The sequence below is a fragment of the Ruditapes philippinarum genome, unplaced genomic scaffold (assembly GCF_026571515.1).
Source record: "Ruditapes philippinarum isolate M1 unplaced genomic scaffold, ASM2657151v2 ctg4181_1_1_1_1, whole genome shotgun sequence".
Taxonomy (NCBI): Eukaryota; Metazoa; Mollusca; class Bivalvia; order Venerida; family Veneridae; genus Ruditapes; species Ruditapes philippinarum.
The window spans coordinates 37,232-100,801 of NW_026867173.1; the positions used below are offsets into that span (position 1 = coordinate 37,232).

At 34.0% G+C, this 63,570-nt stretch overlaps 2 protein-coding genes across 2 annotated transcripts; both read right to left on the reverse strand.

The window, feature by feature from the left end:
* Positions 1-21,304: 21,304 nt before the first annotated feature.
* Positions 21,305-53,467, reverse strand: LOC132735141 (uncharacterized). The gene is made up of 5 exons (XM_060722041.1): positions 53,120-53,467; positions 51,277-51,598; positions 49,926-49,982; positions 22,539-23,516; positions 21,305-22,171 (listed from the first exon to the last, which is right to left on the reverse strand). Exons 1-5 carry the CDS (start codon positions 53,465-53,467, stop codon positions 21,687-21,689), a joined length of 2,190 nt encoding a protein of 729 aa, XP_060578024.1. The 3' UTR covers positions 21,305-21,686.
* A 2,456-nt stretch (positions 53,468-55,923) lies between these two features.
* Positions 55,924-57,572, reverse strand: LOC132735142 (uncharacterized). Its single transcript, XM_060722042.1, has 2 exons — positions 56,348-57,572; positions 55,924-56,084 (listed from the first exon to the last, which is right to left on the reverse strand). The coding sequence occupies exons 1-2, from the start codon at positions 56,994-56,996 to the stop codon at positions 55,924-55,926; spliced, it is 810 nt and encodes a 269-aa protein (XP_060578025.1). The 5' UTR covers positions 56,997-57,572.
* Between the last annotated feature and the right edge of the window lie 5,998 nt (positions 57,573-63,570).

The following is a 63,570-nucleotide window of genomic DNA, read 5'->3' on the forward strand; positions in this document are numbered from 1 at the left end:
GTGCGTGTGGGTGTTAGTGCGTTCGTACGTGCGTGCGTGCGTGTGTGTGGGGGGATAGGTTGCGCTAAGATAGTACGAATTTCTAGAATTAATGGTGCAAGCTTACTGGTGGAGGAAGACCTAAGCTGTCCTTCCGTGCTTTATTTAAGGCACAAACGGACAGAAAGGTAGTTTGAAGGTAAAGTTTGAAGTAAACAGCTTTCATAGTTTCTGAGAAAATGGAATTTAACCAGTTACCTGTTACAAGTCCAAACAAGCTTGACCTTTGAGCTTTTAACCTGAAAATGACTGACAAGTTGAACTCATTCATTTAGAAGCATCAACATACAAAGTTTGAAGCTCCTGGGCCCATGCACTTGGTAAAATGGCCATTTTTATGCTTTTGTTATAAAATGTTCTTTCGTCCTTTGACCATTTGGCCTAAAAATGAGTTTGGCAAGTATTGTTAATCAAATTACATTTACATACAAAGTTTGGAGAAAATGCACTTTGTTGTTTAAATTGCAAGTTATCTTGTTTGTTACTTCAGGTCCAAGTGACTATGACCTCTTGACCTGAAAATGAATGTGCAGGTAGAACACAGCAAGAGGCATAAACATGTAAAATTTCAATGAAATTCCTTTATTATTATCGACGTTAATGACCATAAACGAAATTTTTACCAATGAGGTTTACCAACGCCGATGCCAATGCCGACGGGTGAGTCATGACAAAAGCTCCGAGTTTTCTTCGAAAGGTGAAGCTCAAGTAAAATATTGCGACACCAGTAATTTTTTGTATATCGTGCACAATGATAAGTACAGCAGACATGTAATCATGTTTTGCAAATTTGTTTTCTTCTCTCTCCGATGAAATTATTTATAAATTTTATTGCAAATGAATAACTACTTCTTACATTCGATTAAAAAATGAGGTTACATAGAGCCGAAAAAGATTTATTTCTTGTATTATCTGTTTCACAGCATTTACGTCAGTCGAGCTTTATCTTTTAGGTAAGAATAATTAAATTTTCTAATTCACTCTTTAAAAAACTTCATCGTTAACATCGGAATAAGGATGCGGCGTTTGGAGTATTCACTTGTCGTTTTCTTCTTTTCAGATAACTTATCATTTCAATCACATCACTTGCAAAACATTTTTCTTGACAGCTTTCTTTACACAAATGTATTTTAAAGTCCTTGTTGGTATTTAATACGGCAATGACTAATTGAAGACAAGTCACGTTAAGGGTTTGGTCATACTTAGTCGTTGCAAACCTATGATCTATGTGTCCCTTGTATTCCGTGTTTCATGTATCGATAACAATAATGTTCAATTTATACTGCTTTAATAACTGCAACAATGGAATAGGTGCTCCCTGTTTCTTATCATTTCAACAAGGCTTACTATTTGACTTGAGATTAAATAATATGATATTTGTCAATGCAAAGTAAACCTAATATTAAATGTATTAGTTTCAATCCAAGTGACGAAAACGCACTTTAAAACATATATTTTCATATCCCTTCTTAAGAAATCAGAGGGGTTGATAATTTATTTCGGAATAAATAAATACCGAATTTAAAAATCTATCATGTTAAGCTTTGACCTTTCAGTGTGACATTGATCTTGGAGGTAGAGGTGCAGGTGGTGTGCATGACATATCGTTTTATTATTGTAACTATTTGTGCCAAGTATTTTCAAAATCCCTTAAACTAGGAAGAAGTTATTGATCGGACACAAAATATACCCTATAACAGACTATGTTAATCTTTAACCTCTAAGTGTGACCTTGGAGGTAGGGACCCATGTTTTGGGCATGACACATCGTCTTATAATAGTGACTATTTGTGCCAAGCATTTTCAAAATCTTTTGACCCTTTCACTGCCATAGGGACGGCTTATGCCGTCCCTGTTATTTTCGGCGTATTTGCCATATGGATGGCTTTAGCCGTTTCTATAATAATAATAATAATAATAATAATAATAAAATAATTATAATAATAATAAAAATAATAATAAATATAAAGAAAATTATACCATCGACAATAATTATTATTATACTTACAGATTTGGAAACATATATAATTATTATAATACTAATAACAAATAATAATAATTATATTAATTAATAATATAGAAATTACTTTGAAAACCCTCTGGCAAATAGGTGATCAATAAAACAATAACCATCTGGCAGCGAAAGGGTTGATCTATGAAAAAGTTATGGACCGGACACTAAATATACCCTTTAACAGACTATGTTAATCTTCAACCTCCCAAGTGTAACCTTGACCTTGGAGCTAGGTGACCGGTTGTTGCGCATGACACATCGTCTCATTATTGTGAACAATTGTGGCAAGGTTTTACAAAATCTCTTCAAAGATAAGAAAGCTATGGACCCGACATATGCCCTAAAATAGACAATGTTGACCTTGAATGAGCAAATGCGACATTGACCTTGGAGGTAGGGGTCTGGTTGTTGAGCATGACATATCTTCTTATAATAACAAACATTTGTGCCAAGCTATTTCAAACCTTTGATAAATGACAAAGTTATAGACAAGACACGAAAGTGTGACGGACGACGGACAGATGGAAGTTCTAACCGGACAGTAATAATGTGGTTACTCTATTGTTCTCTCTCTGTCTATTGTTCTTCTTAGCCCTTTTAAGCCACATTAAAGAAAATATAGAAATTACTTTGAAAACCCTCTGGCAAATAGGTGATCAATAAAACAATAACCATCTGGCAGCGAAAGGGTTGATCTATGAAAAAGTTATGGACCGGACACTAAATATACCCTTTAACAGACTATGTTAATCTTCAACCTCCCAAGTGTAACCTTGACCTTGGAGCTAGGTGACCGGTTGTTGCGCATGACACATCGTCTCATTATTGTGAACAATTGTGGCAAGGTTTTACAAAATCTCTTCAAAGATAAGAAAGCTATGGACCCGACATATGCCCTAAAATAGACAATGTTGACCTTGAATGAGCAAATGCGACATTGACCTTGGAGGTAGGGGTCTGGTTGTTGAGCATGACATATCTTCTTATAATAACAAACATTTGTGCCAAGCTATTTCAAACCTTTGATAAATGACAAAGTTATAGACAAGACACGAAAGTGTGACGGACGACGGACAGATGGAAGTTCTAACCGGACAGTAATAATGTTGTTACTCTATTGTTCTCTCTCTGTCTATTGTTCTTCTTAGCCCTTTTAAGCCACATTAAAGAAAATAGCCACATAAAAGCATTACAGAATGAATGACATCAAAGAGAAAGAACAGTTACCTATCGTCCCTCTAGCCACATTATTACTGTCCCGTGAGAGCGGATGGACAGACGGACGGACGTCCGACCGATTAGAAATACATGTACAAAGTCATTTCTATTGTTATTTTCTTTTGTTTAATAGAGGGCCATTGCCCCTTATTTTAATGTTACGGAATGAATTGTATTATTCTCTTTTGTTCTGTTTACAGTTAGATGGCCCCCTATCCCTATTCGGTAGTGCGGACAGACGGACGGACGGACGGACAGACGGACGCAGTCTATTTCTATATGCCCCTTTTTTCTTTGAAAAGGCGAAGGACAACAAGGCAGTCTGAAGGACAGATAAATCCCCTTCCGCAGTGAACATGAATATGTACTTATTGACCTTTTAACAACATTGATGTTGTGTCATGTCTAGCAGAAGATCATAGTCTCACGATGGTGATTATTTGTGCCAAGTTATTTAAAACATTCCATGAAGTCAAAAAGTTATGAAGAACATACAACCTTGACCTTAGGTATAGCAACCTAGATGTTGCGCTAGGTAGATTGTGTCATGGTGGCGATCATTTGTGCCAAGTAATTTTAAAACCTTTGAATTGTCAATAAGTTATACAGCGGACTTGAAAAATATAATAATATTATGTTTTTTACATCGGACATTTGAGTGTGATCCTGACCTTCAGGGTTGTGACTTGATTATTGTGCTCTGCTAGTGGTGTCATAATGGTGATCATTTCTGCAAAGTTATCTTAAAATCATTGAAGCGGTTTCAATGTTACGGACACACACGAAATGTAGACTTTGTAACATTTGACCTATCAGTGTGATCTTGACCTATGAGGTAGCAATTCAATTATTGCGCTCTGCACTTTGTCTTAAAATGTTTATCACTTGTGCCAAGTCAATTTACAAGAAGGCCAAGATGGCCCTAGATCGCTGACCTGACCCATCAAACGCATCCGAGCAATAACCTAGACAAGCATCCCATGGTTGAGTAAAAATGTGACCTCTAGAGTGTTAACAAAGTTTTTCCATATTTGAGCTGTCTGACCTAGTTTTTGACCCTAGGTGACCCATATTCACACTTGACCTAGAAATCATCAAAACAAACTTTAAGACCGATTCCCATGATATTTGGATCAAAACAGCAGCCACTAGTGTTATTGTTTGATTTTATTAACTTGTCAATAACATACTGATTACACGGTCGATGAACAAGATATATTAATCTTCGGAAGATTTTCGGTAAGTTCCGTGAGGTGTACGCTATATATGTGATTTAATTTAATTTGTATCAAAGGAATAAGTGTACTGAGCGTAATAGTGCAATATGAGTTTATAATCTATGTAGCTCAAAACCGCGTAGGTACGTGTTTTTTTCTCCTATTAATATTTTCAACATTATTGAAGCTATAAAGGAGTTTGTTGTTGTTGTTGTTCGTTTTGTTTTAATATGTTTAACTTATTTTTGAAAAACTATACCCTTTTTAAATAACACGGTTTAAAAATAAATGTTTAAAATTCATTCGGATTAAAATCAATAAATGTCATATTAATCCCGTTAAAAATATGTAGCAGGAGAGGGATACTTCCGAGGCGACAGGTTGCAAAACTATCACAACCTGGCTTCGCAAGTTCCTCTCCCTTTTTCTTGCGACTGATTTATATAGCCTGATGCTTGGACTCACTTCGTCTCTTGAATTCTGAATATTTACTGCAGGAAATGACAAAAACACAAAGTTTCCAGTTCTGATTTTTAATACAGAATTATATACAAATACGACAATGTTATTTATTCAAACATATAAACTTTTATTTATCAAAGTATGAACTGTCTGATAGACATTAAATTCTATAAAACATGTAACTTATTAATTTAATTTAATTTAATTTAAAGAACTTTCAATGCAGAATAATTGAAGAGAGAAATAATGTACTTTTACGTTAATTAAGAAATACTTAACAATTTACTTTTATTTTTAATAAAAATAATACCTAATAAATTTAGATAGGGTAAGGGGCGGTAGCTTGGCTTTGCAACCTTTGCTACCAATGATGCCAATGAAATCTAACCTTATATTCCAATGCTATCATTATTTACAAACAACCAATATATCAACATATAACTTCAAACATTTAGTTTCATAAATATAAATTAAGAATAATTCCCAAAAACAAAATTATTAAAGTTTTATACCTGAAGTATTCTTTATCTTGACAATTTTAATCGCTAATAATGGCATGCTGTATATAAACTATTTTATAAAATGCAACAAATTATAATATCATGTACTACTAAAAAAGGGAAATAACAAATTTATAACAGAAGTGTCAAAAATCAGAACAGTTATTTATATACAAAGAAAGGGAAACAACCTGCCCTATTAAACACCCCCTCCTTGTTAAAAGAAAAATACACTTGTCATTTTTATAATCACAATGTTACATAAATCTTGTAACTTTCGACCTTTTTAGATAAAAAAAAAAGAACCAAAAAATCAACAACAATTGAAACACATTCTATGTGATACATTAAAAACAATATCGAGGATCCATTAAAGAGCAATTTCAGGCCCTTTCTTATCAAGCATTTTATTCATAAAATCACATATAAAATTTCATGACAGTGACATCAAATTGAAATAAGAAAGATTAGGTTATATCCAGCCATAGTCCATTAGAAAATGACTATCGATTCCGTTTGTTTCTTCCGAATGAGCAGAGTCTTTGCCAGACCGCGAAATAGTGTTTACAGACTTAAGGTCTGCATTTGTCTCGCGCCTAGTGCCTGAGACCGTCGCGTCTCGAGGTTGTTAACTGTTTTTCAGTATCCCCAAAATCTTTAGCTTGAACCTTTGACTAGATCCAGCTTATTACCGCAGTCAACACATTGCTTACATTTACGCCTTGGTAGAACGTATAGGGTTGAAAATTCTGTTTTACAACGGTCACTTTGGTTAATTGGCACTTGCTTAGTGAGTGAGTAACCACTAGCAATATCTATTGTGTTAAAATACCTAGACCTAGCAAGAGTATCAAATTTCAGGTAAATGTTAGGAAGCGGGTACGAATCTTTAATGGTAACTTAATTCAAACACCTGGAGTCTATAGCAAATCGATAAGTGTTATCAGGTTTTCGAACCAAACAAATTGGTGAAGACCAGGCACTATGACTAGGTCTTATTATGCCGTCATCTAACATCTTATCAACTTCCGTTTCAATGACCTCTCTTTGATGCAAAGAATATTTCCGTTGAGGAACCTTAATTGGCTTTGCTTGCCCTGTATCTATGGTGTGTTCAGCCAAATGGGTACGGCCTATTTTACCGTCAGGACCTACAAAGATATCCTGATACTCAATTAACAATTCCTTAAATTCTTGTTTCTGAGTTTCAGACAAATCAGGTGAAATATTTTCAAACAAAACTTTCAAATGGTCAGGTATTTCATCTGTATGCCTTATTGAAGGGGAATACTGATCACAGGTCTCAACTTTATGCAATGTACCAATAACTTGACCTTGCTTAAGTTTAATGGGCTTATCAGTAAGATTCATTATTGAGCAAATAGGTATCCCTGAGTCAGACAATAGAGATCTAGCCAGCAAAACACATTCTATGGAAAGCCATGGCTGTCTGATATTGTCCTTTTTCAATTTATTTAACCATATAAGTTCACTTCGACTATATATGACTTGAAAACACCTTCTTATTTAACCGGAATCTATTATATTAATCCACAGTTACAACATATCAAACCATACCGTCAGTGTATGAAACCGAGTTAGCAATATATAAGTTGATTTTCTCAATATATGATTCCAATTCTTCAATATATTGTACCAAAGTAGCCATGTATGGAACCAGATATCCTTATATGAAACCGAATTATCAATATATTAATTCATTTTTACAATATATGAAACCATTTCATCAATGTATGGAACCAAAGTAACAATATATAAGTTAGTAATACCAATTATTCAATATATGGAACCAAAGTAGCAATTTATGGAACCAAGTGTTCTTATATGAAACCAAATTATCAATATATTTATTCATTTTTACAATATATAAAATCATTTTATCAATGTATGGAGCCAAAGTAGCAATATATGAGTTGGTTATTACAATATATGATACCAATTATTCAATATATGGAACCAAAGTAACAATGAATGGAACCAGGTGCTCTTAAATGAAACCAAACTATCAATATATTAATTCATTTTTACAATATATGAAACCATTTCATCCATGTATTGAACCAAAGTATCACTATATCAGTCGATTATCACATTATATGATTCCAGGTCTTCAATATATGGTACCAAAGTAGCAATGTATGGAACCAGATGTCCTTATATGAAACCAAATTATCAATATATTAATTCATTTTTACAATATATGAAACCATTTTATCAATGTATGGACCCGAAGTATCAAATTGAATATATTAGTTGATTATCACATTATATGATACAAGATCTTCAATATATGGATCCAAGTAAGTCATATATGGAGCCAGGTGTCCTTACATGAAACCGAATTATCAATATATTTATTCATTTTTACAATATATGATTCCATTTAATCGATGTATTGAACCAAGGTATCAATATATAAGTTGATTATCACATTATATGATACCAAATCTTCAATATAATTATGGAACCAAAGTAACAATTATGGAACCTGATGTCCTTATATGAAACCGAATTATCAATATATTAATTCATTTTTTACAATATATGAAACCAATTTATCAATGTATGGAACCAAAGTTGCAATATGAGTTGATTATAACATTATATGATACCAGTTCTTCAATATATGGCACCAAAGAAGCCATATATGGAACCAGATGCCGTTATATGAAACCGAATTATCAATATATTATGTCACTTTTACAATATATGAAACCATTTTATTAACGTATGGAACCAAGGTATCAATATATAAGTTGATGTTACATTCTATGATAGCAATTTTCATTATATGGAACCAAAATAGCCTCTTTTCAAGTCAACAAGTCCAAGGGCGAGGTCACTGGGTTCTGTTATTACAATGCATACACGTTTTAATCAATTCAATTATTATTTGACAATTTATTTTTACACTTTGTGAGTAGATTTACCTTGATGTGTCCTACTGGCCATGCCCATTTTTGATCAAAGGTAAAGGTCGAGATGAACTTATTTTTTAAATATGTTTTTGTTAATGGTCAGTACGACTCAATAGCTTAAATTATGACATAAAACTCGTACATATATAACGATAAGTGTTGCATGCCCAGACCATTTTAAGTGAATTTGACGTTAAATTCAAATATTTCATTATTTAGAAAATGTGCAGTATGTAATCAGTGAAGCACGCTGGTCTTATGACAGTACAACAAGGAATATGATGGCGCGAATATTGGCGCGAAACTGTAATACCGGTGCAAGGTTAGAATACAACCTTTAAAAAAAGTCCCGTCAATATAATGACATTTTGTTTCCATATATTGCTACTTTGGTATCATATATTGAAGACCTGGTATCATATAATGTAAAAATCAACTTATAAGGGAACCTTTGAACGTTTAAATGACACCTGATGGCAATATGGCCAATCTCTTTACACTTACGACAAATTATCTGTAAATTATGGCCTCTGTTACCATCATTTGTCCTATAGTAATTATAATTGATAGGCCATTAACTACTCTATTGGAATAAACATTATTCCTTGTGTCATTATTATTTTGCGGCGAATATTTAATTCGATCACGATCGGTATCACTGTCATAGCCGTCAGATTGACTCGGACGCCTTACACGATCAGGTAAACCTACAAGAGATTCATACGTAGATGCTAACTGAACGAGCATGTCTAAAGTCGGACATTTCATTTTTCTCATTTCTAAATTAAGAAAGTTCTTGAAATCACGATTTCCTATCCCATCAATAAAGTTATCACACAATTCTTCCTGATAAAGCGGACCATTCTGTCCCGGACGTCGTAAACCACCTAGCATTCGAACAGCATATGCATAATAAGTGATAGATTTAACAATTTCGCGAAGGCAAACTCCAAAATAAAGAGAACAAAGCAATGTAATGTCCAAAGCAGGCCCACACTACACATCGATTCCATTAGTATATACTGCAAAAATAAAGAAAGGGTAGGCCTAAAACATTGGCAACAGTAGGGATCGAATCGCATACCTCTCAATTATCAGGCATTCAGTTAAAATCGACTGTGCTATTGTGAATTAACGATATCCTTCACATTAAGCTGGCGTAACTCTCAAAACATGACTAATATGTTCCACATTAATTCTCGTAAACTACACGGACCAAACCGAAGTGGGATCAAATATTTAAATGAGTGCTATAATGTATTCATAATTGCCCGGTCAATAAAATCAGAATATAACAAGATTGTTCTATTTTTAGCTCCTGTGACGTACTTTTTCATCCAAGATGACCCATGTTTAAACTCATACAAGCACTAACCTAGACAAGCATCCTGACCAAGTCTGATGACAATTGAGTAAAATGTGACCATTAGAGTGTTAACAAGGTTATTCCATATTTGGGCGGTGTGACCTATTTTTTAACACCAGGTGAACATATTCATATTTGATCTAGAAATCATCAAAACAAACTTTCAGACCAATTTCCAGGATACTGTATTTGGATCAAACTATTAGCCACTAAAATGTTAAAAAGATTTTTCTATTTTAAGCTCATGTGACCTAGTTTTTCATCCGAAATGACCAATGTTCATACTCATCCAAGCAATTACCTAGACAAGCATCCTGATGAAGTTTATTAACAATTGAGTCCAAAATATGACCACCAAAGTGTTCACAAGGTTTTTCTATATTTGGGCGGTGGGACCGAGTTTTTGACCCAAAGTGACCCATATTCGAACTTAATTTAGAAGTCATCAAACCAATTTCCAGGTTATTTTGATCAAAACAGTAGCCACTAGAGAGTTAACAAGATCTTTCTATTTTTAGCTTCTGTGACCTATTTTTTCCATCCGAAATGACCAATGTAAAAACTCACCCGAGCAATTACCTAGCAAAACATCCTGACAAAGGTTGATGATGAATGAGGCAAAAATGTGACCACTTGAGTGTTAAAAAGGTTTTTCCATATTTGGGCTGTGTGACCTAGTGTTTTTATTACGGAGCGGACGTTATTTGCAAATATTTTTTATTTTATTTTGTCGGTTGGTAAATGTTAAAATGTTCGGAGCTTAAATACGATCTCGAGATATTGAACTGTACATTGGTCCTAGCAGAAACGAATACACGCAGTATGGGTTTTATGAAGGTGTTCTAACAAACACTATTTTTTAAGTAATTTTGACTAAGTATACATTTTAAAGGACGTTTAAATAAAAATATAAAAAAAATATTTCAGGAACTTTTTGATAAGCCGCTTTAAAGCCGAAAAATGCGACTAAACTGAACGTCAAATTTTACACAAAATTGACAGTTTTCTTTCCATTTTTCAAACATTTTTTGTCGTAAAACGTTTCATTCTATATCAGCTTAAAGGAAAAAATAATTTCCGCCAAATGCTGTAGAATTTAAGATATTTTGTCCGCCAATGGCGTTGTAATACCCGTAACAGTTGCCAAGGATACGCAACGACGTCATGTTCAAAAACAGGCTTTTATGGTTAAGTTTTACGTCATGTGTACAAACATTGGCTGAAACTATTGAAATAAAATTAACGGAACCTAATCAGAAATATGGTCAACTGTTTGCATGCCAATTTTCAAGACGCTACTCGAAAGTTCGCAAAGTGTCGCGTTCTACTAACAGTGTTTGGAAAATGTGTTATTACATGCTACTGTGCCTTTTAATATCAATTTTATCAGGCGTGGCCAGTGTAATAATAATAATGATGATGATGATGATGATGATGATGATGATGATGATGATGATGATAATGATGATAAGAAGAAGAAGAAAAGAAGTAGAAAAACAACAAAAACAAGAATTAAAGAAATTCTTGTAATCAGATTCCTCATTAACTTGTAAATCTTGGTTTTGTTTGTTTTGGGTTTTACGTCACATCGACACAGTATAGGTCATATTGCGACGTTCCAGCTTTTACTGGTGGAGGAAGACCTCATGTGCCCTTCCGTACATTATTTCAGGCATGAACGGGCACCTGAGTAGAACCACCGACGTTCCGTAAGTAAATCTTGGTATGACTTGAATATAGGATATTCTGTAGACCGGAATTTATTCCATAGCTAATTTGACAAAAATGCATTATCGGATATGGTATTACTACGGAAAATAATGTACAATACGTAGTGTCTGGTTTATTCAAAACTTCTAACGTTTTATAATACAAAACATGGGAAGTGACGTACTCTAATGTCAAGCATATGTTGGCGTTATTGAACGGTACATGCTTTTGAGCGCTATTCCCGGCAAACATAATAGAATGATATTGTAACATTAATTAATCGCTATGAAACTTTACCTCATTTCTTCTCTTACTGCAAATTCATTTTCAGTTTTAATCAGAGAAAAGTCAATTAAGAAATTAAATACAAGTTTAATAATAATGATCTTTCTTAAATGGTATGACTTGCTCAGTTATCAAATTATCAAAACAAAGCAAACATTGCATGTTCAGAAAAAAACAATCCTTTATTACCTTTTTTACATTAGTGATCTGGCAATCGTTGATGCCATTTTCATACAAAGTTGATTCTTTTAAATATTTGGTTCTTAAATTCTCGCTGTTTTGGTTTATTCGTGATTAAATAATTTGATCATACGAGAGAACATTAACTTTAACGTCTCATATTGCAGTTATTGTTACACTGTTACAGAATGTAATTGGACTTTTAATGTTAAACAATTTCAGAATGTATGTCTCCGACTTTACAAAAGTAAAAGATTCTAAATTGTGAATACAATATTATTGAAGTTGGGGAATTTCATTTCGTAAAATAATGAGGCCCCACAATTCACGTTATGTGCATTTTGGCGCCTATCATCACATTGACAAAATATTTAAGTATTACCCCTAAACAACTAAACATTTTTATTCATGAAATGTATTACAAAACAATTCAATACAATACAAGATTATTCAGCAAACTTACGATTCATGCATTATGTACAAATAATATACTATTATGATTAAAATAATGTTATATTCAAACTATTCATAGCAATTGAAGAGTAAACATTAATGTACAATGTACCTATTTGAGTGTAAAACTAAGTTTTAATGACAGTATATACAGAACTTAAGGAATTGAAAAGTGAACACATTTAAAAAATTGAAAATTAAGGATTGATGTATTTTATGCTATTTTTTTTTTGAAATACGGATACTTATCAACCACATTTGTACTGTAAAAATGACACATATTGATTTTCCGATCAGGGACAACCTATTTAACACTGTACAAAATTTCTATTCGTGTTCAATTAGAATATTATAATTTAAAGAAATTGGCCGGCATTCTGTATACATTTGTCTGAAATTACAACATTTGATCGAAATGATAATACCTTTGCTCTGAGTAAACATAATAGTTTTGACGTACGTAGAATGTTGAAAACACTTTGAGCTTCAGTATTTGTTAGAGAGCTTAAGATTTATAAATTGATTTATAACAATTCCGTTCACAATACAAATTAATTGGTAAATGTACTGCTAAAAATGCATACTTCAGATATTTAGCATAGGTAGTTCAAAAGTCGGTCACTGTTTTAATAACTTGCAGTTATAGTACAATCAACGTTGGTATACATATGTTAACATATATGAACATAATGTATACAAGAAAAGCATTTGATGCAAAGCATCAAACGCGATGCCTAAAAATTTGATCGAGTTTTGCACCTAAATACTAAACAAAAGATAAGTACTTTGTAGTAGGACCATTACATGTGACCTGGAGGCTAGGTCCAGTTTAAGATGAAACTTAAACCAAAAAGATTAGACTTTGTCTTGCCAAGATGCAAAGACAATTTATAGTCAATTAACCAATCTTATAAGACTCATGCCATAAGAGAGAATTTTTTTAGATTTATTTTTACCAGATACATGGATACCTGAGTCATCAGCATATCAAAAAAGCTTATTGCTTAGGGTTGCAGACATGTCATTGACATAATAAACATTAAAGAGGACCTTAAATGAACCTCAGGGGGACACCATAGGTACTCGGAGCAGTAGTAGAATGAGTACCAGCCACATCCACCAGCTGCTGTCTATCAGAGTTTAGGCTTGAACCATGTAAGAATGTAATTACCTATGGCAGATATTTGAAGTGTCATGAAAAAGAAGAACTCCTTCACGTGCAGTATAGTGTGATCAACTGTATCAAATGCCTTTTGTAGATCTAAGAGTATCATGCAATACTGCCTTTGTCCATTTCAAATTTAATACAATCTGTTAGATGAATAAAAAATGTGTCAGTTGAAAAAACATTTTTAAACCCTGACTGAAACTGCCTGATCATGACTCGAACCCATGACTGTCAGAAGACCAAATGAGCTATCCGGCCGGCTACATATTTTGTATTTAATAATGAAACAGTTCTAAACCACAACATATTTCCCAAATATATTGATTTGTGTCCTTGAATTTCTGATGTTTACAGAGCAAAGTGAATTAAACTGCCCGCATAATAATGTACCGCGGCTGTAGCGATTGAGTTATCACATTTTCTCAGCTAAATAGTGACTAGTTCTCAACTTTAAGCTAACAGGTAGATTAATTCTTAATTAAACAAATTAGAAAAAACCTTACATACTCATAGTCTTAATCAAAATATCAAGTTATATATTGTATAATTATTTTTACTAAAAAGGGCTTAGACAGTTATTGGTTGTGCCATTATTTATAACAGGTCAATTTGAAAGTGAACATAACTCACAGTACTTATACATGTACAATATCCATTTTTTGTACAGATAAAAAAACTTACCTTTTTTCTATGATATGAAGGCTGATTTGTATTTTGCATCAGGGGCACCGGGAGAAAACATGAGAATGCAATTAACGAACCATTTTGTGGTAGATTGTATTTCATGTTTTCATCTGCCGCCCGGTTACTTTTTGTACTTTCTTGGTTTTCATGTGGTACAAATCACCCACTTTAAAATTTAGTGCACAAATTTATTCAAGGGCAAGTAACAATCTACTCTATGAAAAGTCTGTTGTCGGGTTGACTCTGGAGACCTGGAGGTTGAGACCGGTGTCCCTCCATTACAAATAGATAAGACAGAAGCTGTCCTTTTCAAACTACATGTATGCACGTTAGAAAAAAAAAAGAATAACAGTTTAGAAAATGATTTTTGAGACTTTATTAATTATATTGCTTGATCCAAGTTAAAGGACATTTTCAGTCAATACATGTATTATCATTTATAACTTTTAATGAAAGTCTCATCCCTTTCATGAAAATGTCATAATTGTAACTCTTTAAATACATAAATATTATCATCATATCAATATACTAATATATAAATGTATGCACATAACATTAATAATTCCCAGTTTCTATTTAATATAAATGAAATCCTAACATTAACATTAACATTAGTACTAATGGATGTAATTTAAAATCTAGTAGAAAGAAAACTATAATGTATAAACTCTATTAAAGATACTATGATTAACCAGCTAACACTGGGTATAAACACCTATAACCTGTAGACTAATCATTACATGTATTATGATTTACAAATTCAAATGCAAGTCTTTAGATACATAAAAACACATCATATCCATATACTTAGATACACATGTATGCAGTCTAAGGTATATAAAGCCAGTAAAAAATCTATCAATATTCACTCATCAGGGCCGCAATGCTTTTCATGTTTACAACTGGTAAATTTTATACAACAAAAATAGTGAGTAATACCTAAGATAGACAGAAAAGAACAAATAATTTTGTAAACATAAGTTACTTTCCCTTAAAATAAAGAAAACCTGAAACCCAAAAGAACACCCTAAACAGCAAAATAATGAAATGCTGCAGGCTCAGTTTTAAGTAAAGGTCAAAATTTCAAGTTAGATGGCCATGTGACAGCAATAATTGCAGAAAATCGGATAGATGTAAACATCCGGATACCGGTACACTTTGTAAAAACAATAATTCTGTGCTATAGATAAACGTAATATGGATAAAATCAATAGGATAATCGTTTACAACAGTTCCATTACCTATCCTAATACTCATTTGCAGGTGAACGTTTTTCTTGTAGGAAAATATATAAATGAATGAAAAAGAATACGGCATCAATGTAGACCACAACTATTTTCGAAATCCGTGTTTTAGTATTGCCAATAAAGCTAAGGACTGAGTCGCAATTTCGTGAAAATAATATCACAATGCACATGCTTTTTACATAAAGTTATTAAATACAAATAAAACAACACATTTGTTTACTTGATTTTTACGAATCAAAATAAAACTAATTAACACAACATGATCTTAACTGGTATTATAACAGCCCCTACCATAGGCCAAAATAAAAAGCATTCCATAATTGACGACGCTGCTCACCGGCGTCGCCAATAATACATATACGTATTCTAAAAATATCATCATAAGTTTGGCCTACTTGAGCCAAATCGTTAATAAACAACACACATTAGCGGCCAGCGTTAAAAATTAAAACGTATACTACTGCAGATTTTACATAAAACAACATTTAACATAATTTATTTTAAGAAGAAAATACGAAACAAGATTACTTTTGTGAACAAGAGGGCCATGATGGCCCTGAGGTTGCTCACCTGTATAAAGGCACCCGGAGCGGGGCCAGTTTAAACCCCAGGGCTTTTATTTGAACAAACTTGGAAGAGACCCATTAGAAGATGTTTCACAATGTTAAGTTTTTACTACACAATATAATGAAAAACAATGATCTACTCCCCCCACCCCCCGTCAGGGCCAATTTTAATCCAGGGGCTTTTATTTGAACAAACTTGGTAGACACCAATAAGAAGATGTTTCATGCTAAACATCTAAGCTCTAGCTCATTGGGTTTTTTAAAAGAATATTTTTTAAGTTTGTACTATGCACATATAGTTAAAAACAATGACACCCCTGAGGCGGGGCCAGTTTTGACCCCGGGTCTTTTATTTGAACATACTTTGTAGCCACTTACTAGAAGATGTTTCATGCTTAATATCTAAACTCTAGCTATTTGGGTTTTTTCAAAAAAGATTTTTTAAGTTTTTGCTATACACATATATATACACGGGGCGGGTTCAATTTTGACCCCAGGGCTTTTATTTTAACAAACTTGGTAGACACCCATTAGAATATGTTTCATGCTAAATATCTTAGCTCTAGCTCTTTGAGTTCTTTAAAAGAAGATTTTTAAGTTTTTACTATCATAATGCATATAGGGAAAATCAATGACCCCCTGGGGCGGGGCCAATTTTGACCCTAGGGCTTATATTTGAACAAACTTGGTAGACACTAACTAGAAGATGTTTCATGCTTAATATCTAAATTCTAGCTATCTGGGTTTTTTCAAAGAAGATTTTAAGTTTTTGCTATACACTGTCATATAAGGAAAATCAATGACCCCCGGGGCGGGGCCAATTTTGACCCCAGGGCTTTTATTTGAACAAACTTGGTAAACACCCATTAGAACATGTTTTATGCTAAATATCTTAGCTCTAGCTCTTTGAGTTCTTTAAAAGAAGAAAGACCCCCTGGGGTGGGGCCAATTTTGACCCAAGGGCTTTTATTTGTACAATTTTGGTAGACACTTACTATAAGATGTTTCATGCTTAATATCTAAACTCACTAGAAGATGTTTCATGCTTAATATCTAAACTCCAGCTATTTGGGTTTTTTCAAAGAAGATTTTTTAAGTTTTTGCTTTACACATATAAGGAAAATCAATGACCCCCGGGGCGGGGTCAATTTTGACCCCAGGGCTTTTATTTGTTCACCCATTAGAACATGTTTCATGCTAAATATCTTAGCTCTAGCTCTTTGAGTTCTTTAAAAGAAGATTTTTTAAGTTTTTACTATATGCATATAGGGAAAATCAAAGACCCCCTGGGGTGGGGCCAATTTTGACCCAAGGGCTTTTATTTGAACAATTTTGGTAGACACTTACTAGAAGATGTTTCATGCTTAATATCTAAACTCTAGCTATATGGGTTTTTTCAAAGAAGATTTTTAAGTTTTTGCTATACACATATAAGGAAAATCAATGACCCCCGGGGCGGGGCCAATTTTGACCCTAGGGCTTTTATTTGAACAAACTTGGTAGACACCCATTAGAACATGTTTCATGCTAAATATCTTAGCTCTAGCTCTTTGGGTTCTTTTAAAGAAGATTTTTAAGTTTTTACTATATGCATATAAGGAAAATCAATGACCCCCTGAGGCGGGGCCAATTTTGACCCTAGGGCTTTTATTTGAACAAACTTGGTAGACACTCATTAGAAAATGTTTCATGCTAAATATCTTAGATCTAGCTCTTTGGGTTCTTTAAAAGAAGATTTTTAAGTTTTTACTATATGCATATAGGGAAAATCAAAGACCCCCTTGGGAGCGGCAAATTTTGACCCAAGGGCTTTTATTTGAACAAACTTAGTAGACACTCACTAGAAGATGTTTTCTAAACTCTAGCTACTTGGGTTTTTTCAAAGAAGATTTTTAAGTTTTTGCTATACACATATAAGGAAAATCAATGACCCCCGGGGCGGGGCCAATTATGACCCCAGGGCTTTTATTTGAACAAACTTTGTAGACACTCACGAGAAGATGTTTCATGCTTAATATCTAAACTCCAGCTATTTGGGTTTTTTTCAAAGAAGATTTTTTAAGTTTTGCTATACACATATAAGGAAAATCAATGACCCCCTGGGGCGGGGTCAATTTTGACCCCAGGGCTTTTATTTGTTCACCCATTAGAACATGTTTCATAATAAATGTCTTAGCTCGAACTCTTTGAGTTCTTTAAAAGAAGATTTTTTTTAAGTTTTTACTATATGCATATAGGGAAAATCAAAGACCCCCTGGGGTGGGGCCAATTTTGACCCAAGGGCTTTTATTTGAACAATTTTGGTAGACACACACTAGAAGATGTTTCATGCTTAATATCTAAACTCCAGCTATTTGGTTTTTTTCAAGGAAGATTTTTTAAGTTTTTGCTATACACATATAAGGAAAATCAATGACCCCCGGGGCGGGGCCAATTTTGACCCCAGGGCTTTTATTTGAATAAACTTGGTAGACACCCATTAGAACATGTTTCATGCTAAATATCTTAGCTCTAGCTCTTTGAGTTTTTTAAAAGAAGATTTTTTAAGTTTTTACTATATGCATATAGGGAAAATCAATGACCCCCTAGGGCGTGGCCAATTTTTACCCCAGGGCTTTTATTTGAACAAACTTGGTAAACACTCATTAGAAGATGTTTCATGCCAAATATCTAAGCTCTAGCTCTTAGGGTTTTTTAAAAGAAGATTTTTTAAATTGTTCCTATTGGTTGCCATGGCAACCAGAGTTTTTAATGGAATTTAAATTCTTGAACAACTTTGAAAGGGGTCCACCTAAGGATCACTTCTGTAAAGTTTGGTTGCAATTGGCCATGTGGTTTAGGAGGAGATGTTGTTTGAAAAGTTTGACGCCATTTTTGAAGGACGCACGACGCACACCGCACGACGCATGACGGACGCAGAGTGATGACAAAAGCTCACCCTTGAGCACTTTGTGCTCAGGTGAGCTAAAAATGCTATGCCACCGCATGAATACAACACTAAATAGTAGGGTAGGAATAGATTCTTTTTGTTTCTACACATTTGAAGATTGCCATTATGCGTAGATCCCTGACCTATCTAATTCTTATTATCATATAAGTGGTTAATCTGTAAAGCAAATTAAAGATCAGAGTAGCAATCTATCAATGCAGTTGAGTCTAGTTAATTTGGTATTGAATGTCATACTTCACATGGCCTATATTTCAGGACTGTAAATCAAAGGAAAACACAGTTAGACACTTTGTGAAAATCTAGGTCAGCAGATATCAAAGTTTATTTTACGCCCACATGGTTTAAATTTCATAGCTGTACATCAAAGGACAAGAAAGTAGGTCACATCATCAAAATCTAGGTCACCTGATATTAAAGTTCAATTTTACAACTAAAACTGTGCACATGGTCCGAATTTCATGGTTGTACATCAAAGGACATGAAGGTAGATCACTGTCCCCTCAGGCAAGGCAAAATTTTGATTCAAACAATCTTTATATAGATCCACCAAACAATGTTTCATGTCAAATATCTAAGCTGTAGCTGTCTATAAGTCAGAAAACATTTGTTTTAGTTTCTGTTTTTACTACGTGTACATAATGAAAATCAATGCCCCCCTAGGCAGGGCTAATTTGACACCAGGAGCAAAATTTGAACAAATTTGGTAGAGGACCTATAGATGATATCATATAGCAAACATCAAAGCTCTAAGCCTTGTAACTTCAGACAAGAAGATTTTCAAATTTTTTACTATATGTAAATAGTCAAAATCAATGACCGCCGGGGCGAGACCGATTTTGACCAGAGGCTATAATTCGAACAATCTTGGTAGAGGTTCACTACGTAAATTCTCATGCCAAATATCTAACCTCTGGCCTTTGCCAATTCAGATAAGATGATTTTTTTAAGTTTTTACTATAAACATATAATTATGAAAAACTATCGCCTCTGAGGCAGGGCAATTTTAACACTATGACATAATTAAAACAACTTTGGTACAGGACCTATAGATGATATTATATACTAAATATCAAAGCTCTAAGCCTTGTACCTTAAGACAAGAAGATTTAACGTTTTTTAATAAAAATACATTGTGAAAATCAATGGCCCCGGGGCGGGACCAATTTTGACCCCAGGGCTATAATTTGAACAATCTTGCTAGAGGGTCACTACACAATGTTTCATGCAAAATATCTAACCTCTGGCCTTTGTCAATTTAGAAAAGATTATGTTTTTAAAGTTTTTACATATAAGGAAAACCTATGACCCCCGGGGGTAGGGCTAATTTTGATTCTAGAGGCAAATTTTGAACAACTTTAGTAGAGTTCCTATAGATGATACTATAAGCCAAATATCAAAGCTCTAAGCATTGTACCTTTAGACAAGAATAATTTCAATTTATTTACTATATGTACATGTAGAGAACATCAATGACCCCCGGGGCGGGGCAAATTTTGACCCAAGGGCTAAATTTTGAACAAATTTTGTAGAGGTTTACTTCACAATGTTTCATGCAAAATATCTCACCTCTAGCATTTGTCAATTTTGAAAAGATGATATTTTAAAGTTTTACCATATACATATACATGTTATTAAAACTTATGACCCCCAAGGCGGAGCTAATTTTGACACTAGAGGCAAAATTTGAACAACTTAGGTAAAGTACCTATATATGACATCATATAGTGTACCAAATATCAAAGCTTTAAGCCTTGTACTTTCAGACAAGAAGGTATTTTAAGTTTTACCTATATGTACATACAGTGAAAATCAATGACCCCCCCGGGGCGGAACAAATTTTCACCCCAGGGTTATAATTTGAACAATCTTGGTAGAGGTCTACCAGACAATGCCTTATACAAAATATCTATGCCTTGTGGGTCTTTACATATTGAATATTTTTACAATTTATTCCTATAATTCCTTTTGGTTACCCTGGAAACCAGATTTCTGCATGGAATTAAAGTCTTTGAACAACTTTGAAAGCCCTTTATCCAAGGATCAATCCTGCCAAGTTTGGTTGAAATTGGACAATGGGATTTTTCACAAGATGATTTTTTAAGTTCACTGAATAATCTATAATGTATAAACACACATACAAACACGCACACGCACACGCACACGCACACGCACACGCACACACACACACACACACACACACACACACACACACACACACAGGTGAATCGCAATATAAAATATATATATATTTTATGCCACCGCATCTCAGCTGCTGCGGTGGCATAAAAAAAACGATACAAAAATCCGGAAAAAAACCCAAAAAAACAAATTAAACAAAAAAGAGACAACAACAAAAACACAATCAGCGTAAAGATATTGTTCGTCATTTATGGCCTCGGTACGCACGTACCGCTTACACGTCTTATTTTCAAGTCTCATTCTCAAAGAATGCGATTTTTATTACCAAGACCAAAGAATAGACAGGACCTGAATGGTAACGTGGAAATAATTCTCAGCGATGTCGGAAATACTTTTGACATTCGCATTCGTCCGTGTTTCTGGCCGACAGATACAAGCATGGTCATCAAATGACTCAAAACGGTCATACCTTGACATTTGTTTCACTATAATTAACCATAGCCCCATAGGTCAGGACTAAGAACAAACAGTAATGTGTCGTTTCTTGGTTTATTGCATTGAATTTGAAGGCAACCTTACTAGAATCGTGTCTAGCTTTTTGTCCATTTCCTTGATTTTCTCACAAAGACGATTCAATCTAAAATCACAAAACTTTGTAATACCGAGATCCCCTTTAACAGCAGTTATCGGGATAACAACACCGTTTGTATTTAGTTTACCAACACAAATTCCAATACACACTAACTGATTGTCAGAGTCCTTTACGAACACGAAAGCACCAGAATCACCAAAGTCATTGAACAATTGAGTGCATAAAGATGATTCAGGTCTGACTTCTATTTGGTTTTTTAAAAGAAAAGTATACTCATTGCTGCCAAGTGTATACTTACGCTCAAATTTAATCATTCGGACAGTGGTATTTTCAAACTCAATATACCCTCTAGTGAGTGCGGTCGTCCGCCCATATTTAAAGACCGGTGTTTTCTTTTTTAGATCAGATGTCCCTAGAGTTCTTCCAGTTTCGAAACACATCTCTAGGATGAAAAAAAAAACAGTGATTACTTATATGATATTCAACATAAATACTATAACAGGGACATTGTCACGACAAATAATTGTAATGTCTTGTTGACTTCATGTGACTGTCAACGTTGATATTTTCTGCCTTAACTGTAAATTTTTCTTTATAAAAATGGTTGAAGGAACATGTACCATTACATAATGTCAAACATAATATGTTAAATCATTAAGAATATATAGGAATCTGGTGGATACAATTTGTTGATTTAGAAAGAAATTATGCAGTACAAAGTAAGGTATACAATATCTACTACATACTAACATAGTCTAATGATAAATATCTTATATAGATGTATTTTAGGTCGAGGTTTGGTAAAGTACCTGGTTCTTCTGGAAAAAAACCGGAATCAGGGGTTGCACCTTCTATTTTGAAAACAGCAATATCGATACCACTTGAATCTTCACTTCCAGTTCGGTAAACTGCTTCTTTCACAGGACCAAGCTTATATTCATCTTGTGTTGTGTTTGGATGGAAAACCATTGGCGACTCTTCTCTTGACCAAACTTTCTTTTCTCCTCTTAAATCATGTATCATTGCTTCGTCTAACACAACATGTGCACACGTGACACCGCATAATCCAAAGTCTTCATGGTAAAAGAAACCACCCAACGTTCCAAATGATTGAGTCCTATTTGATGTAATTTGGCAACCCATTTTGACAGGTTTGCTATACCTTTCTGACGGCAAAATTGTTCTCTGAAAAATACCTTCTCTAACATCAACTGGAATGCCATCTAAATTGTCTTCAAATTTATTTTCGTGCAGTGGAATTTTACCTTTTGCAATAACATATAAAACAATGCATGATTGGAAAGAAACAAAATGCTCGGATTGCCCTAAACTAAACCTTTCAGATCTAACATTACTTCCTGATATAGCAGATAGATATTGATGATTTCGTAGAAGTCGGTCAGAGTGCTTATTGATAACGCTTCCTAAATCTTCTAATTTAGAAAAGCATTGATTTGTCTCCAATTGATCTACTTTTTGTAAAACTTGTTCTGATTCTTTGCTACACGAATCAACACGAGTAACAAAGACATTGTAACCAGTCTTTTCAAGTTTGTCTTTGACCTGCAGATCGTCATCGATGTCCTTAGTAGTGATTACAACAAACACGATATCATCATTTGCATTTGTGTCGTAAGCCGGCCAAACGTGCACAATGGAGCTTGACATATTTTCTATGAACTTGCTTATCCGCTCACATTCTTCATAGATTTCATGTTTGTTTTTATCCGTTCTTTTCCACATCATGTTAAGTTCTTTCTGGTCTATCATAGATGGCTGTGCAGTGACTATAATGATAAATTGCAAGAAAAAAAACAACAACATTATAATACACGAAAGGTCGTTTATTCTGCTGCTGATTGAACATTGATTAGCATTGTCCCTACGTGAGGCGACAGTGATCAGCCCTTTCCACCAGTATAGAGGAAAACCAGCCTGTATATTTATACAGTCTGACCAGCTCTATACTGATGGCTAACTAACATAATCAAAGCACTAAATGTACTGATGGGGAGGCTATGACAGAATATTTCAGGCTTATAGTTTCTTTTCTTTTAACTTAAGATGTGCTATAATTCCAATTATTACAAAAATCATTTCGCCATTTATCGTTACTGATGTTTTTATCCCTATCGATCATGTACGTCTTACCATATCCCGCAAATAGATGAGAACATCGAAGCGTCAGTTCTATGAATTGTCTTATAAATAGCGTGTTTGAAACAACATTTTCTGTGGTAATTTTACAAGTGTTGTAAAATGAATACGAAATTCCTTATGCTGCCGATTTTTTAAAACACAAATATATAAGTTTTTGATTCTATTTATTCAAATTATTGTAAAAATTAATTACTTCAGGGAAAAATATCGTTTTCAAATTAAAGTTTCGTAAAATATGTGGATGAATCCCCAATGCTCGACTGCAAGTCATTCGTATATACATGCGTTTTATTTTGTTTTGGTTTTTTAAAGCTTCTTATGCTTTAAATTTTTCTTTTATTTATCTGTATCGAAAATTTGAATTTTATTACACGTGGACTATCAAATTATGATGCGTTGCCCTAGAATTGAATAAACTTTCTAATTACACAATACGGGGTCATTCATTTGATTGAAGACTGATCCTTGCATCTTTCTCTAAAATAATCATTGCCTTGTTCTGTTCCGGTAACAAAACATATTTGACAACATCTGACTTTCTGTCATTTAAATGTTCGCTACTTCCGATTCTTGTTGTTGTACCGAAACACATTCTTTTATTTGTGTTTTCTAATAAATTCGAATCTATAATCAGTTTAATGAGATCACCGCCGGGTGAACGACTACTAGGTACTTTGGTCATGTTTTTTACCCCAAATATTTGAATGTTTTATTGGGATTAAAACAAGCGTAGTTAACTAAACAACTGGTTGTATAGATCACTGACCTGTCTAGATTAGTGGATACATTAAAACTTTCACCTTAACAAAAGAGCACATATTCTTATTCAAATAAAAGGTCAGAGTAGGGATCTATCTATTGCCAGACCCATTGTTTTAAAAGATACTTTTATGTCAAAAGTTTGATTGATGAATTATTTGAGATGAGAATATAAGTATTGTTTTTTATTTTGCCATGTAAAATGTTTTCTTGTGCAGGGTCCTTACTGAATTTGTTGTTAAAAAGCGTTCTTTTTTTTCGGCGAAATGGTTCAGGAATATAATGTTTACAAACTATATGTTCATCACCATCAGTGAATTCTTAGTTAAATGTATGCAAATAATTTAGTAACAGCTATATTACATAGCGGTTTTGTGTGCGTTTTTGGCGTACAGCCTCCTACGTATACTAATAAGTTAGATTTTATTAGTTATAACGCAGACATGAATCAGTCTCTGATGTAAGCGACAGTTAATCATTATTTGTCTTTTTTAATAATATTTTAAGGATTATTAATTGATTATAACAACAAAGAACATTCATGATAGTGAGACTACGGTATTCTCTTACAATAATTCACAACGGCAACGTTCTACTTAATTACCCGTTATGCACAGTTGGTCGCTGCGTAGTAATTGGAAAATTGTGTTCAAAAATAAAAACAATATTTTGCCAAATAATTCAAACATTTATTCTGTACTTTACAATAATGTGTTTTGTTTTTAATTTTCCCAATATAGTAGTTAAGAGTTTAAGGGTTAAAGTATCAAAAGTATTTATGACGGACGCATGACTTATTTACAGCTGCAGTAAACGTGAGTAGTGATTTTAAAATTTAGAAAACGTTTAAACCAAGGGTTCTCTGAGAACTATAAACTTTACAAAAAGTAAGTATGATGGTTAAGAACAAAACATTCCTTTAACTTGTAAATAACGGTGATAAGTGAGGAGTCAGCTTTAAAACATCACGGTGCTATTTTTTTCACCTGATTACCGCGAAATTGGAGAGGCATAGCCTCCCCTAAAATCAAATGTCCTCAGAATCGATACTGGATTAAAAAAATCGAACAGGAAAAGAGTATTCATTGGTTATGAAATCATTTTCTGAATGTAGAAGTTTTGCACCGGACAAGCGTTTTCAATGACCTCTCAGTGACTTTGACCTACGACCTTGTGTGACACTGCTTCTAAAAGTGGTGAACATTTCTATGAAGTTTCATTAGAATTCCTCCATATCTTTATGAGATATGCGCTGGACAAAATTTCTATATTTCATTAAGTTTAGTGACCTTGGCCTGGCATGTAATAACCTTAAATACATGTTTCGGCCCCGTAGTCAAGATAATGACCATTTGTGTTTCCATCCCTCAATAAATTATGACTAAATGGTCCGAATACACATTTTCACATTTCTATCTGAATCCTATGTGTAAGCTTGACCTTGACCACAGGGACAAAATTTTACACAAAATAGAAATCCCTCAATTCATGTTTTTTCTCCGGACAATCATTTTTCAATGACCTTTAAGTGTGACCTTGACCTTTGACCGAGAGACCTTATTTATATGCGCGACACAGCTTCTCATAGTGTTGAACAGTTCTATGAAGTTTCATTAAAATTCCTAACCGCCTCCGTGGTCGAGGGGTTAGAGTCAATGACTTCTAATCCAGTTACCTTTCTGGCGTGGATTCGATCCCCGGGAGATGCTTTATTAGCTAAGCTCGGAAGAAGGTAGTCTAGTACTGGTGTAACTCTCCAGGAACGATGGTTAGGAAACTACCGCCTATATGACTGAAATACTGTTGCAAAAGGGTAAAATTAAACAAACAAAACAATTCAAATTCCTTGATGCATGTAGGAGACATCTCCGGAAAAAATTGGACGCCGCCATTCCGCCAGACCAACAGCCAGGTGGGGGGACTATAAGACGGCTCGTTTTTGAAACAGGCCTAAAAAACACTTCGAGAAAACTTTTTTATTTTATTATTTCGTGAAGTTGGCTGCTTAGCGGCCTCAAATTTTATGTTGTAGTCGTTTGTCAAAGAAATTATAACGATTCTGAGTTAAGTTTTAAAGACATATCTTATCATTTAAAAAGAAAAAAAAATCATATTCAGAATGATTTTTGTTTTCCAGCGGCCTGGTAGCCCCACATTTTAGTATTCTATAACTGTTATAAAAAATGGCACCTTCTGAAGTTCTTAAAGCATTTCTTGATATTTAAAAAGATAAATCTTTTTAAGAGAATTTAAGGATTTTATCATTTTAATTAGCGACCTAAAAGTTGAAGAAATGTTAGGAAAAAAATAAAAGTAGATATAAAAACTTAAGAAACTATCTTGTTATAAAATCACGTTTTGTGCAGTTGGCGCCCTAGCGGTCGAGCGGCTTATAATTTAAGAGTAGAAATGTTATAAAAACAATAAACGCATTTAATGGAGTTCTTAAGACAATTCTTGTTTAAATTTAAAGAATATATAAAAAGAAGAATAACAAGAGGGTCATGATGGCCCTAGATTGCTCCCCTGACCCATCAACAACATGTTTGGGCAGTATGACCTAGCTTTTGACCCCAGGTGACCCATATTCAAACTTGACTTAGAAATCATCAAAGCAACCTCCTGACAAATTTCCAGAATATTTTGATCAAGACTGCAGCCACTGGTGTGTTAACAAGATTTTTCTATTTCTATCTCCTGTGACTTAGTTTTTGACTGGAGATGACCCATATTCAAAATTGATCTAGAAATCATCAAAATAATCTTCCTGACCGATTTTCAGGATCATATTTGAATAAAAAATGCAGCCACTAGAGTGTTAACAAGCTTTTTTCTATTTCTAGCTCCTGTGACCAATTTTTTGACTTGAGATGACCCATTTTCGAACTTGACCAAGAAATAAAACAACCTTCCTAACCAATAGTCAGGAAAGTTTGATCAAAAGATGACCCATCCTAGTTGACCCATCTTCGTACTTGTTCTAGAAATCATCAAAACAACATTCCTGACAAATTTCTAGAATATTAGGATAACAATTGCCGCCACTAGAGTGTTAACAAGATTTTTCTATTTTTAGCTCCTTTGACCTAGTCTTTGACTAGAAATAACCCATATTCAAATTTGACCTAGAAATTATCAAAACAACCTTCCTGACTGATTCCAGGGAATTTGGATCAAAACTGCAGCCACTAGAGTGTTAACAAGCTTTCTCTATTTTAAGCTCTTGTGACCTAGTATTTGACCCGAGATGACCCATATTCGAACTTGATCTTTATTTTATTGAGACAAACATTCTGAAGTTTGATGATGATCCAATCAAAACTGTGACTGCTAGACTGTTAACAACCCCATTGTTGACGACGCACGACGCACAACACACAACGCAAGACAACGGACGCCGGACATAGACCCATCACTTTAACTCACCTTGACCATTTCGTGGTCAGATAAGCTAAAAAATACTTCGATATTTTTTTCTTTTTTATCATTTTTGTGAAGTTGGCGGTCTAGTAGCCTTAATTTTAATGTTGTGGAAGTTTGTCAAAGATATTAAAACGAAGCTAAATTAAGTTCCAAAGACATACCTTGTCATTAAAAAGTTACATAAAAAGAAAAACAAGAGGGCCATGATGGCCCTATATCGCTCACCTTAAGGAATAGATCTTAAAAGTATTTTTCTTTTTGGTTTATAAAATTCTTTAATGTCATTAAAAGGTTAGTGTCAAATGTAAAGTTTTTTGGCCAACAGCAACAGGAATGCAAACAAGTGTATAGAAACCTATTTTTTCTTTTCTTTAAAGTACAGGTTGCTAAAAAATACACTCCCTGTAGTGTGTTTACATCATAAAAATTTTAACAATGACATCATAATTAACAAGACGAAGTACAAATTTGGATAATACTTCAAAAAAATTAGTCAAAGACAAAAATGGCTGGGTTGCATTTTTATACCAAATAACATGACTCATGAGGCTGTGATGTTACAAAAATTTGCTACTATTGACCATTAATGTCGAACATTTAACTAAGTCGGTAAACAGGAAGTGGATAAGCGACAGACCTGAACTTAGGACCACGTGTTAATTCAGTCACAATACCAAATATCAGGAGGCTGTGATATGTAGTTGCTGAGAAAACTGTTATGGAAATTTCCTTCCATTTACAATTAATGCCGAAAATTTAACTAAGTCAGAAAACGGGAAGTGGATGAGCCACATACCTGAAATATCTCATGATAAGTGACTACATGTTAATGCTGTATACCAAATATCAAGAGGCTGTGATAAGTAGTTGCTGAGAAAGTTGTTATGAAATACTCCTACCATTGACCATTATTATGAATTTAATGAAGTCAGTAAACATGAAGTGTAAGGGTGTAACGATACGCTCAGCTCACAGTGTCCATGATACGATACGTATCAAGATACGGGTTGACTAAAGAAAATTGTCTGTAATCCATTTAAACTTTATATTTTCACATAGATGTATTAAGCAAAATTAATTTAAAGGTGTGATGTAACAAAATTATGTTTTCTATTGACATTTTGATAGTTAAACTTCAAGTAAAATGCTCAAAAATTTAATATTTTCTGAAGCTTTGAGAAGTAAAATACCTACAATAAAAATATAATTCAATATAGAATCACAGGTGTTAGAAACATCACATTTGTATTGTCATATGTAAGGTGATAACTATTTTAGATAAATTACTCAAGTTTAACAGAAAAAATTAAAATGTTCAAAAGTTAGATGTACTGGATGAGACAATTTGCTGACTACGTGTAACAATGAGCATAAGCTGAACACAAAACTTATTTTACTTTACTCACCTCTAACACATTCATAACCGTTAAAACGTATTTACTAACAGTTACATATACCTGTTGACAATATGGAACGTATGGAAAATATCCAACAAAATAGCGTAGCCATAACTCGTCTAATGACAATATTTTGGATTCAACAATGTGGGGTTTACTTGAAAATGTGTCAAGATATCGTATTATCATTTATTCACGAATTTCAGCTTGCCAAAATGTGTTTCCAAAAAGGCAGTTTCATCCGATTGTAAGTTTTTACAAAATAACAATGTCAGAAAAATAAATTCAGCACAAAGAAATAGCAGTCTCCCAATTATTTTTTCACCTTAAATCCAAAATGCTTCTATATTTTGACTAAAAAGACACTGACCCTGATTTAAATTCATCTTCTGCAATTTTTACTGAAATAATTGCCCCCCTTGAAAATGGTTTAAAATGCTGTACCATCCTGTACTGTACGGGTGATTTGTCATACTGTGAACCGTACCAAGTGAAAACAGTACGGTATACCGTGAGTACCGTATAGTGTTACACCCTTAATGAAGTGGATGAGTGACAGTCCTGAAATCGAATCCCATGGTATGGGACAATGTGTAAATGCTGTATACTAAATATCATGAGAAAACTGTTACCAAAAATGGTCTAACCAATTTGCCTGCTTGCCAGGAATCAAGTCTCAATACATGATGGTAAACAGTATTTTTTTTATATATGTAACTTTTTTTCGAAAACCAGTATTATAGTCGTAACAGATATCCCATTAGTGTTTAAATATTAAAATATTTTTTGATAGTGTTTACTCAGGGATATCATTTTGGGGACAGGATCTTATCCCAAGCATCTGTGGTTTATCATATTAGAACTTCTACAAAAACGTCTTTCTGTTCAAATGAGTGGCTCTATACACAGGTTTAATTGTAAAATTAAATCTTGTAAAATGTTATAAAAAAAACAACAAACAGCAGGGATCTCAGGAAGGTCAGAATTTCATGTGGCAGACTGTTTGGCCAAAATTTTCATGAGTCAAATCAGTTTTTTCTTGTGTTATTTTTCTACTTGAATCATTTTCATGAATTGTTTTAAAAATTACTATTTGGGAAGTCATTTTTGAGTAGATTTTCAAGTTTAAATTGATAATGTTGTGAGGTTAGGTAATTTTTAAATCACGTAAGCTTCTTACTTAGTTAACAATATGATAAAAGTAATTAAGTATTACTAGCACCATGGATAATTACCATAATTATTGTTCCATTTTCACTTACATTTACTGAGGTCAATAACACATGTGTACATGTATAATTTTAGAAATCATAACACGGGAGGTGATATTTACATAAATACTGAATGTCATGCCTTAATACTTCACAAATAGTTAAAAAAAATACCTGTTTCAACGAATAACACCCATTATTGTATTCATCTTCGCTTCTTTGTTATAAAATACGAGATTATGTTACAAAATTTCTCAATTTTCTAGCCATGGCCGCCATTTTGTCATACTTCCGGTTTAGTTTTGTTTACAATCTCCACTCGAGGTCAGATTGATAAAGATGTTTTCAGAGGCAAAAAAGGAATGATTGATATGCATTATTTAATGATTTCAACTGTATGTTTGTTCTCAGAATGAAATATTATGACACATTTCGTTCATCAGTAAGACTGTTGAAATGGTTTTTCCCGCAGACCGGAAGGAATCGTAAAAGTAATATACGTACTGTAAATTAAACTTTTATCTTAATCAGCTAATTTCTGTGAAAAAAATACAACATTTTTTGTTCACTTCGTTTCTTTGCGTAATATCTTACACAATAAAATGTGCAAGTCAATGTCAAGAACCGAAATATTTTACATTGTATTTCGGAAATGACACAGTCTCCTTTCTGATGGTGTTACGAAATTAATGGAAGAATCCATTATTGAATGGGGAAATCAACTTCACTGTAGCTCTCAAATTTGTGCTATTCTGATTGACTCTGTTTTGAATTAACATTCACATTCAACAACCTTTTCATCTTTCTAATGCTTTAACAGAAAAATCTTCATAACAATGTCTGTTGAGACAAAAAATACAAGATACACTATCTCAATTTATCCCTACAAAGAAAGTCTATATAACCTTGCAATAAAAAAACCCTTTAACCCCCAAAACAGAGACCAATTTTCAACTCTAGACCATAATTTGAATATACTTTGTAGAAACCAACAAGCTAATGCCTTGTGAGAAATATCTAAGCTCTAGCCCTTTCCATTTTGAAGTATAAGAACTTTTAAGTTTTTTCTTTTAGTTGCCATAGCAACCAGAGTTTAGCATGGAATGGCATTCTTTGAACAATCTTGATAGAGCTTCATACAAAGAGTATTCCTGCCAAGTTTCATTAATATTGGCCAAGTGGTATTATAGAAGATGTCGTTTGAATAAAATGTGGACGGACGCCGGACACCGGACGCATTTGATTGGCCATCCTAAAAGCTCACCTGCACTATGTGCAAGGTGAGCTAAAAATCAGATAGTTTTTATTTTCCAGTGGCCTAGCAGCCTAAATGTCATTCGTTTAAAATTGCTGTTCAAGCGTTTTAATAGCTTTTTTATGTTGTCGTGTATCAAGTGTGATTTATTAACATTCACCTTTTGAGCTTTTATAGTTTTACTATATAATTATAGGTAAAATATGCAAAAATAGCCATTGCTGCGTTAGTAACACAGTAGAAATATAGCCACCCTGCAATTTCTTATAAATATTTGTAAGTGTGTTTTTTTCTTTTTTATAATCTTGCATGGTTGGGAGACTGTTGAATAATATTTTAACAGTAATAAGCTCAAAAGTATTCAATTATTCAATTTACATAAAAAGTGAAAACAATGCACCATGATGGCTAACAGTCAGTGATAATAGTCATTTTGGTGTAAAGGCTGACAAGGGATCATGAGTTTTGTACATATTCATTCAGTAGCTTGTTGCTTTCCTATGTTATAGCATGATAATCTGTCAGTCAAGTTTATCACTTGGAATAAGTATATATAACTTACTCTTTAGATGAAAACTTTTTAAACCGAAAATAACATGTTTTTTGTAATTTAAAGTTTACTTTTAATTTTGTAAGAAGAAGCTAACGGATAACATGAGGTTGGACACTTTAAGGCACTAAAGTATGCCTACAGACCAATTCAAATAAAACCCTATAGGTCCCATATGAGCCTACTTAACAAAAAGTTGGACAAGCAAAGGCCATTAAACCAAAAAAAAATACAGTCCTTTCACATCGCAACCCCATATGAGATATATTCCTAAGAACATGAAAGATACCTGGCAACCAACTCAACAAATATAGTCATATGAATCAACTTCATATTGTCTGCGAAGAATGATATAGAATGGAGTCAAAACCCCCTTTTACTGAAGCTACCCCGAACAAAAAGTAAATTTTTTTATAAAGATATGTTCTATATCATTTGCTGAATCTTACAATATGTTTTTATGTATTTAATATTTCACCTGTATTGGGATATGCTCATTATCATTAATATACAAAATTGAAAAAGAAACCAATGTTTGGCTAAAATTTCATTCCAAATTCGCTTCTAAAAACCTGAAAAGAATGCTCGGGCATGTCTGTCATGCATTCGGAAAATATGTGTCAGGTATCAGTCCAAGTTGAATCGATCTTATCTTTTCGATCAGTCAAGCTCATCATTCATTTTTCTCCATGATGCATATAATGGTCTCATTGGCCTCCCGTGTTGAATTGTTTATGTTTCGATACAAGAGGAGGCATGTGTTTTAGATACTAGTGTTAAATATGTTTCTAACATTCAATAAACATGCAGCTTATATAATATCATTTGTCATATTATTATATGTTCAAAGATTAATACATTGTCAATGCGTATAACAATGATAAAAGATAGCATATGAGATCATGGAAATGCAAATTCACTTCGTCAATTTCAAGTTAAACATTTTGCTACTGGCAAAAATTTGCAAGTTGAAAAGTGCTAAATTCGAATCCTGGATGAGTGTGATTTTTTTCAAAAAATAAGCAGGTGTTTTGTATCTAAATAACACATGTGACTATTTGCTATTTCTTGTAAATGAAAGTTGACAGGGAGATTCAGAATATAATTCTGAAATGATTCGGCTCTAGAATCATTGTAGTTAGTATAATTTTAGTTCTGTGGCCTACTTATACTGTTCTGAAAAATAAACGGAACCTCTTCTGATTACATAAATAAAGAAATGAGTTTTGAAAAGCCAACAATTATCAAATATACTTAAATGCAATTTGTGCACTCGTTAAATACATGCATTATTTAAGTGGAACCTCCTCTGATTTCATAAATAAAGAAATGAGTTTTGAAAAGCCAACAATTATCAAACATATATAAAATGCAATTTGTGCACTCGTTAAATACATGTCCCGGACAAAAGTCAAAAAGTCAAAATAAACAAAGGGCAATAACCTCAAAAAGGCAAGACAGAGTTATGATTCTTTAGCACTGCACTTCTTCCCAATGAGACCTATCTATCTACAAAGTTTCATGTTGATATCTCTTATAATTTTAGTTTTGTGGCCTACTTATACTGTTCTGAAAAATAAATCATAAATCCAACCTTTAGATGCAGTTCTGTATGGTCCATTAATGTTCACTTCTTACATTGCTAACGTTTTGATTGTTATATTTATTTTGTTGCTTTAATTGATACATGTCGTTTTTTTGTATGGCTTTTATTTTGTGTTTTCTGATAACTTATCAGCCACAATATGAATAAACCAATTTATGTGTTGTACTTTCACATGATTTTGTTATCCGTCTGCCTTTGTGATTCAAGAATGCGAAACTATTTAAACATAAATATACGAAAAGTCGAACGTTGTCATGTTTATTATGTTCTCACAAAAGAACATTTTTGCTTTTTAGTAAAAAAGGTTTTCCCTGTACCGCATTGACAAATCTTTTGCATTGTTGTTTTTTCATTATTTTGCATTGTTGCTTTTTTCGCGTCTTTGTGTAGCAGGTATATAATACATGTACCATATGTCACAATATATATAAAATGATATTCTGCTTTCTCCCATCTTCATGAGAGAGTTACAAAAGTGCAGGTATATTACAATTCCACTACATACCACAGTATATGGAATAATTACCTAAAGATATACATTAAACTGATTAATAACTGTAATTACACATTGGTGTGAATAATATAGACATTTTAAATTTATCAAAAATAACCCTCTACCTCATATATACGCGAAACAACGCAATTTCGACCCCCCCCCCCTCTTTTAGGCCAAAAATAGTGGGCCCAAACACATGTTTTCGTTTGAGAAATGTTGTTGAAAAAAGTGACCATTTTTTGGCGCCGACCCCCATTAAAAAAAGGTATATCAGGGGGTTGCCAGAAGGGGGGTGTGCCCCCGTCTCATCGCTTATAAAATTTTAACTTGTGAGAGGCTAAAAATAAATCCTGGTCGATCACAAGGTAAGGTGTAACCAACGCTGAAAAGCCTTTGTAACCAACGCTGAAAAGCCTTGGGTGTGAAGGGGCCCCCATCAAAAAGTACATCAGGGTTTGACTGAAGGGGGATGTGGCCCCTTCTATTTGGGGGGTTTGAAGGTTGTGGCAGTCCACCTCATCGTCAAGAACATTTTGGACATGTCAGAGGCTAAAAATGACCTCAGGTCGATCATAAGGTAACGTGTAACAACGCTGAAAAAGCTTTGACTCTATCTGAATCCATTGAGAAGTTGCAGCACTTTGAAATCAATTTTGATGGGAAAAAATCAACGCAAAATAGTGATTTTTGGCAATTTTGAGATGTCCCCTCGTTGCCATGGTAACAGGAAATTTAAAACGGATCATGTTGTTACAAAAGCCATGTTCCAGTTAACATATGTGCCAAGTTTGATTAGTATTGAAGCAGATTTTATAGTTTTATAGCAATTTGAACTTGTAACGGGAGCTCGAGACTTTTTGATGAAAACAGCCATTTTTCACAAAATGCTCATGCAGTAATGGGTTAAATATTATTATATTTTGTAAGCTCTCTCCTTATCTACTTACGTGCACTTTCGTTTGTACAAGAGGAACACAAAAATGCAGCAATATAACAAATACAAACATCGACAACTCAAGAATGTGAAACAGGGAAAATTTAACAATATGTAACAAGAATCGGTTGAACCGGGTGATGCTCCCCGAGAAGGTTTTGGACACATGAAAGTATCTAAAAATGAACAAAGGGCAAACACTCCAATATTAGGCAAGGCAGAGTTATGTTTTTTTGCACTGCACTTCTTTTCAATGAGATCTATCTATCTATAAAGTTTCCTGATGATATCTCTTATAGTTTCAGGGATATGTCCCGGGTAAAATTCAAAGTGTAAAAATGAACAATGGGCAATAACTCCAAAATTAGACAAGGCTTTGTTTAGAATCTTTAAGCATTGCAGTTCTTTCCAATGATATCGATCTGCCTACAAAGTTTCATGTTGGTATCTCTAATAGTTGTAGAGTTATGTCCCCTACAAAAGTCAAAAAGTAAAAATAAACGAAGGGCAAAAACTCCAAAATTAGGCAAGGCGGATTTGTTTTTTTTTATTTGCACTGCACTTCTATTTCATGACATCTATCTCTCTATGAAGTTTACTGATGATTTCTCTTATAGTTTCAGAGTTATGTCCCAGATAAAATTCAAAGTGTACAAATGAACAAAGGGCAATAACTCCAAAATTAGACAAGGCTTTGTTTAGGCTCTTTAAGCATTGCAGTTCTATCCATTGATATCTATCTACCTACAGAGTTTCATGTTGATATCTCTAATAGCTTAAGAGTTATGTCCCGGACAAAAGTCAAAAAGTAAAAATAAACATAGGGCAATTACTTCAAAATAAGGCAAGACAGAGTTATGATTCTTTAGCACTGCACTTCTACCCAATGAGACCTATCTATCTACAAAGTTTCATGTTGATATCTCTTATAATTTAAGAGTAATATCCCGAAAATGTTCAAAGTGTCAAAATGAACAACGGGCAATAACTCCAAAATTAGGCAAGGCAGAGTAACAGTTATTTACTTAATGAGATCTATCTACCTACAAAGTTTCATGTTGATATCTTTTATAGTTTCAGAGTTATGTCCTGGACAAAGTTCAAAGTGTGAAAATAAACAAAGGAGAATAATTCAAAAAGTAGGCAAGGCAGAGTTACGGTACTTGTACATTGCACACCTACTCAATGAGATCTATCTATCTACAAAGTATCATGTTGATACCTCTTATAGTTTTAGAGGTTTGTCCCACGAAGATCAAAATGTAAAATAAGCAAAGGGGAATAATTCAAAAATTAGGCAAAGCAGAGTGACAATTCTTGTGCAATGCACACCTACTTAATAAGATCGATCAACCTACAAAGCTTCATGTTGATACCTCTTATAGTTTTAAATTTATGTCCCGGACAATGTTCAAAGTGTAAAATAAACAAAGGGGGGGGGGTAATTCAAAAATTAGGCAAGGCAGAGTTACAGTTCTTTTGCACTGCACACCTACTCAATCAGATCTATCTACCATGTTGATACCTCTTGTTGTTTCAAAGTTATGTCCAGGACAAGAAAAGCAGACGGACGGACGGACGGACAGACGGACAAGGCGGCGATTATATGCTACCCCGAAATTTTTCGGGGAGCATAAAAAGCAAGTAAAGTAACAACAAAGTCTAACTCAATCTTCCACCCAATGATCCACCCTGATCTCTGCAATCACAATAATTTCGTCAAGATTCTTGACGATATGATTTGTTTTTTAATTTTGATACTTATTTTAAAAAGTAAATACTGTTTTGTTAAGGTTGCAAGACAGTAAGGTGTCAATTGTGAACTAAAATAAGGAAAAGTTATTTCGCTAACATAAATATTATGAAAATAACTTTTAATATCACACCGTTTATTTCCAAAACAATGGCCGCTTTCGAAAGAGACATCATTAAATTAAACAATAATTTTGATTCTACACTTAAAAAAGTGATTGTTTTTTCAATCATATCGACAGACTTGACACCAGATCTAGAGTTATAATGTCGCTGTTTATTACAGATAAAACAATTTTGGCGTAACCGCCATCTTGACACAATCATGCCATTAGACATCTCGTGATTTGTGAGAAAGCAGAATTTCTGCCCGAAGCGTAAAGGGTGCGCAGAGTTTGAGTCGCATGAGCACGTTATCACAACGTTACATGTTCTAATGTTTTATTTAAGTAATCACATCTTTCATTGTCATAATTTTTATGTTTGCATACTTGCATTCTTACTTCATTGCACCAATTCTTTTTGTAACCGAAAACGCATGTGCAGATATGGTGCCCACATGACATATTTATACAGCAGTAAATTGAATAATGGCCTCAAATATTAGCAGTAAATTGATATACAACTGTAATTAGACATTGGTTTTAATGATATAAACATTTTATTCAGTATCAAATATAATCCAATTGAGTAAGCTCTTAACTTAACTACTTATGTGCACCTGTGATTGTTCAAAAGGAACGCAAAATGTTTAAAGAAAAAATGTTTAAAGAAAATATGTTTGAACGAAAGAAAGCGAAAATTTTCTAATGAGTAAAAAGTAATGCCTACGTCACATTACAAGCGGGGACCGGCCGGTATAGAGGGATCGATGGGACACCGTTGATAATTTGAGATCGGAGAGAAACATTTCAATCATGTCCGGGAAGAAGTGGGCGGTCATTCTCACTCTGTGGTCCATTAGGTATTCGGACGGTTTCCGAAGGGTACTCGCCCGGTCACCCGGTGAAAACCCTCGGCATCGTCTTTCCTGATACCGGCCGATATTTTAAAGGTAATCGACAGACTACCGTACGATAAACGTCCAATTGCCTTCCGTTATCTAGCCTATTTGCAACAATCGTACGGTGACGGTAAAGTATACGTGCGATATCCGGTCGGCTGTCGGACGGTATTCGTATAGCATGCTATCCAATTTTCCGGCCGTTATTCACACCCCCTCTTTTGTTGGCATATCAACTTGCCTTCCAGGATTTGATTTCTTCCCCTTTGCTTTCTGTTTTGGAAGGTATATTACACTTTGAAATCAAAGTTTTCCATAAAAGATTGTAAATGAAACTTGAAAACTTTAAGAAACCTCTGACTTGTATGAAACTGATAGAATATGTGTGTGTAATTGAGTTTCTTAATACTCGCCATCGGTTGCCCGTATAGGCGAGTCCTCCAGAAGAGAATTAGTCGTTTTAGATTTTGGAGGACAGCGCAAGATACAAATAGCAAGATGCCCCAATTTCATATGAAAAACAAGACCAATAGATCAGGACACCAAACAATTTTTCAAATCATTTATCATTTTAGTGATTAACCTGTCCGTGCCCTGTCCTGTTTTTGTTTTGGGTCCGCCTGGGCTCCTTGCCGCTGGTTCTTGTTGCTCGGTCGTGTGGGGGTTGCGTTCATTGAACTCCGCCTTTCCTTGTTGATCTTGTTTATCATATTTTACCTATCCAAGTATACACAGGACCTCGCTTTAAAGTCTCGTTCGAAAGACTTTTAGTTATTTCACTTGGTCATCCCGGGAATTTAACCCACAATGTCCAGATTACAAGTCTAGTAATTTAACCGATTCAGCCCTGCACGCTGGCTAATAAGAGAATGATGGTGGTATTAAGGACTATGACAGTAAGCCAACTCGAATATACATACTAAAGCACAGTTCAGCCACCGGATCGTTCCTGGACAGTCTGTCAAGCAGTTTAATAGTAATTATCTCTTTCACTTTCGCAAGGTACTGACAACTTCTGTAATACGAAAGTGACCTTCACCGCCGTCCGAGAATTGAAAACGGGTCGCCTAATTCACAGTCCAAGGCTTTACCTGCCGTAGGGTCTTTTTAATAACCCCGATGCTATCCTTGCGGACACCTGAGGACCATACGTGCAACGTACGGCGTCCATCCGGGTCCCGGTCAGTAATCTGCCGAGACGCCTTCGGTGACCGCTCAGATACCGCTTGGAATCTGGAGGAATATTTGGCGCCCAGGAGGTGAAAATTTTAACCGGTATGTAACAGATAACAAAAGGTGCCCGGTCGGGTATCGGAGGGTATTAAACCGTGTCTACTACAGTGAGCTGGCGATGCACCGGATGCCGGAAGAAAATAACTCTGCACTAAAATTCACCGATTACTCGTGCGGTGCCCCACCGATCACTTGACACCGGAGGGTCACCGGCCGGAAACTTTTAAAAAAATGGCAATTTCAGCCTGTTCAGACATCGGTACCCTATCGTAAACCTAATCGGAGTGTAATGTGACGCAGGCTTAAGGAATGTAGCAATGCGAAAAAAATGACATAAGAAAAAGTCCAACTTTGTATCTTTTTGTATCTTTAGCTTGATGCAAGTCACACTTCAAATTTTCCAAAATTGAATGGTCCTATTTTCGCATTGTTGCATTTTCTCTTTATTGTATTGTTGCATTTTCTGTATCGTCACAACACGAATACACAGACATATATTGCACATACTAGTATATTATTATATTATTACATTCAGTAAGCTTTTTACAGATGTTTGCATGCGCTGGTACAACTGGAATACCAAAATGCGATAATATAACAACGTAAACAAATAATTAAGCAAGAATGCGAAAAAGCAAAACTGTAACAATGCTTATGCTTACAAATCAAGGAATGTAGCAATGTAAAAAAAAAAATAGCGCATGGCTGCGAGCTTTTCCATAGTTCTTTCTAACCCATTATACTCGGTACATTTCCATTTAGGATTTGAAAACTGTTTTGATATATAACAGTAAAGTTTTTTCACTTGATTCATATACGAAAAAAGCTCGATTGATATATAACAGTTGAGTGTTTTTGCACCCGCTGTATCAGTTGATTTTTACGTAATTTCAAGGGGGCAATAGGGTCAAAGTGGGCACGAAGTAAGTTGTAACACATTCAAAGTACAAAGAAGAGCAGAAAAAAGCCGGTTAAACTGGATGATGCTCTTGTTTATATCTCTTGTAGTTCAGAGTTCGGTCCCGGGCAAAGTTTATAGTGCAAAAATGAATCAAGGGCAATAACTCTCAAATTAGGGAAGGAGGCAGAGTTACGTTTCTTTTGCAAATCTACTCAATCTCCTACAAAGTTTCTTATTGATACCTCTTTTGATTTCAGAATTACGTTCCGGACAAAGATCAAAGTTTAAAAATGAACAAAGGGCAATAACTCAAAATTAGGCTTGACAACATTATGGTTCTTTTTTACTGCACATCTACCCAATGAGAACTATTTACACAAAAAGTTTCTTGTTGATATATCTTATTATTTAAGAGTTATGTCCCGTGCAAAGATCACAGTGTAAAATTGAAGAAAGGGCAATAACTCCAAAAATATGGTAGGCAGAGTGTCGGTTCTTCGTCACTTCAATTCTAGTCAATGAGATCTATCTACCTCGAAAGTTTCTTGTTGATACCTTTTGCGGTTTTCAGAGTTAATTGTTAAAGTATATATATGTAGCTAGCTGTGAGGTCCCTTAGACAGGATTAACTTGTATTGGTTCATTTATCTTTTTTTTGCTTTTTATAACAAAGGGCAACAAGCTTGACATGCACGGTGTCCTCTGCCATCTCAGAATGACTTCTAACACAGAAGTGGTGTGGATTTTGTCAGTTTCTAAAGTTTTTACTGCACAAAAACACATTGTTGAAAATATCAGGTATCTTTGTTGCCACACGAAGCTATTAGAGTAGACAATATACATTCTTTAACATTACAAAATTTTGAATGTTTATAAAGACATTTAATGCATTATCGTTGCTTCCTTTTTGGAAATTTCCCGGTCTATGGGAGAAGACATTCCTCCCACACCCATCTGATTATAGATAGGTACAAGAAAAGCATTGATGCAAAGCATCAAAGGGCGTCCAAGCAAGAAATGCAGCAAGTGAAGATGAACTAGTAGACACATGATGACAAGATATTCTTATAAACAACCAGAAATGTATATCACTTATAAATGAGCGGACGAAAGACATTGTTCATTATGAACTTTGATTGGCATGCTAGAGATTAGAATATTACTTGTTATTTCTTTATGATCGTGGTAATTAATAGCAACAGATATACATGTATACAATCATTTATAATCCATATGTGTAACGCATGATCAACACGTACCACACCTTTGTAATTGTCCCTTATTATGTTATCGTTATTAGCGAAGAGTCCCCCTCTTAAGGTATCTGTTCACACTTAGTAAAAATATGACACTGATTATATAACCATGTTGATCATGTTGAGCATAATTGTTTATTATACAATAAATGTAATATCTATTAATTTTAATAAAAAAACATACAAATTTTATGAATATTGTTTTCTTTTCTTTTTTGTGTTTTATGTGTTATTTTAATACTGAGTTTTTACTACTCTTTTTTTTATTAAAATTGTAAAATAAATTTTAAGAATTCAATTGTCATATTAACCGACGATTATAAGTCAAAACTTAACTGGAAAAAGTCAGTTAAAGTAAAAGTAAATTATGGTTTATCTTTCAATATATAATATTGTTTATTCTTAAACCATGTACATGTACATTTGTATTTTCCTTTATCATTTTTTAAATTATCAATTAGTTGAATAATTCATAAAATCTAATTCGTAACTTTGAATAATTCCTCGGCATCTTTACTAAACACGGATAACAAATTAGATAAAATGTTTCAAAGTTGATAATGTCATATTAATACCATACAAATGTACATTTTTCTAAATTATTGTACATTTTTATTGTTTTTATCTCAAATAGATAAAATGAAACATGCTATTGTTGTTGTTGTGTTTTTTTAATTGTAACGATATCAAACATCTACTTCAACCCGGGAGAGACCGGACAATAAACTGATCATTCTAGGATACATGTACAACAATAAAATACCATGATAACCCACTATGTACTACAAAATGATAAATAAAAAAACCCGAAGAGCGCGATTTTTTGACGGAAAAGGTTATTTCATTTGAAAATGTTTGCATTGCGAAAATTCTCTAGTTCGCTATTCATTGTAACATATCGCGACATTTCATTCTTAATTAATAATCAAGCACCCTCATACCGATCGGAATGATCCGCTTTTATTATGACTGACTAAAAGGCTCGAGAAGTTGCTGTCGCCCTTTCACAAAATCTGATTTCATTCCATAAGGGCGCCGCGCTTTGGCGCGGACGCCAATAACTCAAAAAATATTCTAGGCAGAGTGTCGGTTCTTTATATGTATTATTTTTTTCGATTTGCTTTGTCTGGAAAATAGATATTTCTAGTTTTTCTTTTATCTCAGCATTGTGATTTAAACTATTAAGCTGTCGCGCAGCAGATGATAGGTTTAACTGATGCGATGTCATCTCTTATCCATGGTGGCTGATTTGTGTCATTCATGTTTTCGTCCCGCGACCCCGCCAAACGAAATTCGAGAATTAACAAGTTAAAGTTGCGGTGGCGCGGAGCTAAACACGCTTATAAGCGGAGGCGAAAATTAATAGATGAAAGTTTGCCCCGCGGGGGCGAGATTTAAACAAGAGGGCCATGATGGCCCTGAGGTCGCTCACCTGTATATAGGCCCCCTCAGGCTGTCAACCAGGTCTTATCCAAAATAAAGGAGGAATATAGGAATATTTTAGCAGGAAATAGATTTTTTGGACCATTTGAGGCAAAAAAATAGGAGTTTTCAACTTAAATTGTTTAACTTACCAATGCTTATATAAATGTAAATTATTCTTACTTTTACACATGCTGTTTCTACAATAAAATGTCTACCGTATAAGTGAAGGAAACCATTAGCAGGCTGTCCAGCACCTTCCGACATAAAATTAGGGTGAATTTTACGGTAATATTTCAGAAATTTTAAGGCTAAAATTAGGAATTTTAGGGTACGTAATAGAAATTCTAGGGCTAAAATTTGCAATCTTATGACTAAATAAACTAAGGTCCATAAAGACCATGATGTGAGCTTACCTTTGCATATTTGACACAAAGGTAACTCACAAATAATGCTCTAGTTTAGTAATAGAGCAAAGGTGCTACCAGTGTGGACTCAATGGTCAACTGCCTCCCCTGCGGAAATGGTCATAGTCAAATCATGTTCAAACCATATTTTTTAAAATGGCTGAACATGTCAAAAAGAACATGTTCTACCTATGTTTTGGGAATGTTATAACCACAAGTGTCTAAAAGGAATTCTTATACAGTGAAATTCTTGCACAATGCAGCTTTTGAATCATAATTATGGACAAATGAATTTTTTTGTAAAAGTAGGTAAAAAGTAAAAAGGCATTTGCCTTAGTACAGTCATTTGAATAAATGGGAAGCATCTATAATCAACACAAAGAATTGCACATCAAAAAAGTTCATCACACAGACCATTCAATTGCAGTTTATCTAGATCACATAATTGCAAAATGTGTGTACATTGTAATTGGAAATGAGCTTTATATTACTGAACTGCCAAATTATTTTGAGTGTGATTAATTATATGAGTCTGCCTTTCCTAAATTGCACCATATGAATGAAAGAACAAGAACTGAATGAAATTGATAACTTTGTGGCAAAATAAGCAATTTCTCCTACAAAGATACGAAAAGAATAAATAAGTATGAGGGAAAGAATTAATTTTTCAAAGTCTATGTTAACCCATTCAGTACTTTACAATGTTGTTTTGATATTATGCAGATTTAAATAAAAGAGTTGTGAGTAAACAAATTGTACATTAATTTTTGACAACTTTTTACACATGTTTTTAATTAAGATTGTGTTACAACAGCTTCATAATGATCATTTTCAAATATGATAAGATACAAATGGACCACCTTAGAAATTTGGATAAAATGAACAAACATAAAATTCAAGATATCTGGAGTTGGCAAAACAGTGTCAAAATATTCAAGAATAAGTGGACCTCTTATGGTTATGATTTAAGTTTCAGGACAATGATATGGTAGTGTTTTTGCTGTTAACTGTCAACATGATTATCAACAACTGCTTTGATTATGAAATAGCAATGTTACTGACATAGTCAAAGTAACTTTTAGTTGAAACGAAACCATTTCAATGTCATCAATTTTGAGTTGGCAAATCATGGCCAATTCATTTTTGACAATGTTCAAAACATGGTCGACTTTGAGTTATGTTTACAGGGTTACAAGTTATAAGTATGTTTAGTACAAAAGATAAAAATAATTAGGAATTTCAGTGAAAAAATAAGGCATTTTTAGGAATTCCCTTCGAATTTTTCACTTTTTTAGGAATATTAGGGATGCTGGACAGCCTGCATTAGCTTTGAACCACAGCATCAGCAGAAAGTTACAGCAATGCATGACCATCATCTGAATGGTCACCTGAAATAAAGTTGACATACTGATGCACTGCTTTTCATGGTGACCATGCAGATGGCTATGTGGAGCACAGCAGCCTTGAGCATAGTAATGTGATGCTGATGCAGGCATACACATTCTCTTACCTGTAAAATACAAAAGGCCAAAAGCAGTACCAAAATTTAAATCTCTTTGAATTCCTCGGCAATATATTTTAAAAAAAAATATAGGAAAAATATTCAAAATATAGGAGAATATAGGAAAAATAGGAGGTTTTTTAAAATATAGGATTCCGACCCAAAATATAGGAGTTTTATAGGAATATAGGAATTGGTTGACAGCCTGCCCCCTCCACCCCCCCAACGTTGCAGGGCCAACTTTAACCCAAGGGCTTTTATTTGCACAAACTTGGTAGACACCCATAAGAAGATGTTTCATGCTAAACATCTAAGCTCTACATGTAGCTCATTGGGCTTTTTAAAAGAAGATTTTTTTTAAGTTTTTACTATACACATATAGTTAAAAACAATGACACCCCTGGAGCCGGGCCAGTTTGACCCCAGGGCTTTTATTTGAACAAACTTTGTAGACACTAACTAGAAGATGTTTTATGCTTAATATCTAAACTCTAGCTATTTGGGTTTTTTCAAAGAAGATTTCAAGTTTTTGCTATACACATATAAGGAAAAGCAATGATCCCCGGAGCGGGGCCAATTTTGACCCCAGGTCTTTTATTTGAACAAACTTTGTAGACACTCACTGAAAGGTGTTTTATGCTTAATATCTTAACTCTAGCTATTTGGGTTTTTTCAAAGAAGATTTCTTAAGTTTTTGCTTTACACATATAAGGAAAATCAATGACCCCGGGGCGGTGCCAATTTTGACCCCAGGGCTTTTATTTGAACAAACTTTGTAGACACCTTTTAGAACATGTTTGATGCTAAATATCTTAGCCATAGCTCTTTGAGTTCTTTAAAAGAAGATTTTTTAAGTTTTTACTAATTATGCATATAGGGAAAATCTATGACCCCCTGGGGCAGGGCCAATTTTGACCCCAGGGCTTTTATTTGAACAAACTTGGTAGACACTCATTAGAACATGTTTCATGCTAAATATCTTAGCTCTAACTCTTTGGGTTCTTTAAAAGAAGATTTTTTAAAGTTTTTACTATATGCATATAGGGAAAATCAATGACCCCCTGGGGCGGGGCCAATTTTGACCCCAGGGCTTTTATTTGAACAAACATGGTAGACACCTATTAGAACATGTTTGATGCTCAATATCTTAGCCATAGCTCTTTGAGTTCTTTAAAAGAAGATTTTTTAAGTTTTTACTATATGCATATAGGGAAAATCAATGACCCCCCGGGGCGGGGCCAATTTTGACCCCAGGGCTTTTATTTGAACAAACTTGGTAGACACCCATTAGAACATGTTTCATGCTAAATATCTTAGCTCTAGCTCTTTGGGTTCTTTAAAAGAAGATTTTTTAAGTTTTTACTATATGCATATAGGGAAAATCAATTACATCCTGGGGCGGGGCCAATTTTGACCCCAGGGCTTTTATTTGAACAAACTTGGTAGACACTCACTAGAAGATGTTTCATGCCAAATATCTAAGCTCTAGCTCTTATGGTATTTTAAAAGAAGATATTTAAAGTTTTTTCTTTCGGTTGCCATGGCAACCAGAGTTCTGCATGGAATTAAATTCTTTGAACAATTTTTAAAGGTGACCACCAAAGGAACATTCCTGTGAAGTTTGGATGAAATTGGCTTAGTGGTTTATGAGGAGATGTCATTTAAAGTAAAAGTTTACGGACGGACGACGGACGGACGACGGACGAAAAGCGATCACAAAAGCTCACCCTGTCACTTTGTGACAGGTGAGCTAAAAACACGGATGGGTGCGGAACAAAACACGCTTATAAGCGTCCCCGTTAATTAGCGTGTTTTTTCTCCGCGCCCCCGCCAATTTAACTTGTTGATTTTCGACTTTTCACTTGGTGTGGTCGCGGGACGAAAACACGCTTATTAGCAAGAGCGCACGGCGTAGTTTTATTTACAGTAAAGACTGTCTTAGCGACCCCCTGTATCTAGCGACGTTCTGTCTTTAGTGACCATAGTTAAGTGCACCGAACAGTATTTACTATATAAATGGTCTGTATGTAGCGACTTCCTGTCTAGTCCGTACAACGACCATGATTTAGTCACCCGTTACGGTATTTGAGCCGTGAACAGCGACTTTTGCAAGGGGAGCAAGGCTTGAACTAGGTGACGACTTTGGCGAAGAAGTCGCCTTCGGATCAGCGACTTTGCCTAAAACAAACTTCAAAGAGATTTTGAAGTCGCCCGATTTTTATAATTTTCCGTCATACTTATTTACTCCGCTAGGTATGTTAATAATTTGTTTACCTCTCAATTACAACCAATTACCGTTAATCCGCTAATTAAGAACGCGTGTCAACATCAACAAAGTTCAATATACACGCCGCAAGGCAAGAGTTCACTATGTTTATCTTTCTCATTACGTATTCATGTGATTGACGAATCAGAACGCGCGTTGTATCTACGGCAGTTTGCATTAACCAATTGGCGACACAGCAATACACTGTGGCTGTTTGTTGACAATTACACAAAATGGCGACAGATTAAATCAATTTTCGCCGATAGAATGATTAAAGACACCTGCATATACATAATTGCTGCGGTGTAAAGATAAACAATGCCAGACGTCTTAAAGGTGTGGTTATGTTTGAAACCTCGATTGTTAATTTTTTTCGGAGCATTTATCTGTAGAAATTATGTGAAGATTCGTATCTAATGTTTTATTTATACATTGAACTCCGTAAAGTAAACAGGCTGATTATACAAAATTAAATGTCTCTACAGTAACATCTCATTAGTAAAATTGAAATTAAACATTTTTTACAAACAAATTTATCAATATAAATTACATTTTAATGAATATGTAACTTTTAAATACTAATGTTATGGTGTAGTTTATAATCTTAACCAATTATACATGCAATTTTAATACTCTCTTGTTTTTTATAAATGATATTTGATATGTTTAATATCAATAAAAATATAATTAAACCCTTAGTATGGTACTATCCTGCTTTTCAACAAAATATTGGTATTATATGTTCATATATCCGAATTATGTACAGACTGTCCACAGTGACTCCCTGTCTATAATGACCTTTTTTCTTTTCTCCCATCGAAGGTCACTGTAAACAGTCTTTACTGTATTAAACTTCGCCCCTCGCCCACACAAATAAGCGTGTTTTCATTCCGCGACCCTGCCGTTATATTTCTTAAATCTTGCCACGCGGCCCCGCAAAATAGAAAAGTCTAGAATTAACAAGTTAAAATGACGGTGGCGCATAGTGAAAACATGCTTATAAGCGGGGGCGAAGATTAATAGATAAAACTTTGCCCCGCGGGGCGAGATATAAAAATACCATGGGGTCGTGGAGCGAAAAACACGCTTATTAGCGTCCCCGCTAATAAGCGTGTTTTCGCTCCGCGCCCCCGCTAATTTTACTTGTTAATTATTGACTTTTCGCTTGGTGGGGTCGCAGGACAAAAATACGCTAATAAGCACAGGGGTGCGTGGCGAAGTTTGATTTATCAAACTTCACCCCAGCCTCGCTAATAAGCGTGTTTAAGCTCCGCAGTTCCGCTGTTTTAACATGTTTGTTCTCGATTTTTCGCTTGGCCGGGTCGCGGACGAAAACATGCTAATTAGCGGGGTGCGCGGCGAAGTTTTATTTAGATTAAACTTCTCCCCGCACCCCCGCTAATATGCGTGTTTTCGTCCCGCGACCCTGCAGTTTTATTTCTTAAATCTCGCTCCGCGTCCCCGCGGGGCGAATTTTTTTTTAATAAACTTCGCTCTGCGCCCTTGCTTATTAACGTGTTTTTCCTCCACGCCCCGCCATTTTAACTTGTAAATTTTCGACTTTTCGCTTGGCGAGGTCGCGAGGCGAAAAACACGAATGGCACAAATCAGCCGCCATACTTATCTACTATAATTCATGCAAGAGGAACTATTCAATTATCTTCAGTTAAGTTATAAAAAATGGATCAAAGACAGAAAAGGCCGGGTTTCATTTGTATACCAAATATAATGAGGCTGTGGTGTTATAAAAAATGTTTACCATTGACCATAAATGTGAAAAATTTAACTAAGTCGGTAAACAGGAAGTGGATGAGCGACAGACCTGAAATCAAATCCAACAGTATAGGACCATGAGGCAATGCTGTATGCTAAATATCAAGAAGCTGTGATAAGTAGTTGCTGAGAACACTGTTACGAAAATTTCCTACCATTGACCATTAATGTTGAAAACTTAACGAAGTAGGTAAATAGGAAATGAATGATCGACAGATCTGAAAATAGATCATACAGTATGGGACCACTAGATAATGTTGTATGCCAAATATCAAAAGGCTGTGATAAGTAGTTGCTGAGAAAACTGTTATGAAAATTTCCTATCATCATGATCATTGACCATTAATGTTGATAATTTAACTAAGTCGATAAACCGGAAGTGGATGAGCGACAGACCTGAAATCGAATCCCACGGTATGGGACTACGTGTCAATGCTGTATGCCAAATATCAAGAGGCTGTAATAAGCAGTTGCTGAGAAAACTGTTACGAAAATTTCCTACCAGTGACCATTAATGTTGAAAATTTAACTTAGTTGATAAACCTGGAAGTGGAATAGCGACAGACTGAAATCGGATCCCACGGGTATGGGCCACCAGTGTCAATGCTTGTTATGCCATATCAAAGGCTGTGATAAGTAGTTGCTGAGAAAACTGTTACGAAAGTTTTTCCCCGCCGCCCGACATTCACCATACTATAACCCGGGTTTGCACCAGTGCAACCCGGCCAAAATGCATGCATTTCCTCTTATTTGCGCAATATAACTAATTGTCAGATCGAAGCATTATTCACGGGTTGATATTGTGCTACTACGCAATATATATAACAATACTTGTTACAATATTTTTCATATTTGTGCTTTTGAATGAAACAGACTGAAAGATTTGCTTACCTCTTAATTTGTTCACGCGTACGTCTACAGTTTTTAATACCTTTTCAGCTGGTGCCCCTGTAAGATGAGATTATTGACTTGTAATAATTGTAAATAACAAAAACATTACATAGGCAAGAAACAATTTTAAATTACATTAATAATAAACATTTAAATGAAAGTTAAAATAGTATACCGTGTATTTGTTTCGTTTAGTAGTTCACGTAGTTATAAAGAAAAGAAAGATTTTTTCATTGAAAAAGTGTGAAGCGATGCGTATTGCATGAGAAAAATTGTAAAATGCACTGAAAACTTTTCACGGTCCGTAAGTACTAGCTTGGTGATTATATGAGTTCTGTAGGTTAATCATTATAAACAATAAAATAATTGTTGTTAAAAGCTGCTGTCTTCAATGTAATTTCTTTATTGAAAAAAGCATTAGGTTCCCTTTCTCCAAACACGTTTGGTGAAAATCAAAGACGCTTAGGAAAATGTTAATCATAAAACATCATTACAAGAGCCACCGCTAGGCGGGGACAACGCTCGACTTTTAAATAATTTGTAATAAAAGTAGCAAATGTAAACAAAATAGTATTTTGAATCCCATACAAAATACTTATTCACTATAACCGTACTAATTGCCAAAAAAGAAAGAGAATAAAAAGAAGGTTCACTTAATTGGCCAACGAATAACTCTTTTGAAACTATAAAAGAAAATTTAAAGAACATCCGAAAAAAAATATCTTTGGAGAAATGAAGTACAATGGGCTTTAAGGTAACATTTGTTAGAAAAACATCGAATTTAATGATAAAATTATAATTACTTCTTTTTAAGTCAACAACAGCAAACATAGACTCTAGCATGAAGTGTTTGATGTTAATTTTGGAGTAAAATCTTTTATTAATTGTATTGCAAATATTTAATGAAAAGATGACAATTAAGATACTAGTACCTTAAAAGTGTTTGTACATGTTTAAATACAGAAATAAAACCAAATACTTATTAATACTTATTAATCAAATTTCCTATTGTAACTAACACTATCTTTCCTTACATTGATCTTTTTTCGTAAATATCGCTTCTTAAGATTTTGTTCAGCATACAAAAACGACCCCACCCCCTTCCTAATATTTTTTTCAATTTAATCCCTGACACCAAGTGTCAGTAAAATAATTTTATTATGTGTCAGTTGGCTTTGATATTGTAACACAAACTTAATCAGTGTGAGAGTATATGTGTGTGTTCATGATTGTATATATGTCGGTCATTACACATGATTAATTAAACGAACCTAATTGACAATATGATTTCCATTTGTAAGAGTTAAAAGCAGATTTCATCATTATACGAGCAGGACAAAGCCCTACACACCTGTATTTGAAAAGCTTGGGTTCTCGGGTGTGGAAGATACTGGCTCTTCTTTCACAGCAACATTGACAAAAGCTTTATCTTGTAGCTGTATTATGTGATTCAGTAGAGCATGGGTGGTATAGTTCTCTACAACCTTTTCGAAGAAACTTGATTCACACGTAACTATCACATTCAGCAGTCCTTTGATTACAGCTGCATAGATTATATCAAACTTGTTGAGCCAAGCCTCGACAAAGGAAGTATTATACTTGTATTTTGCCTGCAAATTCGTCAATGTAATAACACTGACTTTCCCAAGTCTCACTTGTTCCGTCACTGGCCTCTGTAAAGAATATACGCATTTAACTTTGCTGTAAAGTGATGAAACCAATTTCAATGCAAATCTTGTGGATGTACCACCCTTTGAATCCTGTAACAACCAATCGCTTTATGGTTTCTTAAAACATTTTGGCCCGCGCTTGTTCCCATCAGCTCTTTATTGTCAGAACGCGTCTGTTTTGCAGTGATTGAATGAAACTACTCCGATTGAGCTAAAGAAATGAATATGAAATATATAAAGATTGAACAAATGAAAATAATTTTTCAACTTTTTCTTAGAACTGTTTTTTTTAATGAAAACATTATTAAACAAGATAGGTTACTAATGTTGTATACATCAAACATACCTATCATATATTCCAAAAACGCCCACCAACATCATGTCTCTTATCTGTTATGTTTCTGAAAAAGTACCAATTTGTTGAATGAAGTATTTCTTCGTTATTCATAATATTCCTTTTTTCCTGGCTTTGTTATTAAATGAAAGCAATGGCTCTTGTATACTGGGTGAAATGTACAATTTTTTGTGCTTTCTTAAAATTGCCCATAGAAATATTAGTAAGTTAAACACATGTAAGATATATTATTGTTTTAATTTCGGTAAATTATATGTGCTCATTAGTAACTATGACTCTCGCAGAGTAATACCTACATCTATAAAATTTAAACAAGTTTCAAAGCCTTATACAACCAACGTCTTTCATTAATCAAGATGCCATTTTCTTTTTCTTTTTCAAACTTAAAGAGTAAACGTCTTGTTTTTTACAAAACCAGGATGTGATTTTTCTTTCAATTCTTGTAATACTTTCTTTCTAAAGTGGTGAACCAAGGCGTAATGTAATGAGAAAAAAATGTCATTGCACTGAAAAGTTTTCACGGTCCGTAACTAACTAGCTTTGTGAATTACATGATAGGTCAGATCATAATAAACATAACTATAGAAAAATTTGTTACCAAGTTATTCGTCAAAATTTGCAAAAATCAGCTTAAGGTCAAGGTCATAAATGAGCGTCTAGGTAAATTTGAGTTTGATACATACATGAAGGATTTATATTAAACAATGTTGTGTCTTAATATTGAAGTCAATCCATTCATTAGAAAGCAAAATTATAAGCAGTTACAGCAAAAAAGAGAAAATTATAATAATTTGACCTTCAAGGTCAAGGTCAATTTATGAGTAAAGTTCAAGGTATTCTAGTTAACTTTAAAAGTCTATTCTAGAAGATTTTTGTGTTCAAGTTTGAAGAAATTTTTATTCAAAATAACAAAGTTATAGTCACTAATAGCAAAACTTCAGCGAAAATCAAAGCACAATTTTGAACATTTGACCTAGAAGGTCAAGATCATTTATTAATCAAGTTTTCAGCCTGGTCTACTTGAATGTATTGCACCAAGGGTTGTTGTGGCCAAGTATGAAGACATACACTAAGAACTTAAAAAGTTATGATCAAGATTAAAGTTTTCAGGGCGCCAACAGGAACGCCGACATAACTATAACAATACCTCATTTTTTCTTCAAAAAAACAAGTATAGCTAAAAAATTACGTTTTTCTAGATTCAGTGGGTTGTTTTCATCAGTTGGCATAAACAGCTCAATAACGTTTTTGAAGATCTCATTATCGTCATGATTCTCCTTCCATTGGTTGACCTTTAAGTTTTCGGAGACTATCACAATATCGATTCTAAATTCCTTGCTCGGCATCTTACAAGAATCTAGCATGCTTTGGAATATGCGATGTAAGCGGGACTCATTCTGTTGCTCTGCGAAAGGTTCGGTGAATAAAACAAGATCTGTTTCGTTTGGATCGATACTATTCCAGTCATCAACTGTTTTCATTTCAAAGCATCTATCTAAAGGGTATTTCTCCGACATAATAATCGCCGATAAAACTGTTGCTAGGTAACTGGTGTTTTCGGAGCCAGTGACTACTATACAATGGGTTTTTCTTGAAGGGATACGCAATATTTCACAGTTCTTACCGGTTGACAATTTAAAAATCTCTTGGTAATTCCCTTTCTATAGTTTTTGTCTAAAAATTAATACTAAAATAAATAATGCAAACGTATGCAAGTCATCATTTTTCAAAAATAAAATAATAAAGAATAAACAATAAACAAATAAATAAATAAAACAACAAGGATGCTGAACAAGGGTTTAAAGCGCTCAACGCTGAAATACATTCTGTATTTGTGTATAGGGTAAATTTTAAAATATGGGGCAATCTTTGAACAACTATGGTAGAAGACCTATTGATGATATTATATACCAAAAACCTAAGCTTTTCAGACAAGATGGGTTTTTTTTAGCTTTTACTTTATACATATAAGGAAAACCTATGACAGTGAGGCGGGGCAAATTTTGACCCCAGGGCTATAATTGGAACAATCTTGGTAGAGTTGTACTAAACAATGCTTCATGCCAAATATATAACCTCTAGCCTTCATCTATTATAAAAAGAAGATTTTTTCACTATATATACATACAAGGGAAACCTATGACCCCCGGGGCGAGGCCAATTTGACTTCAGGGATATAATTTGAACAATTTTGGTTGAGTTACAACAGGCAATGAGTCATGCAAAATATCAAACCTCTAGCCTATTAATTCAGAGGAGAAGATTTTTAAGTTTTTACTTTACACATATAAGGAAACCTATGCACCCCGGGGCGAGGCAAATTTTGATCCCAGGGCTATTTGAACAATTTTGGCAGAGGTTCACTTCATAATGCTATATGCCAAATATCTAACCTCTAGCATCTGTTAATTCAGAGGAGAAGATTTTTTAAAGTTTTTTTATATACATAAAAGGAATATCTATGACCCCCGGGGCAGGACCAATTTTAACACTAGGGGTATTTGAAAAACTTTGCTTGAAGCCCAAAAGATGATATCATATACCAAATATCACATTTCTGGGCCTTGTACTTTCAGACAAGAATTTTTTTTAAGTTTGCATTTTTGTTACTCCTTTTCTGGCCCCGTGACCTATTTATGCAACATACCGCAAACCACTTGAACCATTTTAGCAGCAGACAACCCAAGGATTATTCTTGTGAGGTTTGGTTACTGTGCAGTCATTGATTTCAGAGGAGATGTTGTTTAAAGAAATTGTCTACGACACACGACGACGTACTGTTGGGATTCACATTAGCTCACCATGAGCACGTTGTGCTCATGTGAGCTTGTAAAGAATATTTTTTATCTTTCATTTTTTTTATAAGTCATAATAATGAAATATGTTCTGTTTAGTCTTAAAACGATAACAAACAAGTACTTAAATGAGAGTTAAGAAAAAGATCTTACAGCTGCATGCCTTCAGGTGTGACAAATATTTTAAGTAAATCAAACAAAAGCAAACTATTCTTTGATTAAAAGAAATGTTTAAAGGAGTCAAGATTCAAGTACCTTGTAAACATGCTCATGTTTTGTGCAATTAATGATTTATTTTGCATCATTTTTACTTGCGCAGAATTTAAAGGCCATTTTTGACCTCTTTTTAGTAATTTACAAACATGCATGTGGAATATAAGTGCCGTTTGCATTATGTTATTACTAATTTATGCCGTATGCATTTGCGTACGTTTTGGTTCACTTCACAAAATTTTACTTTTTCGATAAAATGTTCATGAAAATTAGTATGAATCGGCAGTTATGCTGCTTTAACGCAAACAAATTAAGTTCTCTGTCTGTCAAGATATTAAAAGTTTTTGAATGTTCTTAGAATACGTCGTTTTAATTACATTGATAAGTTTGTAAATAAATTGGTGAAATTCGTATCTTAGAAATCAACAAATAGGACAACAATGTTCATGTTGCAGGTCATTATTCATTCTACTGTTATTTTACATGTTATCGCCAACACATTAATTTCTTCGTGACAATTGACCTCAAAGATACTGGTAACTAAAATCCACAAACAAATATGATTTCGTCCAAATTGCCTTTCCCTAGATCAGTATGTAGATAACTGTTTGTTTTTCACGTCAATGTTAGTTTAATTTAAGTTACCAGAGGTCGTTAACTATAAATCATGGACAGAACTTAATAAAAATATATTTTGAGTGTCGAATAACTACGATTATCCTACAGTTTAGCAGACAATGTTTAAAAAAGATATTTCTATTTGTTCTCTAATTTCCGCATTGTGATCTACACTATTAAGCTGTCACACAAAAGATGATTGGTTTTACTGATGCGATGTCATCTTTTATCTACTATAGTTGATGCATGGGAACTATTCAATTATCTTCAATTATCTTCAGTTAAGTTCTTAGAAATACATGCATTGCTTCATATTATGCAATCTAACTGAAGGTTGGATCGAAGCATTATTCATGGGCTGATATTGTACTACTACGAAATATAACAATACTTGTAACAATAATTTGCATATTTGTGCTTTTGAATAAAAGAGAGTGAAAGTTTTGCTTACCTCTTAATTTGTTCACGCGTACGTCTACAGTTTTCAATACCTTTTTAGCTGGTGCCCCTGTAAGATGAAATTATGGAATTGTCATTACTATATTACCAAATATGGCAAGAGACATTTTTAAATTATAATCAACATTTAAATGAAAGTTAAGATAGTTTACCATGTATTTGCTTTGTATCGTAGTTCATATAGTTATAAAGACATGAAAGAAGTTAATGTAAAATTGTTAATGAAAGAAGTTTAATCCGTGTATTGACTAGTACTGTTATCAAACAGATTATGTGACACTGAATTAGTAACTACTAGTAAATTAAAATTACCTTTCGAAATAGGTCTTTTATGAGAAACACCTTGAAGGATTTTCTTAATTTCAACAGTTTCTTCTTTGAGTTCTTTGATTTCGTTCTTAAGTTCAATTATGATATCTTCATACCAGTTTCTGAGTGTATCGCCTAGTCTTGGAAGATTGTTGACCTTTACTGCTTGAATTTGTTTTGTTACTTCATTTTCAAACGTTGTTCCACCAACTATCCGTGCTAAAGTTTGTGTCGCAGTTTCAATATCGTTCCAATCTGAATCGAATTCGGCATCATCTGTGATAACGCTTCCCGGCTTGTGCTGCAGTTTGTTGCGTTTTTCACAAATTACTTTAATCAAACTATTTTCACCTTTTTTCATCTGATTCTCAAAAAGTCCAAGCAAGAGAGCTGATAGTATAGTAACGTCCCATTTTGTCTTGTCAGCATTTGGATATATCAAATCATACTGATCTTGCCGTATAGATTTTTTAGAAGACATGAGAGTTTTTACATCGCTGTGTCGGTGTACCATATACTGGTCAAGCGTTGTGAAAGGGACACCTGAACTTGTATCAGACTTCGCTAAGTCAAGGAAATATTTCCTCAAAGGTATTGGGCAAATGTCAGTAATAAGAGTAATTACCCTGTAGTCCTTGTCTTTTGAATCCATGATTTTTTTATTAGGATTGATACTTCAAGTTGTCTTTTCTACAACATGTTTGGTGACTCTAAAAAATAAAAAAAGCTTATTCATATAATAACACTTAAAATGAATACAGTCAAACGACGCTTAAAATCAACATTTATAAGCAAACAATGCTAAAAAAATATAAACAAGCGACGCTTTAAATTGACACAAGGGCCATCAACACTGCAAAACACAATTTTAATTAAGGGCCATAACTCGGCTAAAAATCCTTCAACCGGAAAACCCGTATGCGCAAGCTACCAATTAATCTTGTAAAGTTTCATTGAAAATGCATTTGTGATATTAGAGTAGTCCGTACAAATTTTAAAAATTAAAATCATTAAAGGGACATAATTCTGACAAAAATCATTAAATCAATCAAAGGGCTGCAAGCTCTGAGGTATTTTCTGATCTTTGCAATCTAAATCGTACAGTATATCAGTATGTATTTTCCTGTTTAAGTTTATTTTTATATATCATAATTCATCTTACAGGGCACTGAGATGCAGCGACTGCGTTTAGATTTTTACTAAAACAGTTTGAGTTTGATACATACGGTAGCATGACCAGAGTTGCATCAAAAATCATTTATGTTCATTTTTTATGACAGCCACACTTCATCCTTGCATATCGTGACTACTTCCTTAAGAAGACACTTTAAAAAAATAGTTGCCTCGACTGGGATTTGAACCCCAGACCTCTTACAGCCTAAACGAGCGCGTTATCCCTGCACCACGGGGAATAACTCGAAGCACCATGGGGAATAATATGAAGGAAGCTTGAAAAACTCAAATAATTCTAAATTTAGAATTTCCATGTCGGATATGTAATCCTTATTGATTTAGATGTATTTTGTTCACGATAAACCTATTGTTTAACACTGATGTAAATAATTTAGGGAAAATCTCGCCAAAACAGTCCGAAATGTGTATATTCCACTACTCGACAGTCAGATTTATCTGTGTAGAATTCGGTAATCAACTTCGCTGAAAATAGCATTTTCATTGATTAAATTGATATTCATCCGCGTATTTTGTGGTTGTGCATTTATTGCCAATTCTAAAAGCCAACGCTACTTTTAAACTTTGAATGCGTTGTAATTTGTTGGATACTTGTAACAAAATAATAATATTTCTTTCTTTTTAAATTACTAGTTTCAAGCTGATTTGAGGACAACTTGTTGTTAGAGTTGTCGTGAAATTCTGTGCCAGAGATTGAATGTCAGCATATTATATTTTGCTGTGCATCTCATCAACATTTTTGTATTTTCTGATCGCAGAACAAAATATCGTATTGATCATTTCTATAAAGTTTTGATGAATAGTCCAAACAAGTGGCTGGTGACTCAAATAAAAACACCTTTTTTATTGAAGGGCCATAACTCGGCCATAAATAATTCAAGCGGGAAACCTATGATATATGTGCATGTACGTGAGCTACCAATAATCCCTAATAACGTTTCAATGAAATTGCAGGAGTATTCCGGAGAAACTTTGAAAATAACAAGAAATGTCCAACGACACATATGCCCCCTCACATTATTGTTAATTTTGTTATAGAAACGTGCCATAAATGGGTACGTTTTAGAAAAAAATAAAAAAATAATGAAGACTTTATGATGAATAGATTTCAAGATAATGAGCGGAAACCATTAAAGGTCCCTGTTACGTTGACCTTTGCTAGGTGACACCAAAATAAAAATAAAGGTCATCTACTGGTTATGACCAATCAGTATGTGAAATATGAAGACTTTGTGATAGTTTTCGAGATAATCAGCGGAAACCATGTGGTTTACTGAAGGACACACCGAGAGACTGATAGACAGACCGAGCGACCGACATTAATAGCAAAACAATATCCCTCTTCTGTGAAGAGGGCATAAAAATAATTAAAGGGCCAAAACTCTGACAAAAATTATAAAACCAAAAAGGGAACGATATGCACAACTACACTTGGTACTGATCATTCCTGTAAAGTTTGGATACAATTGCACCAGTGTTTTCTAAGAAATAGTCCAAATATGCCTGAAATAATGCACATGTGAAGCTTGAAAGTCTCCATATGCCCTTTATTGTGTTGGTGTGATGTGAAACACAACCAAAACAAACATTTGGCTGTAGCATTTTGCCTGGTGAACTTCTGTGAAATGGATTATTTATTTAATTTATTTTTTTCTCTTATATAAGGAAGTGACTTGTATTCTAAAGATATTTTACTTATAAACTATAATACCCAAAACTTGTAAAACTAACAGGACTAATAACCCTAAAAGAGGCCAGCAGTACAGAGCCTTGTCACATCCACACAGAGTGACAATTTGCTCACTTAGGTAACTCATTTGTACAAATGCATTAAATGTCTAATACCAATCTCTCAGACTTTTGAATGAACTGTTCCAAGTTCACAGCTCAGCAAAACCATTTCATAACTTTACCAGGTAAAGGGTGACATCGACTAAAATAGGTTGAATATATTTTGGTTTCTTAACTAAATGTACATGTATATGGAAAGCTACTAGAGATGTGTTTTTGGAAGATTTTATCTATTCATGCCATGAAGGTCTAAAAGCGGCTTCCTCGTGTTCAAATAATTATTCTTACACTATCGGATTTTTTTTCTAAATAAACAAAGAAGGCCCGAAGCGTGCATTATTCTTCAACAATGCACTCGCCGTTATTACTACCTCCCTGTGTATTTTCACATTGAGGGCACCATTTTGTTTAACAAGAGCTGTCAGTAGGACAGCATGCTCGACTATTCTAAGTGCTTGATAGTAAAAGAGCCTTAATAATGTAAAATTTTCTAAGTTCACAAAAGGGCTAATTTTTTTTATAAATTCATGTTATAGGCCTTAGAGAGAGTCTAATTGTACAGTATTGCCTTGACTATTTGGAAGGTAATGTCACAAGGGTGTTTTATTGAGTATAATAATACTAATTACCTATGAATACATAAAATTGACAGAAAAGGTACAAAGGCTTGTTATTAAGATGTTTTATCAAGTAAATCACTGCTTTATTATTATGAATGCATAAAATTGTCCCAAAAAAGGCACAAACCCTTCAGTAGTTATGGAGATAACAGCTTACAAGCAAAACTTTACCACGAATTTCTAAGTTGAAAAAGGGAAGAAAAATCAGCCTAAATGCAAGATAGAATTATGGATCTTTGTCAGTGACCTACAATTCTGACCCTAAATGCATATGTGAAGTTTTAAATAAATATCTTTAATAGTTATTGAGATATGTAAAACTTGCATGTAAACATTAACCAGGAGACTAAGTAGAAAAGGGGATATGAATCAGCCTTAATGCAAGATATAGTTATGGAACTTGGTCAGTGACATACAATTATGACCCACAAATTATGACCCTAAGTACATGTGTAAAGGTTCAAGTAAATATGTTTGAAGACCTTTAACCTTTAACCAAAAATTGCTAAGATTCAAAGGGGCAAATAATTCTGCAAATATTGCAGACAGAGTTATGCAATTTTTCAAAATGATGTACATTGTTACTATAAAAAAGAATTGTAAATTTCAATTGAATTTCTCTAGCAATAATTACGATATTTGACCTTAGAAAAAAACTTTAACCAAAATTTCTAAGTTTCAAAGGGGCATAATTCTGTCAATATAGTAGGCAGAGTTATCCAACTTGTCAATCTGATGTACCTTGTTACTATAAATAAGTACTGTAAGTTTCAATTGAATATCTCAAGCAATAATTGAGATATTTGACTTTACAAAAAACTTTAACCAAAATTTCTAAGTTAAAAAGGGGCATAATTCTGTCAATATTGTAGGTAGAGTTATCCAACTTGTCAATCTGATGTACCTTGTTACTATAAATAAGTATTGTAAGTTTCAATTGAATATCTCAAGCAATAATTGAGATATTTGACTTTACAAAAAACTTTAACCAACGCAGACGCCGACGCGGACGCTGACGCCGACGCCGACGCCGGGGCGACTACAATAGCTCTCATATTCTTCGAATAGTCGAGCTAAAAAATCTGATAAATAAAAACATTTTTTGTCGAATTTTGTTGTGAAAGCTATCTAGAATGAAAGAAAATGGTCTAACTAAGAAAATGAATCCGAACACCAATATCTTTAATTCAGTCGTTAACGCTGTACAGACGTTTTAAGTGTTGTTTACGTGACGTCACAATGTAGCGCCTAACAGCACGTGTCAAACAATCAAATCAAGTACGCTATTTAAATGTCGCAAACGAGTTAAGTTTTGCATTTATTTCACTTTTAATAATTTGTATTTCGCTTGAAAAATTATAAAGTGAAAAAAAATAAACAAACAAAGTTTTTCCAACGTTTTCAAAATTCGTTATTCTCAAAATGTTTCTCCTCACGGTAGATTTATCGACAGTTGTTTTTCAACCCACTGGAACAGCCTTTTAAGAACGTTTCTATGGGAAACCCTCAGGCGAAAACAAATTTAACCACCAAACATAAAGTCCAACTTTATAATAATAATTCTAATTTTTCTTGACGTGTTAGAATGGAAATAGATATTAATTCTTCGTGCATTATTGTATAATAATGCACGTTTTTCGTTCAAATGCTTTGTAATTAATCACTCAGGCCTATCGGCCTTCGTGATTATATTACTACGCATTTGAACTCAAACCGTGCATTATTCTACAACAATGCACTCAGAATTGATATCTATTTCCTAAATAATTAAAGAGTGAGAACAATAAAAATTCTATAATTTAACAAAGCCCATTTTATAACTACCATCTCAATAGGTACTAAGGAATTGCTACCCTGTTGCTACCCCGTTGTTTCCTTGAGTAAGACATTTTTCACGCATCGCCTCGTACTCACTTCAACAAAGATTAATTATATTACGAAGCTTATAGTGGACGCATTCGAGACTGTGTCTTTATTTTCTACGCAATCAATCGAAAATATATTCTGTATAAAATGAATTAAAGTTTCCCTACAAAAATATATTTGAAAAGTGCTGATACTCTAAGAGTCGACAAATAGCCATAATCTTGCGCCACTCGTGAAATATACCTTTTGGTGCTCACTCGATGAAATATATTCCGATGTTATACTGACCTCTACTAGTAGAGTATATGCATCCATTGCTACTTTTCGTTAATTTTCCGATAAAAACCCTATTATAGAAAACGAAAAGAAAAACATTGTTTACCTGTGGACAAACTTCTATTACGCGTTGAGATAGTCAGCTACTCCTCTATCAATAAAACCAAAGGCACTTGGTTTCGGGATAAAAATCCTTTTGAAGCTTTTTGAAGGGTTTGTAGAACTAAAATTTGATTGAATGTTACGATTTTTTAACGTAGATGTCTCGATTCTAAATTCGTCAATTTTCCGATATTACTAAAAAAACACAGTAATATCGGAAAAATGAAGGTTTTAGAAAAGAGACATCTACATTAAAAACAAGAACTGTCGGAGGATAGTAACGCTCGACTATTCAAAAAGTTGTCACAAAATTGTTTCATTGAGTATAATAATGCTTACCTATATGAATACATAAAATTGTCCGAAAAGGTACAAACCCTTCAGTAGTTATGGAGATACCGTCTAACAAGCAAAAATTTACCTAGAATTTCTAAGTCAAAAAAGGGGCATAATTATGCAAAAAAGCAAATCAGAGTTATGGGACGTGTGCCAATCATCTTAGATAATCACAGGGAACAAGTGTGTGAAGTTTCAATCCATTCCCTTCAGTAGTTATGGAGATACCAGCTTACACGCAAAAACTTAACCAAGAATTTCTAAGTCGAAAAAGGGGCATAATTATGTAAAAAAGCAAATCAGAGTTATGGGACTTGTGCCAATCATCTTAGATAATCACAGGGAACAAGTGTGTGAAGTTTCAATCCATTCCCTTCAGTAGTTACGGAGATACCAGATTACACGCAAAAACTTAACCAAGAATTTCTAAGTCGAAAAAGAGGCATAATTATGTAAAAAAGCAAATCAGAGTTAAGGGACTTGTGCTTATCATCTTAGATAATCACAGAGAACAAGTGTGTGAAGTTTCAATCCATTCCCTTCAGTAGTTATGGAGATACCAGCTTACACGCAAAAACTTAACCAAGAATTTTTTAAGTGGAAAAAGGGGTATAATTATGTAAAAAAGCAAATCAGAGTTATGGGACTTGTGCCAATCATCTAAGATAATCTTAGGGAACAAGTGTGTGAAGTTTCAATCCATTCCCTTCAGTAGTTATGGAGATACCAGCTTACATACAATAACTTAACCACAGGGACGCCGACGCCGACAAATGGGTGACTGCATTAGCTCGATTATTCTGCGAATAGTCGAGCTAAAAATGTAATATTCAATTATATTTGAGTTCTACAAACCACAGACACTTGGGGTTTGGAGTTCAAAACACCTTTAAAATCCAAATAACATGCATATTTGTCAATCCCAGCACATGTACTGATCATATACTGTATATCAAAAAAACTTAATATAAGCCGCTTTGAAAAAAAATCATATTTCAACATCTAAAATAATAGATGTTGAAATATGATTTTTTTTTCAAAAAC

Bases quoted from the DNA above. Each gene is read 5' to 3' on its own strand.
- LOC132735141 (XM_060722041.1), bottom strand. From the start codon at position 53,467: ATGTCGGAGAAATACCCTTTAGATAGATGCTTTGAAATGAAAACAGTT. The intron at 23,517-49,925 runs GTAAGCAAATCT...TTATCATTATAG, and splicing joins ACGCGTGAACAAATTAAGAG to TCACTGCACAGCCATCTATG. The intron at 22,172-22,538 runs GTACTTTACCAA...TTTTCATCCTAG, and splicing joins TTTTTTTCCAGAAGAACCAG to AGATGTGTTTCGAAACTGGA.
- LOC132735142 (XM_060722042.1), bottom strand. From the start codon at position 56,996: ATGGATTCAAAAGACAAGGACTACAGGGTAATTACTCTTATTACTGAC. The intron at 56,085-56,347 runs GTAATTTTAATT...TTCATCTTACAG, and splicing joins TAAAAGACCTATTTCGAAAG to GGGCACCAGCTAAAAAGGTA.